The following is a 69152-nucleotide window of genomic DNA, read 5'->3' on the forward strand; positions in this document are numbered from 1 at the left end:
CCCCAGCAGCAAGGGGGGGTATGGTGTGGGGCAGGCCCATAGCACCGAGGGCCCCAGCAGCAAGGGGGGGGGCATGGTGTGGGGCAGGCCCATAGCACCGAGGGCCCCAGCAGCAAGGGGGGGTATGGTGTGGGGCAGGCCCATAGCACTGAAGGCCCCAGCAGCAAGGGGGGCATGGTGTGGGGCAGGCCCATAGCACTGAAGGCCCCAGCAAAGAAAGTGTGAGAGCCCCTGAGTGGCGCCAAGTCACTTATGTCGGGGGATGCTTGAAATCCCAGCTCCGCAATAGCAAGGGGCGGAGCTCACTGGGCAACCACGCCCTGGCCCCGCCCCCGGCAACCACGCCCTCTGTGCCAGCCCTCCCCTGGACCCCGCCCCAATCCCGCTTCACGAACTGCGCACGCGCCTCCCTTGCCCTGGCGGGAACTTGGAGGACGGCGCGCCCGGGGACGAGGCGCATGCGCGGGGCACCCGTTCCCGCCGTCCCTCGCGCTGGGCCGGCCCCGGACTCCATGTCCCAGCCGCCTGCGCGCGGCGGGCTTTTTTTTTTTTTTTTTTTTTCCCGGCGTGCCCCGCGCTCCCCCCCCCTTTCCCCGGACTGCGTGGCCCGGCGGCGGTAGCGAGGCTGGTGCCGGGCTGTGCGGCCATGGCCTCGTGCGCCGAGATCCTGCGCAGCGAGTTCCCCGAGCTGGACGGGGAGCTGTTCGCCTACGTGACCGGTGAGGGGCGGGGGGAGCCCGAGGGGCGGGGCCTGGGGCGGCGGGGGGCGGGGCTGCCGTTTCCCGCCTCTCCCCGGGGCGCCCCGCCGCTCTGCCTCCCCTCAGCACGGCGCGCCCCCGGGGCTGGCGCGCGCTCGCAGGCTGCCCGCCCGATGGGGCGCCCGGGCGTGTCGCCTGCCTGCCTCGCGTGGGAGCGAACCCCCTTCCTGCGCGAGAGCCAGGCGGGGCCTGTCACCGACGGGGGGCTGGGCACGAAGGGGCCCCGTTCCCACCCCTTCTGCGAGAAGCCTCAGTCCACGTGCAGAGGTGCCCCTCCTCCCCCCCCCCAAAATCCCCTGGCCTTGGAAGACGTTCAGAAAGGGGCCGCAGAAATGATGAGCTGCTGCCCCGTGACCGGGACTTGTCAGCGTGGGAAAGAGATGGATGACTCGGGGGGCGATATCCTAGAAGTCTGTGACATCACGGCTGCTGTGGAAGAAGTGACTAGAGAAGAGTTAGTTGCTCCTTCCCATAACGCAAGAACGAGGGGTCAACAACTGGGCGTCCTAGGCTGAACACAAAAGGCAGTACTACTTCACAAATCTCCTTCCCATAACGCAAGAACGAGGGGTCAACAACTGGACGTCCTAGGTTGAACACAAAAGGCAGTACTACTTCACAAATCTCCTTCCCATAACGCAAGAACGAGGGGTCAACAACTGGACGTCCTAGGTTGAACACAAAAGGCAGTACTACTTCACAAATCTCCTTCCCATAACGCAAGAACGAAGGGTCAACAACTGGGCGTCCTAGGTTGGACACAAAAGGCAGTACTACTACACAAATCTCCTTCCCATAACGCAAGAACGAGGGGTCAACAACTGGGCGTCCTAGGTTGGACACAAAAGGCAGTACTACTACACAAATCTCCTTCCCATAACGCAAGAACGAGGGGTCAACAACTGGGCGTCCTAGGTTGAACACAAAAGGCAGTACTACTACACAAATCTCCTTCCCATAACGCAAGAACGAGGGGTCAACAACTGGGCGTCCTAGGTTGAACACAAAAGGCAGTACTACTTCACAAAAGGCAGTCAACCTGTGCAATGCTTTGCCAAAGGAAGAACTAGATAAAGTAATAAGGCTAGGTCCATCAGGGATGGTGTCCCTAGCCTCTGTCAGGGCTGGGAATGGGCCATGTCTTGATTCCCTGTTCTGTTTAGTCACTCGGCCCTCTATCAGAAGACAGGGCACTGGGTTCGATGGACCTTGGGTCTGACTCAGTATGGCCATGCTTGTTGAGAAATGAATGGAGCTATACCTATCTCCTAGGACTGGAAGGGACCTTGAAAGGTCATCGAGTCCAGTCCTCTGCTTTCACAGCAGGACCAAGTACTATCCCTGACACTTGCTCTAGATCCCTAAATGGCCTCCTCAAGGATTGAGTTCACAGCACTGGCTTTAGCAGGCCAATGCTCAAACCACTGAGCTATCCCTCCCGTAGGCAAGAATATGGGCCAAGGTCACTTACACATGGATGCCTGTGGAATAGTCTGGAATTGAACCCATAGCTCTCTTACCTACTTTCTTCAATTGGCACTGGAGGTCAGCCCCCTCCCTTAAATCCTAGAATGATCCTTGTTGTTCAGTGGGATTGTGAGGATGGTGGAGGTGTGGGGAGACACTGGCTGTTATTTTGGTTGGAATTCTTTGGGCCTGTTGCTCAGTGGCTTGTCTCTCTTCTCTTGCAGGGATCCTGCACAGTGGCAGTGAAGATTTTGAGTCTGTGGATGATCTCTTTGAAGCAGTGGGAGAGCTCTTGCAGGAAGTGTCCAGAGACTCGAAAGATGATGAGGACATCCGGGATATCTGCCAGAGGATGTTCAACACCCTCCACCTGTAAGTACTCTGGGGCCTCTATGCAAAGACCTGTAAACGGGGCTGAGTCCAATGTGGTGAGAGACGAGGAGAGCTCTGGGTCTTGTCATGTGCATTTTACTTTAGAGCTGTGCTGTAAAGTGTCAGCATTAGGAGTGTACAGAATGAGGATGTCAAACAGGGTGACACAGAATAACTTAGGGCAGCATCTGAGACTTATTTGGGGTGGTGTGTGGCAGATGGGAATGTTGCAGGAATGGGAGTGTATCGTGGTACCTTTACTCCTTGATTCTTCTGTGTGTTACAGAGATGACGAGAACTCTCAGGGGTGCAGCAAGGTGCTGCTAGATGCGCCAATTCAACTTTCCAAGGTTACAGACAGCTATGGTGAGTAATAAATACTGAGCAGCCCTTGCTCCTAGGGAATCCTCCTTTGATGCCTGAGCTGCTCAGCTGACTGAACAGTCTCCCATCTTATCTGCGGCTATCAATTGTAGAACCATATTGGTGGGAAGTTTATAAATTATGAGGTTGATGGATTGGAATGGCACTCCCTCCCTGGAATGCAGAGGAGCTGATTCTGCATACTGGTGGTCTTTCAGACAGTGAGCTCTAATGGCAAGAACAGGGCTAGGAATAAAGACTTAAATTCTCTTTTCAGCGCTGCCTCTCCCTTGCCATGTGATCTTGGGTTAGTCATTTCACCTCTGTCCAATTGTAAAACAGGTTATTAACTTTCCTGCCAGGGAGTGGGTAGATTTGAATTAAGCACTGAGCTTGCCTGGCAGAAGGTGCTGGAGAGAGGGGCCGAGTGTGACTGCCTTTCTTGTTCATTGCAGATTCTGGCTTGGACCTCTTTCCAAAGCTCTTGCTGAAGAGAGGCCAGACCTCAGTAAGTGGGAAATGCTGTTACCAGCTCATGCTCTTACTAGCCTGTTTGCTGCATTGCTCAAGATGCTAAGAATGCCCTTGCCTTCCCATTTCTTACACATTCACCCACGCAGCAAGCTGGGGAATGTGGCCTTCTTTCTAGAGCAGCGATGGGCAAAAGCCATTCAGCGGGCTGGGTTCAGGCCCCGTCACCCGGTAGGTGCAAGCCCTTTAAACAGAAGCAATTGAAAGGGTTCGCAGCTCCAGCCCCATGTTAGCCCATTGTCTGGAAGCCAGGGACACGCAAACCCTTTCAACTGCTTTTATTTAAAAGTTTCCTGCCTTTCCCATGGCTGGCAAGCAATAGCCCCAGGGAAGGCAAGAGCCTTTTAAACAGAAGCAATTGAAAGGACCTGTGTGTTCCCGGCTCCCAAGCAACACGCTAGCAGCGAGGCCAGGAGCAGCAAGCCCTTTCAATAGCAGGAACTGAAAGAGCTTGCAGCTCCCGTCTATGGCTAACCTGATGCCTGGGAGCTACAGGAGAGGCGTGAGCCCTTTCAACTCCAGCTATTTAAAGGCTCCGCCCCTTCCATCCGAGACCCCGACCCTTTTGGAGCAGCCTGTGACCACTTAAAAATTGTTTTGATGTGGCCCCTGCTCAAAAATTATTGCCCACCCCTGCTCTAGACTATAGGATGACCTTGCTTTCTGTCTGTTCATGCAGTCATTTTAATGTATGGGAGTTTTTGGTCTGGTAAATAGACCAGATAATTGTAGAGCTATGAGTTTGACATTGATCCTGGATAAAATAGTGGAATAGTTGATAGGGGACTCAGTTAAGTATTAGAAAGGTAATACCAGTCAACAGGTGTTTATGGAAAATAGATTCTGTCACCTAACATATCACTTTTTGATTAAATAAGAGTTTGGTTGCTTAAATATATTGTGTCAACGCTGATATTAACTTTGACTTCTTCAAGGTTATGACTTGGTATCATGTTTTGATTTGGGGAAAAAACCCTAGATCAATATAACAATGCACATATAATATGTGCATTAACTGAATTAAAGGTCGGTCTCAAATGGGGACTCTTATTAAGCCAGTCTGTTTCTTGTGGTCTCTCACAGGGATCAGTTATATGCCTTTAATATTTTTGTCAATTGCCTGTAAGAAAACATAAAATTGTTAAGAGATTAAAAAAATCTGTAAATGACACACAAATGAGGGGGAAATAGTAAAAAGGAAGAGGATCGGTGGCTGACAGAGCAATCTGGATCACTGGTGTGTTGGGTGCAGTTGTGTTTAGTACCACCAAATGTGAAATTATGTATCTAGCAACAAAAAATATAGGCCCTACTTACAGGGGGAGGGGACTTTGAATTCATAGAGGATAATACTGAATGTGAGCTTCCACTGTGATGCTGTGGTCAGAAGGCCTAATGTGATCCTTAGATGTATAAACAGGAGTCTCTGGAGCTGGAAGGTGACATTGCTGCTGTGTTTGGCACTGATGCACCAGGAGTGGAATTGCTAATGCCAATTCAGTTCAGCTAGGGAGCTGATAGATTTGAGAGGACTGAGAGAAGAGCCATGCAAATGATTAAAGAGGAAAACTTGCCTTATCATGATCATTGTGTTTAGCTTAACGAAGAGGAGGTTAAAGGGTGACTTGATGACCGCTTAGAAGTATATACATGGGGAACAGATTGGATGGTGACTCTTCAGTTTAGCGGACATAGGTGAATAGCAAGATTCAAAGGCTGGAAATTGCAACTACAGGCTGAATCTCTCTCGTCTAGCATCATCGGGACCTGCCTGGCACCAAAGCAGAGAAATTTGCTGAACCACTGGAAGTCATTATTGTCTAGTAGCATTACCAACACTTGCTTACTGTGCTCTTAGAAGACATTTAGGGGTAAATTAGAACTAAATAACACAGAACATGGAGAGCCTGGACTGGTGGCTGTAAACAAACTTTATGGGACCGCAGGAAACTTGGCCACACCCCTGATAAATGGACATCTGGCTAATTAAAATCATGCTAGACAATGTATGGTGCCAGACTAGAGAGGTTCAACCTGTAGACGTTTTCAGATTAGAGCTAATTTTTCTAAAAGAGATGCACTAGTTCATCCACAGCTATCTGACTGAAAGCAGGAGATAATTTAGGACAGTACTTAAAAAATCTATGATTATATTAAATACTGGAGTTATAGCTGGATGTACTAGGCATGTAGCAGGGTCTAGTATCTATCTGCCGAAGACTGATCTTACTGGGAAACTCAGATGGTTAATTGGGAGGGTGGGCTGGTTTTGGGGTCTGCATGCAATGGGGATGGGGAAGGAGTGTTAGAGACAATGAACTGACAGAAGAGCCAAGGGACTCCTTGCTAGGTTCCTAGAATAATAAAAATGAGACATGGTGGAAGAGCAAAAGTTTAAATCGCATCTAGTCTACGCCCTGTCATCCCAGGGTAAGATTGTTCCCCACAGACAATGAAATCTTCAAGGATTTGTCCAACAGCTCCCCACTAGAGCTATGTCCCTAAAATACCCTTTAATCCCATCTGCAGCCTCTTAGACACATCCTGGTGTCCCACCTAAATAAGTGACCCTTCCTCCTGGAAATGTCCACCCATTAGGGATTTACCCTCCAAACTGGGCTCTTCCCCCTCACAGTCAATTGCTTCAAGCCCCTGATGGTCATTCTTGCTCTTTTCTAAATTCCCTTCCTCGTGTCCCAGATGGTGAATGCCAAGAAGTTGGCAAAGGCAGAAGCCAGACTAAAGGCCAAGCAGACCAAGAGGACCGAGAGGGATTCCCTGAACCCTGCTGACCTACTGTGAGTGTTCAGGGAGGCCTAAAGGGCAGGCTCTGATGGTAGCCTGGCATGTGGCTGGAGGGCAGGCTCTGACCACACTGAGTGTGGCTCTGTGGGGAGCCTGAGGTGCTCTGGGACTGCCTCACACTAAAGCTCTGCTTTCTTTCATGGTTACTCACAGGGTCCTGGAGGAGGCATCTGCTAGCCAGGTGTCCAGCAAGAAGGAGACTCGCATGGAGTCATCGGGCAAGAACAAGTCGTATGATGTGCGCATTGAGAACTTTGACGTGTCCTTCGGTGAGCGGTGAGTCCTGCAGGGGTGGGAAGGACCATGGAAGGTTGGACTAGGAGGGGATGAAATGGATAAAGATTGACATGTGGTGGCTGCCATGTGGGGAGGAGCCTGAAAATGGGGGAGTTGGTGGGACAGGATTGTGGGGCAGCCTGGCTGGACTAGCCACAGGTCAGGATTAAGTACCACTGTGGGAGCTTGCTCTCTCTCTGGCTTTGGGCAGCAGCTTTCATGAAGACTAAATGAGTTCCAAGCAAAACCTCACATCTGGTGGGAAAGCTGCTGCTGGGTGCTTCAATGTCCTTGTAGGTGAGCTGTCAGGCTTAGCAGATACTGGTCTGTTTCCTTGCCATAGAGTCTTGCTAACGGGCACAGACCTGAACCTGGCGTTTGGCCGACGCTATGGGTTGGTGGGCAGGAATGGGCTGGGCAAGACCACCCTGCTGAAGATGATTGCCAGCCGCAGCCTACGCATCCCCTCACACATCAGCATCCTCCACGTGGAGCAGGAGGTGGCAGGGGATGAGACGCCAGCCCTGCAGAGCGTGTTGGAGTGCGACACCACCCGGGAGAGCCTGCTGCAGGAGGAAAGGGAGCTGACGGCCAGGATCAACGCTGGCAAGTGAGACACTGCCATGTAGATCATGTCCTGGGTTGAGGGCCTTGTCTGAGGCCGGGCTTATGGTCCTGCTCCCAGTGCCTGAGCCTAATGTCCCTGAGAGACCAGTGCTTTCTCCCACCACGTTGTGGATAGCACTGAAATTGAGCTCTAGGGTCTGCTAGCGGCTTTGCCTGGGTTCTGCTCCCCTTCTCTCCTTCCTGGGACTGATCTTATTCAGACTAAAGCTCAGTAGCAATGGACTGCATGCCCCAGGAGCTTGAGTTCCGCTTAGATGAGCCTCCCTGCTTGCCTTCTTTCCCAGCCCAGATGCACACACCTGAGAGAGCTGGTTTTTAAGCCCTGACCTTGCAAGAATTCCCCATGCTGCCCTTGTGTCTCCTACCAGGGGACAAGGCACAGAAGGTGACAGACTTTCGGAAATCTATGTCAAGCTGGAAGAGATAGAGGCAGACAAGGCACCAGCCAGGTAAGATGAGCCCCCTTTCTGAGCCAGCCATGGGGATGGCCCTTGGCTCTCTGCAGCTGTTAGGAGTGGTATCTGATTAAGATATGGGTATGCAGATTGTGGACTCTGACTTTGGGATTAAAGGCATGTACTCTTATCTGCAGAGTGTCCTTACCAGGCTATGGAATCTAACAAATGAGTAGGTTCTTGTGACCCTTGCTCCTTATTCTGTGCAGCTGGGAGAGGTTAGGACAGAGCTGGAAGCTCCCCAGAGACTTGTGGAAAAGTCAGGCTTTCTTACCCTCTAGTGACTAGACTTATGGTGTTCTATGTAGCCGCTGACACCTCCCAGCTGGGAGATGTTTCCGTGTCTGGTGGTGGTGGAGACTGAACGTTTTGTCCGGAGAGCCAGAGCTGCACTTGTTTGGCTCTGGGCCAAAGAGTTTGAGTCAGTGTCTGATTTCAAACCCCAGACTGTCATGTCAAAACCATCCTGTGTCGGAGAGCTGGGATGCCCAGCGTGGTTGCTGCTGTTGGGCAGGAGATGGTTTCTGCTGGGCCCTGAATCTTGCAGCATCCTTTCAAAACTGCAGTAGTCTCCAGGGCAGTATTTGCATCCTGGGTCTTGAATTGTGAGCCCCTTGCTGCAGGCATACACGTTGCTGTCGAGTGGTTTTCAGCGTCCTGACTCTCCTCTTCCCTACAGGGCATCTGTCATTCTTGCTGGGCTGGGCTTCAACGCAAAAATGCAGCAACAGACAACCAAGTAAGTCGCCTCTGGTCTGTGCTTGGGTAGATTCCTCCCTGCCCTAGGCATGGGGCACAGAGGGGACTGAGCTATCTCCTGCCAGATTAGAGACATCACACTGAGTGCTGGGCAGTGCCAGGTGCTCTGTGGGTTTCTGGCATCCCTCTTGCTGTTGTCGTGGGGGTAGCATGGAGCAGGTGTGACAGCAGCTGGCATACTCTTTTGAAAGACTTGGCTGGTGCACACATGGCGGGACATAGAGTAACCCAGCAACAAGGGATGCTACTGTCCAGCTCTGCAACCGGCAAATGACAGTGAATTTTTGCTGCCACTTTCAACTTCTGAGCCAGGGCCTGCTGTAGCTCACCTTTTGCAGTGCCAAGCTTTCTGGGATGACTGCAGAGTGTTAAGGGTACCTCCTTCCCCAGGTGGTGGTGAGCTCTGGCATGATGGAGGTATGGGGTGAGAGGACAGGGTGAGGATTTATTGTGGATGAGCTAAGTTACGGTGATTTTGTGTTGCAGTCTGATGCAGCTTCCTGTGTGTGGCTTTTTCTCTCCCCAGAGAGTTTTCCGGGGGCTGGAGAATGAGGTTGGCCTTAGCCAGAGCCCTTTTTGCCAGGTAGGTCGTAATATGGTCTGTATTTGATCTCGTAGGCCATCCTCGCAATAAGTCCAAGATCCGTTCCAAAAAACTTGGATTTATAGCGAAACAACTTAAAAGGGGGGGATTTTTTCCCCGTGGCTGACTTCCATTTGTGCAAATTAATTTAATTTTTATTTTTTGCGCAGCTTGGGAGTGGGGAATGGGAGGACTTATAACGCACCGGTTCCTACAAGCGTCGACAATTTTAGTGCAGAATGGATGAATACCGGGGTGACTTACAGTGGGGGTGCCTGTACTGCACTCTGTTAAAGCACATGTGACTCGGTGTTGGCAGAGCCCAGGAGCTGCCTTGGGGTTAGCTCACACTGACTCTGCCCTGCTCCCTTGCTGGCAATGCTGGCTGTGGGGGAAGTGCCCATTTATGCTGATCCCAGCCTCTCGCAGCGGGGGACGGTGTAACAAATAATTGAATTAAAACAATCTTACAGTAGATCGTCTCCTGTCGAAACAGATGGCCAGTATTAACTGCTCTCTCTCCCTTCCCCTTGCTCCCTCTCCTGTTTGTGTGTCGCAGGCCAGATCTTCTTCTGCTTGATGGTAAGTGAATGCCATGGGTCCCTTCTCATGTCTGAACTGTTGCCCTGGGGCAGGTCTCTGTTGCCCTGGGGAATGTCCTTGCTGGAAAACAGCTTTTTGGCTGCATATCCAGAGTTAACGCACAGCTTCTAGAGCTGGAGATGCCTTGGCGCACTGAGATCCCCTGTATACTGGCTCAGCACAGGAGTCCAGACATCTAAGGAAGTCAAATAGCTTATCCTGCCCTCTTTTTCTGGCCATTGGACTTGCTTGGCTTGGTGATCTCTGTGTGGGAGAAGGCCAGAGTTCTGGCAGGATGGGGGAACCCTGGCGGTAGAGCACTTAATGTGGATGGCTCACTTAGTAACTGGGCTACAGAAGTCCCAGAATGGCTCTGCTGCAGCATTCTCCCTGGAATAATCTCTTCCCCAGTGTCAGGAGCGGAACCAGGTTCCCAGCAAATAGCAAAGCCACCATGGTGGAATGGTTGAATCCCTTTCCCAGGAGAAATGAGGCAGAATGCAGCTCTCCAAGTTGGTCTGGCCAGGACTCTGGGATTAACACCCAACTCTGTGGGCCTCAGATACACCCTTGTGTGTCAGCACAGTGGCCCCTTGCCACAGTGGAAAGGGGGTCAGTAATGGCTTAGAGGGGAGAGTGCCCGCCCTGCAGCACAGCCTCCCTGGCACCGTACAGTGCTACTGTGAGGATTGCTCCTATAGCACTCTGTGCACATACATTTCTCGCTCATCTGTCTTGAGTCACGGGAAAGTTCTTCCGCTCTGGGGTTATTTCTCTGGGGCACGTGTTGGTTTGTGCAGAGCTGTGAGAGCATTAGTATTGTAGTAAGATGAAGGCCTGAAACACAAGCCCATGTAGCACAAGTCTGGTTTGAGGCCTAGCTAACAATGGGGAACCCTTGGCTAATATAAAGCAAAACTGTGATCAAGAGGCTCACAGAACTTGGCACGAACAGGGCTGAGAGTGTAAAACAGTAATTAGTACTGGTCACAAGTTGAAAGCCCATTCCAAAAGGATGGTAACACCAGCTCATTAAAAAAGACCTTGGTACCCATGCTCCTCACAGATACCAGCCCGGGTTCAGGAAAGGGTCTAAACTGACTGCATGATGGACAGAGAAGATCTAATCAAACCACGAGGTGCAGGGTGATGGGTGGTATCTGCAGTTATTCAGGAGGAGGTCGGGATTTACTGCCAAGGTGTCCTTGGAGGTCTCTGGCTCCGTCGATGATAACCAGAAGTGCAGGTGCTCAATGATGTGTGTCTTGTCGACTTGCCCAATTAGTTAACAAAGCAGACTCTGAGAGAGCCCCCCAAAGACCACAAATCAGGATCGAAGGTGTCTGGGCAGGGTTATTGTTAAGCAAAGTACAGTCATAGCTATCAGTAGACTCTACTGAACCACTACGCACATGTACCCCTAACAATGGAATGACTCAGTCAGTGGGAAATTGCCATTGCCCCTTAGGTCATCCAAAGACTGTCGTCCCCTCCCCCCCCCCCATGACACCACTTTATATACACCTACTAACAACTTACACATCACGGCTGACGTGTCAGGTTACCACGCTCTGGTGCTATCTAGATAGCATCCATCACCCTGCACCTTGGGGTTCAATTTGAACATCTCTATCCATCATGCTGTCAGTTTAGACCCTTTCCTGAACCTGGGTTGGTATCTGTGGGAAGTGTGGGTACCAAGGTCTTTTTTAAGGAGCTGGTGATACCATGTGCTTTCAACTTATGCCTACTATCAGTTACTGTTCTACACTTGGGCCGATTACCAATTAGTGTTTTACACTCTCAGCCCTGATCGTGCCAAGTTCTGTTATCAGGGGCCTGCCTCTTGCTCACAGCTTAGCTTTGCTTTCTGTTAGCCATGTTTTGTCCATTGTTAGCTATGCCTCAGGCATCAGCTCAGCCCTGTGTTACATGGGCTTTTGTTTTAGGCCTTCATCTTAGTATAGTATCTAAGCAGCATCAGTGTGGCAACCTGACACGTCAGGAGTGATGTGTAACTTGTTTGTACCTGTATATAAAGTGGTGTCATGGGGGGGGACAGTCTTTGTCCAGCTAAGGGGGCAGTGGGACCTCCCACTGATTGAGCGAGTCCATTGTTAGGGGTACATGTGCATAGTGGTTGAGTAGAATCTACTGATAACTATGGCAGTACTTCGCTTAACAATAAACTTGGTCGGGCACCTTCGATCCTTATCTGATTTGTGGTCTTTGGGGGGCTCTAATTGTGCAAGTCGACACGGCACACATCATTGAGCACACGTAGCTTTCTGGTTATCATAATTGATGGAGCACGAGACTTGTCAGGACACCATGACAGTAAATCCTGACCTACTACATTGGTGACCCTACTACAAGAAGTTATTAACCAAGAAGCCTTGAAACCTGCTAGTTGTGCAAGGTAGATGTCAGCAGGGTCCCATTAACTGTTTTTGGATCCACTTGATGCATCTGGTCCTACATTGAACTGTGAGTTCTTTAAGGCAGGGATTCTCCTATGGGTATATGCAGTACTCAGTACGCTGCTCCCATGATTCTCTGGGCAGTACTGTAGCAGTCCTTTCTCCTTTCTAATGTAGGTCCTGTTCCTATCTGGAGCAAGTGGTAGCTTTGCATGTACTTACGAGATTGGTGCTTGTCATCCTTTATGAGGGCTACACCCCTGTTCTCTGTTCTCTTTCAGAGCCTACTAACATGCTGGATGTAAGGGCCATTCTGTGGCTAGAGAACTATCTGCAGGTAGGTGAGGATTTGGAGAGCTGCTGTCTAAAATCACTGGAGGCTCGATCCTGGTTCTTTGGTTTTACACCCTTGGGCTGTGTCTAGACTGGCAAGTTTTTCCGCAAAATCATCTGATTTTGCGGAAAAACTTGCCAGCTGTCTACACTGGCCGCTTGAATTTCCGGAAAAGCACTGACGATCTAATGTAAAATCATCAGTGCTTTTCCGGAAATACTATGCTGCTCCCGTTCGGGCAAAAGTCTTTTTCCGAAAGACTTTTGCGCGAAAGGGCCAGTGTAGACAGCATAGTATTGTTTTCCGCAAAAAAGCCCCGATGGTGAAAATGGCGATCGGGGCTTTTTTGCGGAAAACCGTGTCTAGATTGGCCACGGATGCTTTTCCGCAAAAAGTGCTTTTGCGGACAAGCATCCTGCCAATCTAGACATGCGTTTCCGAAAATGCTTTTAACAGAAAACTTTTCTGTTAAAAGCATTTTCGGAAAATCATGCCAGTATAGACGTAGCCTTGGAGCGGAGATAACTCACTGGTGCCTCATGGTTTGATAGGCAGGAGGTGTGGGACATAGGCCCCCATTGACTGGGTGAGGCTCCCCTGTAGTCCATTCATACCCTGGCTCAGACCTCCCTGCTGCTGTCTCTTTTAGACTTGGCAGTCAACTATCCTGGTAGTGTCCCACGACCGGAACTTCCTGAATGCTGTGGCCACTGACATCATCCACCTGCACTCGCAGCGGCTCAACACCTACCGGGGCAACTTTGAGAACTTCATGAAGATCAAGGAGGAGCGGCTGAAGAACCAGCAACGCGAGTACGAGGCCCAGCAGCAGTACCGGGAGCATATCCAGGTACAGAGGTGATGGGGTATCGTGGATGTGAGCGGAGCGGCAGTGTACCATCCTGTGAGGCCCTCTGTTGGTGGCGCAGTTTATAGAACTTGTTCCCCTGCAGCATGGCGGTAGCAGTTGCCGGGAGAGTTGGGAACAATCGGAGTTTGGGGTGGGAGGGGAGTGGCTCATGGGCCTACCACTCTTACTCTGGGCTAACTTAAGAGGGGGTATCTCTAGTCCTTCGTACCGACAGCCATAGACTGTTCTTGGGCTGCTCTACATCCTCTCTATTGCTCTGGCTTCAGAGGGGGATTTGGCTGACAGTTCAGCTCCCATTGTAGGAGGGCAGGCTCTTAAGTGGGACCTGTTCTCTCTCTCTCTCCTAGGTGTTCATTGATCGATTTCGCTATAATGCAAACCGGGCCTCCCAAGTGCAGAGCAAACTGAAGCTGCTGGAGAAGCTGTAAGTGCTCGGGCCTGAGAGGAGGGGAAGCAGGGGCATGTTGGAGGAGAGGCTGAGTCTGTGTCATGCCGTTAAACTGTGCCGCTTGGCCAGGTGGCAGATTTACCCTCGCTTTTGGTGTAAAGCACCAATCTTACTGGAGGAATTAGAGGGTTTTGAGACCCTTCCTGCACTTCCACATGGGCCTGAAACACAGTGGAGCTTCTCTAAGCTAGCAGGGCTGGGGCATTGCTCTGAGCCCTGGAATGGCTCATCTTAGACTAACCAAAAAATGAGCAGGCCCTATGTCTGGAGGGGGTCACTTGACCAGTAAAGTTAGCTCCCTATGGATCCATCTTTTCTTTGCTTCCCATCCTGGCTCTGAGGCCATTCTTCTCAGAGTTGTACCCTAATTGGCTGGTGATGTCACTGATATACTCAGCCCCTTGCCCAAGGCACAAATCCCTGACTACATCCCTGGGACTTGTATGGGGAGGGGGCATAATCCTGGTGCATTAATATCCATCCCAGCTCACAGTGACAAGTTGCTCCTTCTCCTAGGCCGGAGCTGAAACCTGTAGACAAGGAGTCTGAAGTGATGATGAAGTAAGTGACCACTGATCCCTGTGGTGAGGAACTGGTAGCCTGTTCCCTGTACTGGTGACTGGCAGCTTGAGCTCCACAGCTTTGTCTCTCCCAGGTCCTGTTATTGGGAGTGCTCTGTAAAACATGGCTCAGCAAGGCACTGTCACGGCTGCAGAAGCTGGTGCCATTTCCTTGGCTTGCCATCCTCTCTGCTTCCCATGGTATCACGCCTAGGCATGTGCACACAGCCTATTGTTTTCTTGGTTCACTCACATTATTCTCTTGCGGGGGCGGGGAGTAGGGGGGGAGGCGGGCTGGCCTGGATCCAGCTCCTGGGAAGGGCCTCATACAGCTGTGATGGGTGCACGTGACTGGCAGGTGTGACTCTGTGCTGAACTCATTCCCTAACTCAGAAGACCGAGGACGGCAGGGGTGGAGTAAGTGAAGCCACATCCTGCCTGCCTTCCCTCGCTTTGTATGGCTTGCAGGTATTCCTCTACTTAGGGTGCTTTTCTAGGCATCTCTCCCCTGTCTCCTTGTGCTTACCTCACTGGGCCTTCTCCCTCTCTTATAGGTTCCCTGATGGCTTTGAGAAATTCTCTCCCCCAATCCTGCAGCTGGATGAAGTGGATTTCAGCTACAGCCCAAGTCACTGTGTCTTTCGGGGCCTCTCTGTTTCAGCCGACCTGGAGTCCCGGATCTGTGTGGTATGTACTGGAGACATGGTCTTCCAGCTGGGACGGGGGGGTGCAATAGGACACTTTGGAGAGACCTGGCAAGCCCTCAAAGTAGGATTTGGGTGGTTAGGGCAGATGCCGTACAAGGGGATCACAACTGGAGTGTGGCAAGTAGCCCTTTTGTGGCTAGCTGGGGCTGGGACGCTCCTTGAATTATTTCAGTATTGGCTTTCCTATAACTAGCCCCCTTGGTGTAAAGGAGAGCCCTGGACAGTGGTAATGGTCACTTGTACTTCCAACCCCCAAAATCCAGTCTAACCTTAGATGAGGAAAGGAATCCCCCTAGGCATAGTGGCCCCAGAGCTGTCCCTGTAGGACCTTGTCTCATCATTTGCTTCTTTGTCCAGGTGGGAGAGAATGGAGCTGGCAAGTCAACTATGTTAAAGATCCTGATGGGAGACCTGGCACCAGTTCGAGGGATTAGACATGCACATAGGTACATTTTGCATTGCCATTGCTGGACTCGAGTACATAAGGAGACGTTGGGGGGTTTGTGAAGTAAGGGCCAAGGGCCACTCTGCCTAGCAGAGATAGAGGGGATTGTGGGAAATTGCCTGCCGTATGCAAAATGCTGGAGGGAACATGGATTCTTCTTCGAGTGATTGCTTTTGTGCATTTCAATATGTGGGCACATGCTGTGTGCATGAAAAGACTTTTCCCTAGGGGTAACTGTCAGGTCAGCTGTACCTGTGGTGACTTCTCCTGGTGACGTGCATATACTCTGTCCGACCCAGCTCCCGCTTCAGTTCCTCCTTTCCGCCAGTGATGTCCTTGGAACGTCTGACTTGGTGCTTAGCAAGTAGTTCTTCCCTTGTGCTTCGTTTTCACAAGTTCTTTGTAGTGTAGAGAGAGTTGTTCTCCATTCATGTAGTTAGTTAGTGGTTCTCAGCTTGCTAGCTGAAGCCCCATGGAGCATGCAGCAGCTCCAAGGCTTTAAACAATGTGCTAAGTGCAGGAAGCCTATGCCCAGAGGTGACCTGCATGCTGCATGTTTACAGTGCTTTGGAGAAGGCCCCCAACAAGATAAGTGCAGTTTTAGCAAGGGGTTTAAGCTGCGGACTAAATGCAAGAGGGATCAGCAACTTAAACTTCTTCTGATGGAGTGTGCTCACATGATACAGCTTTGATTCCCTCGGTGCAAAGCGCGCCAGCCTTGCTGTGGGAGGCTTCAGCAACGCGTCAGGAACAACAGCGGGATCACTGGCACCAATCTCCCGCGCATAGGACAGGCTCCTTCACGGCACCATTTGCACTTGTTGGTGCTTCAGATGATGCTTGATGGGGACTGCTCTCCCTCCAGGAGGTCTAGCAAGGCCCTGGAGGCTGCCCACGTGGTGCCAAGTCTGTCCAAGCCAGGCACCTTGGCCCCAGCACCATTGACTCTGGTTCCCAGGGTAGGGTCATTGAGTCTGGTATTGGTGGACTCTCCAGAGCCTGTGGTGGAGGTCCTGGACCTGCTCTCTACGCTGGACGCCTTTTTGAGGTTGTGCAGGACCTCACTGAGTTTACGATACCGAGGTTGCTTGAACAGCACTGCCATCTGCAGGCGGCCACTGGTGACAACAGTGACACCAACCCAGCACTGCCTCCTGGTCCTGCCTCAGCACCAGAGTCTATGCTTGCTGCCACATTGACATCCAGGGTATCGCAGGCTATCACGCCACCAGCACCAGTGACTGTTCCCACAGTGCTGTGTGTGGCTCCCGCTATGGCTCCCCCGGCACCAGGCCCCTTTTCGGTGCTGCCAACACAGACACCGCAGCAAGCCCTTGGCTATCAGCCAGCACAGGAGCTTGTTCAGACACTCTTTGCTGGCACCGTTGGGCTCTGTTCCCCCTGGTTGGTGTCAGACTATGCATTGGGTTCAGACGTTTCCTTTGTCTTGGAGCTTTAGGTACAGCTTTTGTTCTTGGCACCAACATCAATACGGCTCATCGGTGCTGGCGCAGTCTTGGCCCCCTCAGTGGTAGGTGCCAATTCAAGGGCCCTTTTGGACTCCATGGGTGTACCTCCAAAGCCAAGGGCTGGGGCTGCTTCCGTGGCACCATCAGCTTGGGCAGCACCATCACTTGCATCTTTGACGCCACCCCCTCTTCGGTGCCAGAGGCGCAAGCCAGGCTCGGCGACCAGGTGCACTTGGCCAACCATAAGAGGCAGAAGTTGTGGAGGACTCACTGACACAGGAGACTCCTCCACTCCCAGTGGCATCATTATAGAACCATAGAGCTGGAAGAAACCTCAGAAGGTCATCAAGTCCAGCCCCCTGCTCTAGGCAGGACCAATTCCAACTAAATCAACCCAGCCAGGGCTTTGTCAAGCTGAGACTTAAACACCTCTAGGGACGGAGACTCCACTACTTCCCTAGGGAACCCATTCCAGTGCTTCACCACCCTCCTAGTGAAATAGTTTTTCCTAATATCCAACCTGGACCTTTCCCACCACAACTTGAGACCATTGCTCCTTGTTCTACCATCTGTCACCACTGAGAACAGCCTCTCTCCATCCTCTTTGGAACCTCCCTTCAGGAAGTTGAAGGCTGCTATCAAATCCCCCCTCACTCTTCGCTTCTGCAGATTAAACAGGCCCAACTCCCTCAGCCTCTCCTCATAAGTCATATGCTCCAGCCCCCTAATGATTTTGGTTGCCCTCCGCTGGACCCTCTCCAATGTGTCCACATCCTTTTTGTAGTGGGGGGCCCAGAACTGGACACAATATTCCAGATGTGGCCTCACCAAAGCCAAATAAAGGGGAATAATGACATCTCTAGATCTGCTGGCAGTGCTCCTCTTAATGCAACCTAATATGCCATTAGCCTTCTTGGCTACAAGGGCACACTGTTGACTCATATCCAGCTGCTCATCCACTGTAACCCCCAGGTCCTTTTCTGCAGAACTACTACTTAGCTGGTTGGTCCCCAGCTTGTAACTATGCTTGGGATTCTTCTGTCCCAACTGCAGGACTCTACACTTGTCCTTGTTGAACCTCATCAGATTTCTTGTGGCCCAATCCTCCAATTTGTCTAAGTCACTCTGGACCCTATCTCTGCCCTTAAGCGTATCTACCTCTCCCCCTAGTTTATGTCATCCGCAAACTTGCTGAGGGTGCAATCCATCCCCTCATCCAGGTCATTAATAAAGATATTATCATTGTAGTCCCCAAGACAAGGCAGTAGTGAGCATGTCCTTGTCTCCTCTGTTTATAGGTTCTTGGGTGCACCAGGACCTTTTTCAGCAGGTGGCCCAAAATCTTAGCCTGCAGAGAAGGTGGTGGAGGAGGCAAACCCTATTGTAGATGTCCTTGCCGGAGAGTCCAGTGTGAGCTACTCTCCCAATTAAATTCATTCAGACAACCACCAAGGTTCTGTAGCAGACTCCGGCCTCGATTGTGCCCAATCTCTTAGCACCTCCACTCTGTTGGACTGTTCTGGCAAGAAGGAAGTGAAGCGGGAGTCGAGTCGGAAGGGGTATATGTGCGACACCATGAGGCGTCACCACAGTGGGTGCTACAGCCAACAGGTACTGCTAGGGAAAAGTCTTTTGATGATCATGCATGCAACGCGTGCACACATTGGAATAGACATGAGCCACATACCCTCAGTAACTATTGGTCTTAGAGATATGTCTACACTACCCTCCTAATTCGAACTAGGAGGGTAATGTAGGCATACCGCACTTTCAAATGAAGCCCGGGATTTGAATTTCCCGGGCTTCATTTGCATAAAGCCAGCCGGCGCCATTTTTAAATGCCGGCAGTTCGAACCCCATGCCGCGCGGCTACACGTGGCACGGAGTAGCTAGTTCGGATTAGGCTTCCTAATCCAAACTAGCTGTACTCCTCATTCCACGAGGAGTACAGCTAGTCCAGATTAGGAAGCCTAATCCGAACTAGCTACTCCGTGCCACGTGTAGCCGCGCGGCACGGGGTTCGAACTGCCGGCATTTAAAAATGGCGCCGGCCGGCTTCATGCAAATGAAGCCCGGGAAATTCAAATCCCGGGCTTCATTTGCAAGTGCGGTATGCCTACATTACCCTCCTAGTTCGAATTAGGAGGGTAGTGTAGACATATCCTGAGAGAGGCTGCTCCTGCCCTAGGGATGCCACCCAGTATCTCTGGGGGCTTGGGGCATCTGCATTCACATGTTTCTGCAGTTACCAATAACTAAGACTTAACAGCCAAGAGCTCTGAGCTGTTATGGAGCAGCAAGACCCACAAACCCTGAGAGGCATCTCCTCTCCTCCCTCTCCGCCAAAGAAATCACTCAGGCACACACCTTCTCTTCCTGCAAGCCTCTGTCTGGCTCTTGGCGGCAAGTGAGTAGAGTCAGAGGAGCCCTGGGTAGCATTACCTATAATGACTTCTCTGCTGTGGCTTGGCAGGAACCTGAAGATTGGCTACTTCAGTCAGCACCATGTGGACCAGCTGGACTTAAACATCAGTGCTGTGGAGTTATTGGCCAAGAAGTTCCCAGGTGAGCCTCAGGCTTCCATGGGCATGACCCTGGGCTAGTCTGGGAGCCTGGTACCAGGTGAGATCTGCATTGGATGTCTTGCCTCCTGGGCCAAGTGAGGCTGGCATGTGACACCCTCTGCTGAACAAAGCAGCACTTAGTTTTGGGGAGGCCTCCCCTTGAGGCAGCTAGGAGCTCCTGCATAGAGAACCAGTCACCTCTCGCAGTGCTCTGGGGCCATTCCTTTCCCTTGCCTGATATTTCCCTGCCTCGTGGAAGCTGTAGTCACTCTGATACCTGGTTTGAAGAGTTTTGTAATGTGAGTGCTGCAGGGATGTCTCACTGCAGACAGCTTGAAGTGAGCCCTGGGACAGGAAAAGCCCTGTTAATCTCTGAGAGCTGCTATCTTGTCATTAGGTTTCAGAGTTACACATTGCAGACTATTTTGCTGGTGATTGTTTTAGCAGCAAAAGCCTTGATGGCTCCTCTCCCCAATGCCAAAACCTCTGACTTTCTCCTCCTGTATGATAGAGTTTTGTTAAATAAAAATATGTGGCACTGAATTCAGGGAGTGTCACTTGAATTTCAGCTGTCAGTACGTGAGAGCCCCTGTCCTTATTGTGTCACTAAGGTTCATGTTGAAGCCTCTGAATTTCTGCCATCTTGCTGCTGCATTTCCCTGCTGCTATACTTGAGCACTGTAGATTCTATGTCCAGACTGCTACAGAGCACACAGGGCCTTGTGTGACTCCCGGCTGCCTGGAGGTTCTGAGTTGGTATCTTGGGGGTTAATGCCAACAGGCCAGGGCTGGGTTGTGATGATCTCCCTATGTGCTGTTCCAGGGAAGACTGAGGAGGAGTATCGGCACCAGCTGGGAAGCTATGGAGTCTCGGGAGAGCTGGCCGTCCGCCCTGTTGCTAGCCTGTCAGGAGGTCAGAAGAGCCGAGTGGCATTTGCCCAGATGACCATGCCTTGGTAATCTCCCATGCACTGCTCCTGCTGCTCTTAGTGACGTGGCTCGGTCCCTAGGGCCTGTTTGTGTGGAGGAGGAAGCAGAGATGCTGAAAATTGTCTGCTGGCTCTGGCTGAGCAGGAGACCAGTGATCTGGGGCTTTCTGGAGAAGCATGGTCACCCTGAGGGAGTTGTGCAGGTTGCTCCTATCATTATCCTACTAGAGTCAGTCGACAGTCACGCTTCTGGGGACATAGGTGTGTCTCAAGCCCACACCATGGGACTGGGCCAAGCAAATACTTAGGAATCTGAGTCTCAACTAGAGACACTTCTGTGAACATAAGAATGGCCATACTGAGTCAGGCCAAACGTCCATCTAGCCCAGTATCTTGTTTACCAACAGTTGCCAATGCCAGGTGCCCAGAGGGAGTGTGTGACGACGCAGTCGGGGTTCCCCCGTTCCTGCAGACCCGTAGCCGCAAGAACAGACTCCGCTAGCCGGGATGTGATGTGTTTACAGGAATCTGGGCCAGGATATTTCAGACCCCTTGAGATGGGGTCCCTAGGCCCCTGGATTCCAGCCCTCTCCTCAGACTGGTTCCTTCATGATTCCAGCCCCAGACTGACTCTTTCCCCCAACTCCTCAGTTCCTTTGTTCAGCCTCTTCCCTTAACTTGTAGAACTGGTTTTAGCCACTGCTCTGGGGCGGTAAGGCACCCCCTGCTGGGCCATGCTTACAGACAGCTGCCTGTGGGGGTCACCCACAGCCCAAGCATAGCAACCAGCAAGGAACTTACACTACACCACAGAGTGAACAGAACAGGTAATCATCATGTGATCCCTCTTCTGTCACCCATTTCCAGTCTCTGACAAACAGAGGCTAGGAATACCATTCCTTCCCATTCTGGCTAACAGCCATTGATGGACCTAACCTCCAGGAATGTATCTATTTCTTTTTTGAACACTGTTAAATTCCTGGCCTTTACAACATCCTCTGGCAAGGAGTTCCACAGGTTGACACTGTGCTGTGTGAAGAAAAATTTCTGTTTGTTTTAAACCTGCTATCTATTTTATTTGGTGACCCCTAGTTCTTATATTATGGGAACAAGTAAATAACTTTTCCTTATTCACTTTTTCCGTATCAGTCGTCATTTTATAAACCTCTATCGTAGCCTCCATTAGTCTCCTCTTTTCTAAACTGAAAAGTCCCTGTCTTTTTGTAATTTCTCTTCATATGGGACCCGTTCTAAAACCCTAATAATTTTTGTTGCCCGTTTTGGAACCTTTTTCAATGCCAATATAGCCTTTTTGAGAGGAGGCAACCACATCTGTGTGCAGTATTCAAGATGTGGGTGAACCATGGTTTTATATAGAGGCAATAAGATGTTCTCTGTCTTATTCTCTATCCCTTTTTAATGATTCCTAACATTGTTTGCTGCTGCACATTGAGTGGATGTTTTCAGAGAACTGTCCACAATAACTTCAAGATCTCTCTCTTGAGTAGTTGTAGCCAAATTTGTCCCCCTCATATTGTATATATAGTTGGGATTATTTTTTCCAATGTGCATTACTTTACATTTATCAACATTAAATTTCATTTGCCATTTTGTTGCCCAGTCACTTAGTTTGGTGAGATCTTTTTGAAGCTTGCACAGTCTGATTTGGTCTTAACTATCTTGAGCAGTTTAGTATCGTCTGCAAATTTTGCCACTTTGCTGTTTATCCTTTCTCCAGATCATTTATAAATAGGTGGAATAGGATTGGTCCCAGTACGCACCTCTGAGGGACCCCACTAGTTACCTCTCTATATTCTGAAAACTTCCCATTTATTCCTACCCTTTGGTTCCTGTCTTTTAACCAGTTCTCAATCCATGAGAGGATCTTCCCTCTTATCCCATGACAACTTACTTTACTTAAGAACCTTAGGTGAGGGAGACACCTGCTAGCACATTCTGAGCAGCATCACCCCAATATGCTGGGCTCTCCTGTCCAGCGAGTCCTTGCTCTTTAGCCCCATGTAGTTCTTCAGGGAGGGCGACTGGTCAGGGTTTACTGCCGAGGTGTCCTCACAGGTCTCTGGCTCCGTTGATAACCCGAAGGCTGCTTGTGTGTGTGCGCTCAGTGATGTGTGCCGTGTAGACTTGTGCACTTAGTCTCCACAGCAGACCCCAAGAGAGCCCTCAAAGACCCAACGAAGGTGCCAGGCCAGGTTTATTGTAGAGTGAAGAACAGACATAGTTGTCAGTAGACTCTACTGAACCACTATGTATTTGTACTTGCCACAATGGAATGACTTAATCAGTGGGAGGTCCCACTGCCTCTTAGGTCATTCAAAGGCTGTCCCCCCAAGACACCACTTTCTGTACAGGTACAAGTCACACCTCACTGCTGACACATCAGGTTGCCACCCTCTGACGTTGTCAGGTTACCACCCTCTGACATTACTTAGATACCACCCATCTCCCTGTACCTCGTGGTTTGATTAGATCATCTCTATCCATCATTCTGTCATTTTAGACCCTTTCTTGAACCTGAGTCTGTATCTGTGAGGCGTGGGTGCCAAGGTCTTTTTTAATGAGCTAGTGAGATTATGTGCTTTCCACTTATGACCAATACCAATTATTGTTCTGCAGTCAGTACCTAGCACCAATTAGTATTTTGTACTCTCAGCCCTGTTCATATCAAGTTCTGTGAGCTGGGGTCTCTTGCTCACAGCTTAGCTTTGCTTTATGTTAGCCATGTTTTGCCCATTGTTAACAATGCCTCAGGCCTCAAACCAGGCCTGTACTGCATGGGCTTATGTTTTAGGCCCTCATCTTACTATACCCCACTAACGGGCCTGTTGTTTTTAATGGTAATGCCAGAATGAGACTGCACTGTGGATTCTGTGCTGGCCTCTTCCAGTGGGATGCAAAGTTGTTGATTCTTTCTTCTCTTTCCAGTCCCAACTTCTATATCCTGGATGAGCCGACAAACCATCTGGACATGGAGACCATCGAGGCTCTGGCAAAAGCATTGAATAAATTCCGGGTAAGGTTCTCCTGGGTCAGGTGATCCCTGCAGCCTCCTGTTTTGTGGTGCTTCAGCATCCCAGCCTAATGGCAGCCACTAAGCATAGTTAAGGTGGCTCCAAATTAAGCTGGCCAATGGCAACATGGTGAATTCCCACCTTGACTGTGCTTCCTGTCATCGCTTCAGACTGAGTGCCTAGGAAAGTGGCAGACAGGCAGGAGCTAGTCAGAAAGAAACTCCTTCCCCAACTCTGAGTGTCTGGACGCAGCACCCCCTCTTCTCGTTTAGGGTATATCGCAGCTCTGCCAGCTCACCTCAGCTTGGCCTCTAGCACATCTTACTGTTCCAATCCTAGGCAAAGGTGCCACATCATGTGGTGTCTTCATGGATATGAACTGTTTGCCAGCCTGAGATGGCCCATCACAGTCCCTTGTTTACAGTAATAACTTGACATGTTAACTCAAAATTGTCCTGCCTCAAGAGAAGCTACAACTTGTTTGGCCAAAGCTGAAGGCAATGGCTGAGTCTTGCCATGAGCCTGGATGGCCAGTGGCAAACTAGCTGTACGCTGACAAGTGAAAAACCAGAGTCAAAGCCTTTCTCACTGCATGCACAACTCCTGCCCAGACTGTGCATTTGCCCTGCCAGACTTGGCCCGTATCTCCAGGGAGGAAAGGTGAGGGTCTCAAGCCAGGCTGGAAGTAGTTTTAGTTCCCCGTTCCACCACCACCCTTGTCCTTCCTGCCTACTTGTGCCGGGTAAAATAGGGAGTTGCCAGTGGGCCCATTCTGGATGGAGACCAGCGGTTCCAGTATGTGATGCAGCCTAGCAGTTGGACTGACACGAAGTGGGAGGATGTATCCAGTGGGGCCCACAGGGGACAAACACTCCTGGGTCTAGAAATTAGTCGATATTGCTATTTCTTAAGAAGGATGAATTCAAACTGGAACAGGTACAAAGAAGGGCCACTAGGATGATCCGAGGAATGGAAAACCTGTCTTATGAAAGGAGACTCAAGGAGCTTGGCTTGTTTACTTTAACCAAAAGAAGGCTGAGGGGGGACATGATTGCACTTTTTAAATATATTAGAGGGATAAATACCAGGGAGGGAGAGGAATTATTTAAGTTTAATACCAATGTGGACACAAGAACAAATGGATATAAGCTGGCTAGTAGGAAGTTTAGACTTGAGATTAGACGAAGGTTTCTAACCATTAGAGGAGTGAAGTTCTGGAACGGCCTTCCAAGGGAAGTAGTGGGGGCAAAAGATCTATCTGGTTTCAAGATTAAACTAGATGGGTTTAGGAAGGGGATGGTTTGATGAGATAACATGATCTTGGTAACTAATTGACCATTCATTATCAGTGGGAAATAGGTCAATGGAGGGATGATAGGAGTTACTATAGAGAACTTTCTGGGTGTCTGGCTGATGAGTCTTGCCCACATGCTCAGGGTTTAGCCGATTGCCATATTTGGGGTCGGGAAGGAATTTTCCTCCAGGGTAGATTGGCAGAGGCCCTGGAGGCTTTTCGCCTTCCTCTGTAGCATGGGGTACAGATCACAGCTAGAGGATGCTCTGCATCTTGGGGTCTTCAAAGTATTTGAAGGCTTCAATATCTGAGATATAGGTGAGAGGATTATTCTAGGAGGGGTGGGTGAGATTTTGTGGCCTGCACTGTGCAGGGGGTCAGACTAGATGATCATAATGGTCCCTTCTGACCTTAAAGTCTATGAGTCTGAGTGGAGTGTGCGACTAGCATTTGCAGGTGACACCAAGCTGGGAGGGCTTGTGAGCACTCTGAAGGACAGGATTAAAATTCAAAATGTCCTTGACAAATGGAAGAATTGGTCTGAAATCAACAAGGCGAAATTCAGTAAAGATAAATGCAAAGACTCATTGCCCTTCCCCATAATATTCAAGCAGCTACTTCAAGCTGCTCTTGTTTCCTGTTGCACCTTCACTTCTTAGGAAAGAGCAATGAAATTCACAACTATAAAATGGGGAATAACGCAGAAGGTCATACTGCTGACAAGGATTGGGCGTTCTAGTGGGTCACAAATTGAAAGTCAATAATGTGATGCGGTTATGGAAATGCTAATAGCATCCTGGGCTGTATTACCAGGAGTGGCACGTATAAAACACGGGAGTTAACTCTGTGCCAGTGAGTACCATGCTCAGCTGAAGTACTGTGTCCAGAGAGCCATGGACAAATGGACAAATTGGGGAGAGTCCTAAAGAGTGTCGAAAACCTGGCCCATGAGGTGAAAAAACTGGGCCTGTTTAGGCTAGACTAGAGAGAAGAAGACTGAGGGAGGACCTAACAGTCTTTAGATATGTTAAGGGCTGCTATAAAGAGGTAGGTGATCAATTGTTCTCTGTGTCCTTCAGAGGTAGGACAAGAAGCAATGGGCTTAATCTGCAGCAAGGGAGACTTAGGTTAAATAGTGAAAAATGCTTTCCAACTTGAATTCTGGAATGGGCTTCCAAAGGAGGTTGTAGAGGCTTTTGAGCAGGTTGGAAAACACCTGTCAGGGATGATCTAAGTTGACTTGGTCCTTCTCCAGGGCTGGAATTGATGACTTACTGAGGTCTCTTCTAGCCTTACGCTTGTATGATGCTGTTTTGTGTGCCTGGACTTGGGGCCTGCATCTCCACAATAGGCCAAGCGCTATACTCAGGCCACCCCTCTGGTGTTGGCAGCTCTTTGAATGTCTTGGTTCCTAAGCCGTGCGATCAGCAGATTTAACAAGACTCATTGCCCTTCCCCATAATATTCAAGCAGCTACTTCAAGCTGCTCTGTTTCCTGTTGCACCAGTTTCTTGCCCCTCTGGTGTAAAACGTGTTCTCTTCACACCTCAATTTCAGGGCGGTGTGATCCTGGTGTCCCACGATGAGTGCTTCATTCGCCTGGTGTGCAAGGAGTTGTGGGTGTGTGAGAACGCTACTGTGACGCGCATCGAGGGTGGCTTCGATGAGTACAGGGACATCCTGCAAGAACAGTTCCGAAAGGAGGGCTTTCTATAAAGGAGGCACCTAAACTCTGTGAGAGCTGACTGGGGGTGGGGAAGTGCAGCAGCCTCAATATCTATCTGAAAGGTGCCTGGTGGAGCAGTGAGGACACCACTTGCACCCCATGGACTGTCTGCTCTGCCATCTGGGTTACCCTTCCCTGAGAACAGCAAAGGTGCTTGCTGGGTATAGGATGAGCCCTCCCTCTGTCCTGCCTCCAGAGCTGCACTAGGCCTCTGCTGGGCAGGGGTGAATGGACAGCCAAGTGAGGGGGGGAGAGTCTAAAGCTGTGGGGGGAGGGGAAGGGCGCAGTAGTGGAGTATTGTCTGTGCTGAGCACTTCCCCTCTTCTGTCACTTGCCCAGTGCTGCCTACCTCAGCCAGCCACTGCTGCTAGCAGAGGGTTGGTGCTGGGAACGCTGGGCTTGAGTGCTGCTGCCGCCTGTTGCACCTTGAGCTGTTTCTCTGCTGAGAAGCAGGATGGAGTTTAGACTCTCCAATTTTAACTTAAACCGTTGGAGGTAGTGGGAAAGGCCTCTCAGTGCCTCTGTGGGGAGGAACTACCGCCACCTGGCTTTTCAGTCATTTTTACTTGTCATACTTTCTTCCCGGCCTGACCCCATGCTGCTATCCCTGTCCTGCTAAAGAGTGGGGAGGCTTATGCTGCTGCTGCAAGAGTCCTACTTCTTGCTAAGGTCCTTTGTAAACCCTTGAAAGGGGTTGGGTTGGTTTTCCTCAAGCTGCAGTCAGTAAGAGCCAAGGGCTTGTGCTGTTTGGATCACAGTGGCCCCTTATTCTGTTAGCCAGGGACAAGATCTTGCTCCTTGTTCTGGGCTTGCACACAAGCTTTTACCAAACTTACCTACTGCACAGACCCCTGCAGCCTTCTCCCAGCTAAAGGCCTCTCCATGCAGGACGAGATTCGGGTCCGTCCTATTTACTATTTTTTTCTAAAAAGATCAAATACTGTACAGTGTAAGGTAAGTTATTGAGCACTGAAACTCCCTGTTCGTCAGCCTAGAGGTTGCAGTGTAAATAAAATCAGAACCCCTGAAGACCTTGGAACTCTTTATTTGCCCTACTGTATTCCATTTGTCTGTTTCTTTATCTACCTCTCTACTGCTAGTGAATTGGGGCAAGCGGGGATGGGTACAGTTCCTGCACAATCTCTGCCTCCACTCACACACAATATGAATGAGGGGTTCAACAAAAGCTGACTAATTAAAGGAGGGCATGAGGGGGAGGCAAAAGATCCAGCTCTCCCTCTTCTGAGCAAAGCACACAGTATCAGAAACTTCTGCAGGTGGATCTATGGAGCAAAGAACTGGCTACTGCTATTAACATGGTGGCTGTGTCTACACTGGCAAGTTTTCCCGGAAAATCATCTGATTTTCCGGAAAAACTTGCCAGCTGTCTACACTGGCCGCTTGAATTTCCGGAAAAGCACTGACAATCTAATGTAAAATCATCAGTGCTTTTCTGGAAAAACTATGCTGCTCCCGTTCGGGCAAAAGTCTTTTTCCAAAAGATTTTTGCCCGAAAGGGCCAGTGTAGACAGCATAGTTCTGTTTTCCGAAAAAAATCCCCGATCGCGAAAATGGCGATCGGGGCTTTTTTGCGGAAAAGCACATCTAGATTGGCCACGGACGCTTTTCCAGAGAAAGTGCTTTTCCGGAAAAGCGTCCTGCCAATCTAGATGTGCTTTTCCAGAAATGCTTTTAACGGAAAACTTTTCTGTTAAAAGCATTTCTGGAAAATCATGCCAGTGTAGACGTAGCCAGTGGGTATTACAAACCAGCACAGGGGTGGGTGGTGGGGTGACACTTAGGATGCTGTAGCTTCTGTGTGGCTGGACGAACTAGTTTGGGAAAACATTTTCTAAGATTGCCATCTGCCAGGAGTCTCATTGACTGGCTTTTGCTCCTTAGCATGAGCCAGACTTCATTAACTCCCCAGCCTCTGAAAGCTTTGCCTGATGGCAGTGGTAGCCACCCCTCTGCCCCTTTGCTGTCAGTTGTCCATCACCCTTGAAACAGGACTGCTACTCACTTCTGGATCGTGGCTAACTAAGGAGCTTCTTCCAGAACATGGCAGAGCAGGGGTTGGGTATCCTTGCTCATGTCTTTGCTTTCCAATCTGGTCCAGGTTGCTTGTAGTGGTAGTCCTGGGGGGGGGGGGTGGGGGGGGAAGGAGAGGAGAGGGGGGAGAGGGGAGGAGAGAGAGTGTGTGTGTGTGTGTGTGTGTGTGTGTGTGTGTGTGTGTGTGTGTGTGTGTGTGTGTGTGTGTGTGTGTGTGTGTGTGTGTGTGTGTGTGTGTGTGTGTGTGTGTGTGTGTGTGGGGTAGTGGCCATGTATTGGGAGATGTAGGCCTAGGGAATCCTATCAGGTTAACAAAAGGCCTGCTTGGGCAGCTAGTGCTGAGAAGAGTAAAATGTTATGGTTAACAGCTTGAGCTACCCACAAACACGAGTGCTGGGACTTGGTGCTATTGATGGTTGAATGAACCTAACTTTCTGACACCAACTGGGAGAGCCTTCATCAAAGCATAGCCCACTACAGCTAGTGCAGGAAACCGTGGTGCTGGGCTCCGGTCCCTGAAGAAAAGGATAAGACAGGAAGCAGAGGGAGGGAGGCCATTTACAAATCACGGTGTTGAGAGCAGCCTGACAGCTCCCACATACCTTCCTCACTCAAGGCTGGAGCTGGATTTAGTGCTAGTAATCATGCTCTGAAGCCTTTAGTCTCATCTAGGATCCATCTTGCCCTTCGTGGCTGAGTTCAGGCCCTTGTGCAGTTTGAGCTTTCCCTGCTGAGAGAGTTTGGTCTTTAGGAATGGATTGCCTTAGTGCTCAAAGTGAGGGCTGCAATACCTGGCCACACTTGTACCTGGCACCTTCTGGGGCATACAGTTGCTCCTGCTACTGGATTGCCTTGGCACTCTAGGGCTATGTCTACACTGGCGCGATTTTGCGCCAGAGCTATGCAAATGAGGCTAAGCATGGAATATTGCCGAGCCTCATTTGCATATATTAGCTGCCATTTTTGTGGAAGAGGCTCTTGCGCAAGAAGGAGCTGTCTACTCTGCCCCTTCTTGCACAAGGAAAAACCCTCTTACGCAATGCCGCTACGCTGATTATTTTCAGGAATAACGGCATTGGGCAAGAGGGTTTTTCTTGCGCAAGAAGGGGCCGTGTAGACAGCTCCTTGTACAAGATCCTCTTCCACAAAAGTGGGTGCTCCTTATATATGCAAACGAGGCTCGGCAATATTCCACTTAGCCTCATTTGCATAGCTCTGGCGCAAGATCACGCCAATGTAGACATAGCCTGGCTGTTGACCTTGGACTTGCTGTATGGTGTAGCTGTACTCTGCCTTATTCTTTAGGGACAGGAGCTCTGCTGCAGTGAGACTTCCCATGGCAGGAATCTATCCTAGAAGTGGGTGCAGGAAACACTTAATTTTGTTTTCTTTTTGTGGTTTAGTTTTTAATTAGCTGATTAGCATTTGGGAGTTATCCTCTGTGCTAGTGGGATGGTACACTTGTAATGCTAGCCTTAGAAATACCTGATTTAAAAAAAAAAAACTTTGTTAAAAACCCTCCAATCCTGCTGCTGTGGTGGGCTCTATAACTGTTCTGTCCTGTTCACGATCCCCTTGGTAAGATTGCAGCCCTATTGAAAATACACCCCAGCTCTTTGCTTCTCTCAGCCTTTTCCGAAGGATGTTACTGCTCTCTTGCTCCCAAATTGGGATAGTTCTGCTCCCCTTTAGGCAGGTAAGGCTTTTATGATGGCTTTAAGGAGGATTTCAATCTCTCTCCCAATAAGTATTTTGGAGAAATGGTTACACAGCAGTAAACGGTGGTGTGAGCGAAAGCTCAGTGAGAGAGTGACTTCCCATCCTACCACAGGGGACTAGGTGGTGAGAGGGCTAGTACTGGCTTTATCTCACAGGCAGGCCTGCCCTGATGCTAGTCCTACTCGATCCTTGGTATCCGGGAGCCGGAGGGTGCAGGGCGCGCTGTAGGTCGGGTCATTTTAACTGCGGCCGGCTGCCTTCACTTGGGTAAGGAGAAAAACTTGTAGGAGTTGCCATATCCCTTATCAATGGGCCAGTTCTTGCCTTGTGGCCAGCATCTTTGGCCTCTCCCGCACTGTGCCCCCGCTACCCAAACAAGCTGCCTACCTTGTTAATTACTCAGCCAGAGGGGGGTCCTGCAGTAATTAAAACGCGTGCGCTCGGTTCTCCGCGAAAGAGGGATCGGGGCGGGAGCTTGGCCCCTAGCGGCACCTCCCCCGCCTTCCCTTGTGCTGCGGCTGGCGGGAGGCCTGAGCTCCAGCCGCGCTGTGCAGCCGGATCTCCCGCCAGGATCCCGGGACGGCGGGGCTGCAGGGAGCAGCGGCTGACCCGGGAGGGGCCGCAGGTCTGCTGCTCAGCTGACGGACGAGTCCAAGTGCCGAGGGGGCGGGGGCGCCGGCGCCTCCCCCGCCCTGTGCCGGCTCCAGGCCCCTCCTCCCCTTTCCCCGCCACCAGGTGGTTCCGCCCCCGCCCCCCGGAGCGGCCGGGCGGGGCTGCGAGGCCAGTGTCGGAGGAGAGGGCTGGAGGGAGCGGGGCCAGCGCGCCCCGAGAGCCCGGCGGTGGCGCCCGCAGCACACGCGGCCCCGCGCTCCAGCGGGATGAGCAGCTACGAGCTCGCAGGTGGGCGGCGGCCGGGCGGAGGGGAGCCGGGCGGGGGCTCGGGGCCGCACCCCCGCGCTCATCGCTTTCCCTTCGCCTCTCCCCTTGCAGGTGCCAGCCCCGTGCCCAGCCCCGGCTCGCCGGGACCCGAGGAGGTGAGGAGGGAGCGCTGGGCTGGGGGGGGCTCCATGTGCGCGGGGGGGGGCCCGGGCGGGCTCTGCCCGGTGAGGCGGAGGTAAGGGGGCCTGCTGGGGCCGGAGGCTGTGGGGGCCGGGGACCTTGTGCTTCGGTTACGGGGGGAGGGTGTGGGCCGGGCTTGGGGGGGGAAGTCGGGTGCGGGCTGTATGCTGAGCTCTGGAGAGGGAGCCTGGGGGGGCCTTGTGTGCCACGCTGTGGAGAGGGGGGTTGGAGCTGTCTGTCGGGCACGGGGGGGGCAGGGTGCCGCCCGCCGGCCAGGGCTGGGGGAGAGCGAAGCGGGGGGGGGGGCAGGGTGCCGCCCGCCGGCCAGGGCTGGGGGAGAGCGAAGCGGGGGGGGGGGGGCAGGGTGCCGCCCGCCGGCCAGGGCTGGGGGAGAGCGAAGCGGGGGGGGGGGGGGGGCAGGGTGCCGCGCGCCGGCCAGGGCTGGGGGAGAGCGAAGCGGGGGGGGGCAGGGTGCCGCGGGCCGGCCAGGGCTGGGGGAGAGCGAAGCGGGGGGGGCAGGGTGCCGCCCGCCGGCCAGGGCTGGGGGAGAGCGAAGCGGGGGGGGGCGGGGGGGGGCAGGGTGCTGCCCGCCAGCCAGGGCTGGGGGAGAGCGAAGCGGGGGGGGGGGCAGGGTGCCGTGGGCCGGCCAGGGCTGGGGGAGAGCGAAGCGGGGGGGGGGGGCAGGGTGCCGTGGGGGCCAGGCGGGGGGGGGCAGGGCTGCGGGGCCAGAGCGGGGGAAGCGAAGGGGGGGGGGCAGGGTGCCGCCCGCCGGCCAGGGCTGGGGGAGAGCGAAGCGGGGGGGGCAGGGTGCCGCGCGCCGCCCAGGGCTGGGGGAGAGGCGGGGGGGGCAGCGGGGGACGGTGCTATGCTCCGGGGAGGGCTGGGGAAGGGGCGAGGGAGCCCGTGTGTCTAGTGGGAGGGCAGGGGCAGTCTGGCTGGGTGTTGGGAACGGGGGAGGCTCTTTGTGTGCTGGGGAGGGGGGGGCCTGCGTGCCAGCCCTGCGGGGGTGATTGGAGTGGCCTGTGCGCTGGGCCGGGTGTTGGGGGACAGGGAAATGCGGGGGCGGGGGCCGCCGTTGTGCTTTGCCGGGCTCCGGGCGCTGCGCTCCGGGCAGGTCTCGAGGAGCGGGAGGGAGTTCTGGAGGGTGAGAGGGGAGTCTGAGGAGTGGGGGGTCGGGAACGTGTGGGGGCGAGACGGGGAGGCTCTGGGGAAAAAACCCGATGGCTCTGTGGGGCTGTGTTTAGGGGGAAGCAGGGGGCGCTGCGTACCGGGGGCTTCGGGGGGAGAGACGGGAGGGGGGTCTGGGGGGCTGTGTGCCGGGGGCTTGGGGGAGAGGCGGGGGGGGCTGTGTGCCGGGGGCTTGGGGGAGAGGCGGGGGGGGGGCTGTGTGCCGGGGGCTTGGGGGAGAGGCGGGGGGGGGGGCTGTGTGCCGGGGGCTTGGGGGAGAGGCGGGGGGGGGGCTGTGTGCCGGGGGTTTGGGGGGGGGGGGGGGGGCTGTGTGCCGGGGGCTTGGGGGAGAGGCGGGGGGGGGGCTGTGTGCCGGGGGCTTGGGGGAGAGGCGGGGGGGGGGGGCTGTGTGCCGGGGGCTTGGGGGAGAGGCGGGGGGGGGGGGCTGTGTGCCGGGGGCTTGGGGGAGAGGCGGGGGGGGGGGCTGTGTGCCGGGGGCTTGGGGGAGAGGCGGGGGGGCTGCGAGGGCGGGTTTGGGGCGCGGGGGGGCGAAGCGGGGGGCTGTCCGGGGGCCGTGGCCCGTGGGAGGGAGCCGGGGGCCTGTCCGCCCCACCCGTACTCGGCTCCCCCGGAGGATCCGGGGCCGGGGCCGCTGCCGCGGCGGGGAGCGAGCCCGTGGGGGGCCGGCTCAGGGCAGGACCGGGAGCGCCGCGCGGGCGCCATCTTGGGCGGGCTCATGTCGGGGAGCGACCCCCCCCCCCCGCCCTTTGGACTTCTCGCCCCATGTGGGGCTCGGGGCGGGGGCGGCGCGGGGGCCGCTCCGAGGAGCAGGGCTTGGAAGGAGCCGAGTTCCGCCGGGCTCCACAGCGGGACCGCTTCCCTGGGCTGCCCCGGCCGCTCGGCCTGGGGCGCCGCTGCCCTCGGGCTTTTCCACTTCTGCCTCTTCCTCAGGGGGTGTCAGCTGGGGGGGGGGGGCTTGGGCTGCGGGGGGATCAGTTGGTCTGGGCTCTGGGGGGGGGGGGGTGGGCTCTGCATGTGTGTGGGGGGGGGGGTGGGCACTGTGCTGCATGTGCGGGGGTGCTGTGGGCTCTGAGGGGGGGTCTGGGCGCTGTGGGCTCTGCATGTGTGGGGGTGCTGTGGGCTCTGAGGGGGGGTCTGGGCAGGGGGGGTCTGGGCGCTGTGGGCTCTGCATGTGTGGGGGTGCTGTGGGCTCTGAGGGGGGGTCTGGGCGCTGTGGGCTCTGCATGTGCGGGGGTGCTGTGGGCTCTGGGGGGGGGTCTGGGCGCTGTGGGCTCTGCATGTGTGGGGGTGCTGTGGGCTCTGAGGGTGGGTCTGGGCGCTGTGGGCTCTGCATGTGCGGGGGTGCTGTGGGCTCTGGGGGGGGGGTCTGGGCGCTGTGGGCTCTGCATGTGCGGGGGTGCTGTGGGCTCTGGGGGGGGGGGGTCTGGGGGGGGTCTGGGCGCTGTGGGCTCTGCATGTGTGGGGGTGCTGTGGGCTCTGAGGGTGGGTCTGGGCGCTGTGGGCTCTGCATGTGCGGGGGTGCTGTGGGCTCTGTGGGGGGGGGGGTCTGGGCGCTGTGGGCTCTGCATGTGCAGGGGTGCTGTGGGCTCTGAGGGGGGGTCTGGGCGCTGTGGGCTCTGCATGTGCGGGGGTGCTGTGGGCTCTGAGGGGGGTCTGGGCGCTGTGGGCTCTGCATGTGCGGGGGTGCTGTGGGCTCTGAGGGGGGGTCTGGGCGCTGTGGGCTCTGCATGTGCGGGGGTGCTGTGGGCTCTGAGGGGGGGTCTGGGCGCTGTGGGCTCTGCATGTGCAGGGGTGCTGTGGGCTCTGAGGGTGGGTCTGGGCGCTGTGGGCTCTGCATGTGCGGGGGTGCTGTGGGCTCTGAGGGGGGGTCTGGGCGCTGTGGGCTCTGCATGTGTGGGGGTGCTGTGGGCTCTGAGGGGGGTCTGGGGCGCTGTGGGTGCTACATTGGGGGGGCTGGGCACTATGCAGGGGGCAGGTGGTGTTTTGAAGGTGTTTATGGCTCTTGCATCTGGCAGAGGTTGAGAACATAAGAAGGGCCATATTGGGTCAGACCAAAGGTCCATCTAGCCCAGGATCCTGTCTTCTGACCGTGGCCAATGCCAGGTGCCTCAGAGGGCATGAAAACAGAACAGGTTATCCTCAAATGATCAATGCCCTTGCCCATTCCCAGCTTCTTACAAACAGAGGCTAGAAACGCCATCCTGGCTAATAGCCATTGATGGACCTATCCTCATCACCAGGCTAGTTTTCTGTAGCACTGTGCATGTTGTGGGGTGAGCTGTTTGCACTTCCCTTGAGGCCAGTAACTTAAACAGGAGTGAGGGGTTTACCCTGGGATGTGTTTTCCAAACCTTCCACCTATGCTTGGCTCCTCCCACTCACTGTAACAACAAAGGCCTCTCCAGGGGCCCCTCCCTTCTCCTGGGAGTGATTGTCCTTTAGCCCTTGGGAAAGAGGGGCCATTGGGTAGAGTCATCCCTCTGGTTGGGATGTGACCAGGCCCCGGGATGTGGAAATCCCAGGCTTCCCTCAATGTTTATCACAAACTGCACCTGGCCAGGCAGGTCCCTTCCCCTTCTGTGTGTGAATTGATGCTGCCAGCTGTGCTCTTTGGGTGGTGTCCTTCCCAGTTGAGAGGGTGGGGAGTTATCGTTTCTGATGTTAGATGCCAGCAGGGTGAAGGTCCCCTCTGTATCAGAGGCAGCAGCACAGGGGGGAGTCAGGAGCCATGCTCAGGGAAAGCTGCCTCCCCATGAGCACCAGCTTCTCGTAGCCACCTCTTCCATCCCTTCCCTGTGCTGGGGGGGAGGGGGGGAGACAGGATGCCGGAGCAGCCTCTGTCCTCAGCAGGCCTGGGCTCACTGTGGAAAGATGTTGCAGCTGCCCTGTGCTACTGTCTCTGATACAAAGGCAGCAGCACAGGGTGGCAGGGGGCTCTCCAGGAGTGGGTCCAGGAGTGCACTGGCTGCTGGCTCTGCCCCTGGGACTATCTAATAATTGTGTAACCACTAAGATTTGGTGCAGTTACACAATTATTATACAATATCTGACATCCCTAGCATTGACTCAGATTCACAACCATGAATTCTTGCTGCCCTTGGGTGGCTGGCATGGACTGCCTGGCTGGGGTAGATGGCAGCACTGTGCCCATCTGGCCTATCCCCTGTCATTCAGATAAGTTCCCCCCCTGCTGGCTGGGTTGGGCTGGGCTGGGCTTGGCTTCAGTGTTTTTACATCCCTTTGTCTTGAATGATGTGGGTGCAAGAGACTGCTCTCTGTAGGACTCTGAATTTCCTTAATAGGCAACTTGATTGTCTTGAGAGGAAACTTTCCCCAGTGTGCCTCTGCCATTTGGGCTTTGCCATTCTGATTGCCCTAGGTAGAGCTGTAGACTCTAGGGATCCATCCTGCCCTGACTCCCTGAGTCCAATGCTCAAGACTGTCTGAATTCTCCTTTGTTAATTGTGTAGAGGCCTGTCATCCTTCCCGTTGGATCTCACAGCAGAATTTCCTTAAGATATTGGATATGGTCCCTGCCACAAACACTCCAGTCCTGTAACTACAAATATAGGGAGCTCATTTCTGAGGGCTCTTCTGCAACTTCAGGGGCTCACCCTATTTAAAAACTAGGGATGTTAAAATGCATTTAATTACGTAAATATATATCCACTGAAATTTTCAGCCAATACATATTTACACCTTGGGGGGTGGGTAGGTGGGAGCTGGCTCTCTGCAAGCACCAGTTCCCATTCTTTCCCCACACCTGCTGCCTCTATCAGTGTACTGACTTCCACCTGCCCTCCATCTCCTGTGCTACTGTGTAAAGCAGCTCTGTGGAAGCCTGCATGTGTGGGGAACTGGCTTAATTACCCATTCCCTGTGCATATCAGCTCCTACTTGCTCCCCTGCACTGCTGCCTCTCTGGCTACGTCTACACTACATGCTTCTTGCGCAAGAAGCCTTTTGCACAAGAGTTTTTGCACAAAAACTTCTTGCGCAGAGCACGTCCACACCTCAAAACACATCGCAAAGGTGATGTGCTTTTGTGCAATAGAGCATCCACACAAAGAAAGAGCACCTGTGCTTTTTCCCATAGGGGTTTCTTGTGCAGAAACCCCTCTGGAGCACCCACACTTGTGTTCTTGTGCCATAGCTGTAGTGCTAAAAGCAGTTATGCCTCAGAAAAGGAGGTTTACCTACAGTGGAAAAAGCTGTTCAACTGCCCATTTAATTGTGCAAGAGCTCATTTGAGGTGTGGACGCTCCGCAGGTTTTTGCGCAAAAACCTTGTAGTATAGACATAGCCTCTATTGTCTCTGATAAAGAGGTGGTGGTGGGGAGATGCACATGTATTTAAGCCTGGGCTTATCGGTTAATCATGTAAATGACTACATGCTAACATCCCTATTTAAAAACCTTTTAGAAGCTCAGTATTCAAATATTTTTGTGTTAGATTTCTTTTCCATACATTGTGTGCATGCAGATTTGATGTGGTGGGGTACCTGCCTGGGCTTTGGCTGCAGGTTCTGGGCATATCTTTGAAGGGGAACAGCTAGGCAGGTTGAATGTGTGGGTTGGTTTGGGGAAAAGAAAGGTCACCCAGGTGTGCTGAACACGGCAGCCTTCTGTGGTGGTATTCAGGCAGTCTGGGACTTTGTATGTGGGTTGGTTGTGGGGAATGTTGCTTAGGCATTCTAGGCCTGTATGTGGTGGACATGTAATGGAGTTACTTGGTGGCTAGTATAGCAAACACAGTCCTTTGACTGCCACAGTCTTATCTTGTAGTATAAGATTTGGTTCCTGGCAGCTTGGCCTTTAATTACAGTTTTTAGTCACAAGTTTTCTCCCAGACAAGAAGTCTGAGGCTGGAGACTCTAATCCAGTGGTTCTCAAACCACTAGTGGTCCGTGGCCACCTCCCAGGTGGTCCGCAGCTGAAGGTCAGCCCCTCCTTCCCCCTGCAGTAGCAAGTCCATGTTGGCTCTCCAGGCTCACTCACCCTCCCTCCCCTGCCGTTGGAACGCCAGTGTTAGCTTCCTGCTGTGGGGAAGAAGCGCTTCTTCCCCTCCTCCTCCCCCTTTTGGGGGAACAGCGGCACGCTGCTTGGAGGCTTTCCACTGCTTCTGTTGGCCAGAACCTGGCCAGTGGGAGCAGCAGAAGGCAGTGCCTGGGACTTGCACGGGGTGCAAAGGTTAGTAAGTGTTCCCCTCATGCTCAATATCCATGCACACACCGAAACCCCACACCCGCTGCCTGCTCCTGCACCCTCCTTCCTGGCTACACGTTGCACCTTTCCTTGTTCTTGTCCCCTCTCTTTTCCCCCGACACGCTACCTCCCATCCAGACCTTGCACCCTCACCCCCTCCTGCACCCTCATTCCTCTTGCTGGTAGTCCTTTCCTATACATTAAACCCCTCATTTTTTCCCAACCCCAGAGCTTAGTGGATTTTATGGACCTCCCTAACTCTGGAACCCCAGAAGAGTTAATCTGGCCTATAGGAAGCCCTGAACCTCAGTCCTCCCTCTCCCTTCCCCGGTGGTGGGGCTGGAGCGCTAGAGGAGTGAAGTGTTTCAGTTGGGGATTTTTGGAGGTTTGGGGGTGTGTTTTTTGGCTTACCACTTGTGTGGTGGTCCCCAACTGACTTTTCTGTGCATCAGTGACCCCGATCCAAAAGGTTCCCCACCCCTGCCATAAGTAAAGAAAATATGGGAACTTTTTGTGTTGTACATAAATATTTTACTTTATTTAAAATGAAGTTTGATAAACTAACATGAGAGAGTTAAAGCATTGAATCTGTTTAATAATTTAAATTAATATTTCCTTTCTTACTGGTTAAATTAAACTGTTCTCCCTAGCTGCCACACTAGTGTAATTATGTAATTAACAGTGAGTTTCCTTTAGCAACTGGTGGTCCATGGAAAGGTTTCCATTGGGCCATGGGCCAAAAAGTTTGAGAACCACTGCTCTCTAATCAATAAAATGTCATTCTTTGCAGCCACCACAGAAAAGACAAAGAACAGTGGAAGACTTCAACCAGTTCTGCACGTTCGTGCTAGCCTACGCTGGCTACATCCCCTACCCCGAGGAGGTAAAACTGATTGGTGTGTGTGCATGTGCCATTGTTAGATGTTGTATGAGGGGGCCCATGTGCTGAGACACAGATCTGGTACCTACTGTTTTTTGGCAGTGAGGCTTGGGGGACTTTCTGCTGTCATTTGTCCTGCTCCCGTCATCTTCCCTCCCCCAAGCACTCTAAGAACACCAAATCTGTGGTGTGGTTTTGTGCAAGTCCTATGTGCTTTCTCTTTGTCCTTATTGTAGAATGAACCCTGGACTCTTGGAGGCAGCATGAGTCCTCAAAACAGCACAGGAAGCACTCAGGACAGTGACAGCTGGGCCTCATCCCATTCCTCTGACTCCCAAGTACTGCCAGATGAGGGTAGAAGCAGGAACACCAAGTACAAAGGGGGTAACCTACACCTCAACTGCCCTGACTTCCCCAGCAGTTTATATGCAGCCCGCCCTCAGCAAACCAAGAAGAAGAAACTGTCAGCGAAGAAGCTTATCTTGGATCAAGAGATGGAACAGAAGGTGACACTGGCTGGCATGAAGAATTTGGGTGATGTTCAACAGCAAATGAGAGAGTTGGCTGTGCTAGAGGAGCAGGCACCTTATGTAAGAGGAGAACGTCAGGAGTCCTTGGTTATCCCAGCTGGTGAGCTCCGCCCCAAATCCCTCCTGGAGGAGTTCATGAAGGAAGAAAAGGATTGGACACATGGGGCGCAGGAGAGTGAGGTGCCAGTAGGAAGCTATTTTCAACCCAAGGAGCAAGAATCGAGCCATGAGGAGAGTAGGAGCTCCAGCTGTCAGAATACCTTGGATCAAAGCAAAGAGGAGGCTACAAGCTGTTTCAGCTCCCAGCTCAGTGGTAAGTTCCAAGCTAGTTTGTCTGGCTAGTGTGGAGGGAACTGTAGTAGAAGTGGGGCAGGTGTCCCTGGCCCGGACGGTGATTGTGTCAGGGTTCTTACTGTAAAGCTGCATTGTGTTCCAATGCTCAGCACCTTGCTCTCTTCTCATTGGAGGAACTGTAGGCTCACAGACTTTGTGAGGAGCCCATTGTTCCTGGAGTCCTAGCCTCACCCAACACAAGGTGAAATGGGGAAACTGAAAAGAATAGTCAGGGCCTGTCAGAGTTCTTCTTTCCTCTGGTGTCAACAGTGCTGGAGATGACTCATTTTTCAATTTGGGAGATTCTCATACTAATCATTTGACCGTTTGCTTTTGCAGCTTCACCTGTGGAATTCATGGTGGCACCTCCAAACACCAAAGCAGAAGGTGAGTGGGACCCTGTGTGTGTGGAACTGGTAGCCTCTCTAGCATGTCTTGCTTTGCTGCTGGGCTTCTTCCTTTGATGGGTGACAGTCAGTGGGGAATTCAGGCTGGTGTAGGATGGGCAAGAGTTTCCTTTGGAGCTGATCACTAATCTTCTGGGGAGAGGGGTCAGTGTTGAGCCCTAAAATGTCTTCACACCTCCAAGATGATGTATACTGCCTTTCCCAGTCTGCGTGATCTTATGCTATAAGCTGGGCTTGTCTGACATTTTCTGATGGAGGTGTCTCTCTCCCCTCTCCAGAGGATGATGCTTGGGACTTGATCACCTGCTTCTGCCTGAAGCCATTTGCAGGGAGACCCATGATAGAGTGTAATGAATGCACCACCTGGATCCATCTCTCCTGTGCCAAGATTCGCAAATCCAATGTGCCTGAGGTCTTCATCTGCCAGAGATGCCGTGACGCCAAACAGGAGATCCGCCGCTCAAACCGAGCCAGGACAGTGCCCCGCAAACGGTTCTGTGACTGATGCCCTCTCTGAGATGGTGACTGTGGGCAGGGGCCCTTTGTTCTAAGACTGTAGCCCCAGTTGGCTAGACAATCGATGCACAGTGACTATAGAAGGCCTGTGGCACTGGAAAGTGGGAGCTTTTGTGCTGGACATGTCCCCTGTACTTCCAGCTCCAGGAAGCTGGCACATTGAGAGACACTCCAGGAAGAATAATCTTCCTCTCATGGGGATCATGTAAACTATGCAGTTGGGATATCAGTTTCACCAGTGCAGCAGTGTCTAGCAGGGAGGTGTGTTTCTCAATGGAATCCAAGTGCAGTAGGTCAGCCGAAACCTTCCTGTTGTCACAAACTAGGCTTCAGTGCCTTTCCCCTCAGGCAATCCAGGAGAGCCTAGTTCAAGTAGTTTCCCTCTGGTAGGATGGCTGCTTAGGCTTATCCCAAGTGTGGTTGTTATCCCACTGGTGCCCAATTCCTTTCCTGGCCTTGACTTGACCACCCCTTAGTGTGTGTTTAGTACTGGCGAAAGTTATCAAGTAGTTAGCCCCAGAGACCAAAGTCCTCTTTAATCTGGGCTGTCTCTGCTTTGTTGAGAGTGCGAGCTTCCCCCTCTACAAACCAATGCCCTGGAGTGACTACTGCTGGGGAGGCGGGTGGGGGGTGGACAAAAGGGAGTTATCCTCTTCACTGTCATGGCCCATCAGTATAGTGATGTGGACAACTGCCCCAGAGCTTGAGTTGACCACCCTGCCTTCAAACTTGCTTCATGTGGAGTAAGCAAAGAGTAGCCCCTTGATCTGACTGCACTCACTAGCAGTTTTCAGTTACTGTAAATACTAATGAAGTGACTGTAAATAATTTGTAACAGGTGTCTAGAAAATTATAAAACAGTTCTTGCTAAACTATAAACCTCTCTGCTCCAGAACTTCCAGTTGCACTGAATTCTCCTGCGTGAGGGAACTTAAGAGTCATGGCAGGAGACCAAAACAGGTGTTCATTTGTTTGGGGTTTTTTTTGGGGGGGGAGGGGGGTGTAGAATGTCTTCAGAAACTCATGGGAGGGAGAAGACCAGTGAGTTCACAGGCAGCAAAGAATAAGTAAAACCACCTCAGGCAAAAGCAGATCAATCTCATCCCCTTGGAATGGTTCTCAAGCCTTCCCCTGCTCTTGTGCGTTGGGCTGTCTCCCTGGGAGCATTTTGTGAAGGTTCCAGGGATTATGTGAACTAAATCTGGAGAGAACAGAAAGAGAGGCTTTGATGTCTCAGGAGTTCTCTCCAGTGTTAACAGTCTAGGCTCCTCAGTGAAATCTGGGGAATTTCATGTCTCATGCAGACTAGGGGTCTTGTGCCTTGTGCCTCATCCACTATGCAAATTATTGCCCCTTAGATTGGCTATGCCTGTTATGAGCACACTTTTACATTTCTAGACAGAATATTTGGTCTTCTGTCTCCCTCTCTCCCTTCATGGAGGACATAACTGAGCTAGCTGGTCTCTGCTCCACATGCACTAAATATTATAATCCATTTTTTTCTCCACCCACCCCAGACTGAGACCCATGTGCCTTCTGCACTACACATTGCAGATGCTGCTTTCCCCTCTACTAGAGGCACTTGGTTTAATCACATAAACTGCAGATGTTCTGACTCTTATGCTGCATATTGGTACTGAGCTGGGCCTCTGCTTCTTGGGTGGAGGAGGTGGAAGGACCCTAAGATTGCAATTCTTGTACGTTTCCAAACTTGGTGTATTTGTCTGCCACGAGACATCAGCAGTGTCCCTATCTCTGGGGAAGGGTTTGCTCCCTGAATCCCTCTGCTGCAGCAGGAAGCCTATGCCCCTGAAATGCTTTACACTTTTATAGAAATTATGTAAAATAGCTGATTCTTGGCAGTATGGGTGGAGTAATGTGTATATAATAAAGTACTTTTGCCATAACCCTTGGCACGGTTTTGTGGCCTCATCTCTAACCCCACTTGGAACAAGTTTCAGTGAATATTTCCTTTGGATGTACTTTGGGGGGGCGGGGTGGAACAGGCACTAGCCCTGTCCTTTTTACAATGGATTATGGTCTTCCTAGGGAGCTTGGATGCTGTAGAAATAAGTCCAGAGCATAGACAAACGCTTTCTTTACACTTTGCTAAACTGCACTTTTTTAGTTTAGTGCTTGAAACTGAAAATGTGTCCATGGTCCCGCGGGGAGGGGGGGAAGGGGAGGGAAGAGAGAGAGAGAGAGAGAGCTGTCCCAGCACTTTATATAAACCACCTCTGTGGCCAGTAGCTAACGGCTAGGAGCATGGCTCCCCCTGCTGGAGCCTGATTCATACTGGCACTTCACTAACTTTTACTCTGGTGTGAAAAAACACATCCTAAATGCCGCAAGTTAAAGCATTGTAACTAAAACTCAAGTGTAATCCTGGACTTCTACTCCAGTAAGTAACATGAACTCCAGCTCCCTTGCTACAGCAAGTCCAACTACCCTGAACGAACCTTTGTGAAAATGGTCAAACTAATTTCCCCATAGATGGGGCAATGTGCACTATATTCCAGTGCCTGGCTGCAAAAAATTCAAAAGGCAGCTGTTGAGAGAACAGTGAAGTTGTCCATACAGAGACATGAAAGCCATTCAATCCCAGAGCACCAAATGCCAAGAGTATTTGTGCTGTAGCTGACAGTGATTAAATCACTGACTGTTCCTCTTCTTGCATAGGAGACAAAAGCAGATCCTCATGTATCTTACAATATAAATGAGGAAGAGTCCATTCTCAGAAGGCATATTCTAGATCCCATAGCTCTGCTGGCACAGAACCACAGATATTTCATTAAATGTATGGCATCTGGGGAGTCAGAAGTCCCCATAACTTCAATTCTTCGAGTGATTGCTCATGTCCGTTCAAATGAGGTGTGCATGCACGACATGCACGGTATCCTGGAGCATTTTTCCCTAGCGGTACCAGTCGGGCCAGCAGGTTGCCCCCGGGAGTGGTGCTGCTATAGCGGAGCATAAATACCCCTGCCGGAGCTCCCCCTGCCCTGCTCTCCTGCAGTTCCTAGCATGTGGTGGTTGCCTGTTGGCAGTTCTTTTATTGTTTTTCAAGTAGTTATAGTTGTTAGGTACTTAGTTAAGTGTTTGTAGTTCTTATCTCTCCCCTCCAGGCCTGCTCGGCTATAAACCTTGCGCGTCCTGTGCGAAGCCAATGCTTAAGGGAGACCCCCATGACATTTGCCTAAAGTGTCTGGGAGAGTCCCACCTCACAGACTCTTGTAAAATTTGTAGAAGTTTTAAGCAGCATACCAAGCGGGAGAGAGATTCCAACTTAAAACTGCTGCTCATGGAGTCGGCTCTCCAACCGGCACCGTCTCGAGAGGTTGCAGTGTGCAGTGCACCAGCATCAGTGCAGGAAGCACAACCAGGCCCCTCCTGTACCATGGCACCAAAGACGGCGGCACCGAGGCACCGGTAACAGTCCCTGGCTCCGAAGATGGAGGACGACTCTAGGGGGAAGGTCACCTGCTATTTTATTATCCCCAAGCCCAACGGAGAGCTACATCCTATCCTGGACCTCAGAACCCTCAACAAAGCTATAAAAAAGGCAAGGTTCAGGATGGTGACCCTGGCCTCCATTATTGTGGCTCTAGAAGTAGGGGAGTGGTATGCGGCCCTTGACTTAAAGGATGGTTGTTTTCACTTGGCCATATAGCCAAGTCACAGGAGATTTCTCCATTTTGTGGTGGCCCACACCCAGTATCAGTTCACTGTGCTCCCCTTTGGGCTCTCCGAAGCCCCCAGCATCTTTACAAAAAGTATGGCTGCCCTGGTGCGAGGCCTAACGCTGTCCCCACTCTTAACGGCTCAGAATTGCATGAAACTGCTCGGCCACATGGCAGCCTGCACATATGTGGTCCGTTACGCCGGGCTGAGACTTAGACCGCTGCAGGCTTGGCTGGCAGGGTCTTTCAACCAGGCCAGAGCACGGTGGGATACCCTCCTGACGGTGCCTCTGGAGGTAATTGCCTCCCTGCAATAGTGGGTGCAGGAGGACGACGAAGTGTACAAAGGGGTGCCTTTTCAGGTGGAGGTTCTCGTGGTCACACTAAAACAGATGCCTCCGATGAGGGTTGGGGCAAACATTTGGAGTGCCCCAGGACAAGGGTTATGGGCTCCCCACGAAAAGGCGCTGCATATAAACATCAGGGAGTTGGCTGTCAGGAGGGTGTACAAGGTCTGCCTGACCCTTCTCTCAGGGAAATCTGTATCGGTGCTGCTAGACAACACGGGAGCAGTGTTTTATATAAACAAGCAGGGGGGGCTCAGACTTCTCCCCTGTGCCGCAAAGCTGTTCTCCTGTGGGAGTTTTGCATAGCCCACAATATTCAGCTACAGGCAGCGTATGTGCCAGGCTGCAAAAACACACTGGCAGACTCACTGAGCATGTCCTTTAGAGGCCACGAGTGGCGCTTGAAGGATACCACCCTTCTACCTCTCTTCCGGAAGTGGGGGTCATCCCCCGGTGGACCTGTTTACCACAGGCAAATAGGAAGTGTCCCCAATACTACTAGTTCCTGGGCCTAGGGGCAGCATCGACGGGCTGTCTTGGTCGCTCCTCGACCACGGAGCCTACTGTATGCTTTACCCCCGTTCCCTGTTGTTCCCAGGGTTCTAACCAAGATCAGGCTGTCCTGCTAGCCCCGGACTGGCCCAGACAGTTTGGGTACCCCCATGCTATTGGAACTGGTGCGGGACAAGCCATAACCCCTCCCACTAGTTCTGGACTTGATCACGCAAGCCTGGGAAGGGAGTCTCCTCTACATCCAAACATCAAGTCCCTCCACCTGACAGCATGGCTTAGCCATGGCTAGCGCAGCCTGAGCTTGCCTGCTCTGAGGGTGTGCAGGCGGGTCTGCTAGGGAGCAGAAAGCCAGCTACCAGGTTGTCCTATGCCGCTAAGTGGAAGAGGTTCTCCCTGCGGGTGTCCAGGAGGGGCATAGACCCGTCCTCGGCCTGTTCCAGTGGTCCTTGACTATCTTTTTGAGCTGTATCAGGCAGGCCTGTCCACCTCATCTATCGCAGTCCACTTAGCATCTCTGTCCACCTTCCAAATGGAGGTTGGGGGCAGATCATTTTTCACTAACCCTGTGGTTAAGAGGTTCCTCAAGGGGTTAAATAGGTTGTTCCCACATGTGCAGGCACCCCTGCCTCAGTGGGATCTGATCCTGGTGCTTACTAGACTTATGTCTCCCCCATTTGAGCCCTTAGCCATGTGTCCACTTAAGTACCCATCATTTAAGGTGGCATTCATAGAAGCCATTACCTCAGCACACAGGGTGTCAGTGCTTCGGGCTCTGACCATGGATCCACCCTATTTAGTGTGTTCAGCAGATAGAGTCAGATTATTCTCCCACCCTGCATTCCTCCCCAAGGTGGTGGTGTCATTCCACGTAGCCCAGGACATTTATCTGATTTTTTTCCCAAAGCCCCACTGCTCCCCTAAGGAGCAGGCCCTGCATTCTCTCAACACAAAAAGAGCCTTAGCTTCTTATTTAAACAGAACACAGCACTTTCGCAAATCTTTTCAGATGTTTATTTCTTTTGCGGAAAGGATGAAGGGGTTGCCCCTTGTTAGCCCAAAGGCTATCCACTTGGATCTCCTCACGTATCAGGGAGTGTTCCGTATTGGCGCACAAGGAGCCACCCCAGGTCAGGGAGCACTCTACCAGAGTGCAGGCATCCTCTGCGGCTTTTGTGGCACAGGTGCTGATCATTGCTATTTGTACAGCAGCCATGTGGTCCTCAGTCCACATGTTTGTTGCACATTGTGCCATTACCCAGCAAGCCAGAAATAACGCTGCCCTGGGCTCTGTGGTACTCAGTTTAGTTCTGTGCATAGGTCAATAAGGGGAGAAAGTTTATACGTGTGTGGGCAATGTTGCTACATCAGTTGAGTACTTTGCGTTCAATAAAGTTCGATGGTTACGTTACTTATTTACTGGTGACTTGTTTCTCTCAGGAATGTCTCCGATCCCATCTCCTTTGGGTTCAGCTGGGGAGTCACCTCATTTGAATGGACATAGCAATCACTCGAAGAAGAAAAAACAATTACTTACCTGTAACTGTTCAAGCTGTGTTTCTCATGTCCATTCGATTTCCCCCCCACCTCTTTCATCTGAGTCTCCAGCAAGAAGGAACTGGGGGGGGCGGGGCGGGGAGAGAGCAGTGGTATTTATGCTCCGCTATAGTGGTGCCACTCAAGGGGGTGACCTGCCGGCCCGACGGGTACCGCTAGGGAAAAAACACTCCGGGATACTGTGCATGCAGCACACGCACACCTCATGCGAATGGACATGAGCAACACATCTTGAAGAACAACAGTTACAGGTAAGTAACCGTTTTTTCTTCCTTAGCCCAAACTGAGTTGCATCTCCTCCAGGTGGGGAATCTCAGCCTCTGTGTAGAACTGCAACTTGGGCTGTTCTTCCAGAATTCTGCATCAAAGTCTATTGAAGTGATGACTGTATGTTGATGGTATGAAGCAGTGTCAGCCCTCTCAAAGCCTGTTGTTACCATCTGGCACTGAACTTGTGTAGTAGGGATGGTCTCTCTTCAAGGAGTAGGACTCGCCATCCACTTCCAGGCAGAAGGTTTTGTCTTTACAGGCCTCTTTCACTGTCTTGTCTTTGTGCTTGTAGGGACACGACCTCCAGTAGTCCCAGTGGCTTCCCTGTGTCTGCTTCTCTGACAATTCCATCTGGGCTGGCTGCAAGCCACTCCTTCCCTTGGTGAATAAAGAGGCCACACTCCTCCACCTGCACAGCCCTAGCTGTCCTCAACTGAAGCTCCTCATTTGCCTGCACTGCTGCCTTTTTGTTTTGGGGCCCCAGTGCTGCACATTGGAACCGAAGCTCACCATGGCCTTGAGGTAAGACTGGGGCACCTCTGAACTCTTGCCATTGATGGATTTACTGTTTGTAATGCTAGGTGCAACTGAGACTGATGTGGTTTTCCTGCCACTCATACCACTTGCGATTGTCCCTCTGACCCCGGGTTTCTCTTTCCACTTTCACCACATCTTCTTATCAGAAGGGAGGAGAATTTTCTTGTCTTACCCTTGGCCGAGGTATTGGCCCAAGAGCAGCTGGATTGACTCGCTCCCAGTCAGGGGTCCTATAACTGCTGTGGAGCAAAGTTTTCCCCACCACTAGTCACTGAGGGGCTCTTACCTGTCACGCTGTAGCAAGGTGGGGAACCTTTTTTGGGTTGGGGGCCACTGACCCACAAATATCAGTTGAAGGCTGTACACAAGTGAGGAAAAAGCCCTCACTAATGTGGCCTCCAAGATTAAAATCTCAATTAATGGGAAAGACTTTGTTGTGCCTCATTTGAAGCATTGGTTGCCAAAGAAAAAAATCAAGGTAGTTGGCTTTGAGGTAATCCAAATGCCTTTGAATAGAATATGGCCAAGAATGTTCTCAAAGTGCTTTCACCTTTTTTCATAAAGAAATTTGCAATGACTCCATCATTATCAACTTTTACAGTACCATCCAAACTTCGATATGAGGTGATGCTTCAGTGTGGTAGACTTTGCAAAGTTCAGCAGCAAGTAACACTTGTCCTGAGGCAACACAGATTTGAAAAAGTCAAAGATGACATGCCTGCACTTTGAGTGTTCAGTTTGTGCTTTTCTGAGAGTGCTGATGTAGAGCTCTTTCCTTGGCTGTTGACATTGATACAGACCATCCTCACTACAAGTCCAAGATACATTAAAAACCCCAAAGTGGAGAGGTTTTTTCTCCCTGCAGCTGACTTCCATTTGAGCAAATTGGTTTTTTTTGCACGACTTAATAGTAGGGAATGGGAGGATTTATATTCCTAGAAATGTCAACAACTTCAGTGCAGAACGGATGTATACCAGGGCAACTTACAAGGCATCCCCACTATTTCAGCAGCACAGGATACAAAATGTGTGATGGTCATACTTTCTGCTTTTCGCTATGATAATGTTTTCTCAACCATTCTGAGTCTGAAAACTTTTACTTGGACATTTTAAAGTAAGGCTGCTATCAAACTGATTAAGACAAATGTTTAATGAAGGCAAGCAACAGCCTAATGTGAGGATGGCATTAGGCAGCGTGACAAATAGGATCTTTATTGGCATTCGCAGGACCAATACAAACACGGGATTAATTAAATGTTATTATGCTAACCATTAAAGACCAACAATCTGAAGTTCAATTGTGGGTTGAAAGATGAGTGTCTTAAGAAGAGGTGGAAGTCATTTAAATTTTACAGGTACTGTTGTATTCCACCCTCCTTGGGAGGGGCGATACCATGGTACTTGTAAGCAGGGCTGGCCCATGGTATTCTGGCACCCCGGGGGCACGGTGCATGTGTGGGCCCACCTGTGGGAAGCAGGCCCACCCCCCTCGGGTGCGCAGGCCCACCCCCAGGGCACACGGTGCATGCGCAGCCTGGCTACAGCCGCTGGTGTACAGCCCGGGCCCGCCCCCAGGGCACATGCGCAGCCCAGTCTGGCGTGGCTGTTGCTGCTGGTGCGTGCGCCAGGCCGTGTAGGGTCCCGCGTCCATGGGAGGAAGGGCGTTGCTGGCCGGCGCTGCGGGAGCTGGGCGCGCAGTGCCTGATGGCAGCTATAAGGGACGCCATGCATCTCTTACATCTGCAATCAGGTGACCCCATCGGTTGGCACCCTGCCTTCCGTCCGGCCCTGCTTGTAAGATATTTAAATGTGGGGTGGTGCGTGGGGAGGAACAGGAAGGGGCCAGTTGTATGTCTGGCATGCAGGAATCAGGGTTTGGGGGTGAGGAGGGGCTCAGAGCAAGGGTGTGGGGGGTGCAGGAGAGTCAGGGCTGGAGGGTGTAGGGATGAGTGCAGGGGACCAAGGGGGCCATTTCAGGAAAGAGGGCTGCAGCTGCACATACCAGCTCGCTGCTGCTGCTCTTCTTCCTCTGACTCTGGGAGTGAGGGGAAAGGTCACAGCTAGCTGCATTCCTCCTCTGTTCTCTCCTCAGCAGCTGGGAGCAAGAGAAAGATGCACAAGCGGAGTACCTTCCCCTTGTCCCCAGAAAGTCAAGGGAAGAGGAAGAAGAACTGGTACATGCAACTGCAGCCCCAACAGAAAACACAAGGGAGGGGAGGGCTAGGGCAGCCCTGGGTGGCAGAGGCACACATCCCCAACCAGCCCCTTTCACCTGCCTGCTGCTTAACATGGCAGCCTGCAGAAGAGCCCCAGGAGCACAGCCACAGCCAAGTGCCCCAGGTGGCTGGCTGGCTTCTTGCCGGAGCTCCATACTATAGAGTGTATACCAGCTTACTTTCTCCCTCTGGTCTCATGAGAAAAGCAGAGGATAAAGACATCTGGTTCTGAATCAGAGTCAGACAATAGTGTAGCCAAAAAACAAAAACAAAACAACCCCCCGCCCAGGACTGTCCTCTCAAACAGGAGGAATGGCCACCAGTGTTAAAGCCCCTGCTTGGCTGGGGGAACAGCAGTACAGGGAAGCTCTGTCCCTCCGCTCAACTGCAGGCTCCACCCCCATTGCTCTCATTGATCAGGAATCAGGGCCAATAGGAGAGGTGCCTACAAGCACAGGACATCAGAGCCAGCTGTACTTCTCCTCCCCCCCCGCCCCCTCACAGGAGCTGCATCAGGTAAGCATCCCCCATCCTTAGCCTGCTCCCACACCCTATATTTCACCCAGATCCTGCGCCCCCCCCTACTCCCCAGCAGATTCCTCCTGCACACAACCCCTTATTTTTGGCCTTCCCCAAAGCTTTCCCCTAAAGAGTTATTCTGATCTCAACCCAGAGGGAGGGATCACAACAGGTAATCCCCATGTGATCGTCCTCTGTCTCACACTTCCAGAGAAACAGAGGCTAGGGACACCATTCCTACCCATCCTGGCTAATAGCCATTGATGGTCCTAACCTCCATGACTCTATCTAGCTCTTTTTAAAACTCTGTTAAAGTTCTAGCCTTCACTGCATCCTCTGGCAAGGAGTTCCACAGGTTGACTGTGTGCTGAGTGAAGAAAAAGCCCTCTCCTGCCTTTGAAGGGTCATGCCCAGTTCCAGTGCTAAATGGACACAGAAGGCATTAGAGTACTTCTAAAACTAATCAACAGAGCCATAGCAAACCAGGTGTCTGTTCCTGTGAAAAGCCCACTCACTGCATGACTTCTCAGAAATTAAGCCTCTGAAATTATGGGTGTACTGGGGATTTCACTTCCCTTTCTGGCAGGAAAAGAGAAGAGCCAATATTAAAGTCCCTTTTAGAAAACATGCCCTGCTGGCCTCTTCTCCATGCTAGGAAACCTTGGATTTGGAAGGGCTGATAGTGAGTTTCACTAGTTCTCAGGAAAAGAGATTAGAATGAACACTGAACATGACAAAAAGTGAATGTTTAAAAGATTTTGAATTGAAGACCTGAAAGGCTGTTACCACTACTCTTAATCATTGAAATGTATCTGATCCCCCAAGTAATCCCTAGGCCATTATCCTGTCCTGCAGCCTGAGGAAAGGATCTTTACTCTCATATCCTGGTTTTCTTTCCAGGTTAGTGGCTCTTTTGGGCTTGAATGCTAGTACCCTTTTTGCAAACAGGCTCAGCTATTTATTTAATTTATTTCCATAGTCTAAATATTTTTTCTTGGTATCATAAGCAACACCCACTTTTCTTTGCAGCACTAAAACTGGCTTCCTTCTTCATTGTTTCTATTACTAGTACCACCCTGTTTTCCCAACTGCATTGCCAGGAGTATGACAAAATACTCAGATTCCAGCAATTCTGTCTCAGATTGACTTGAACTGCTCTAGTCTGCGTCTGTGTGTGTGACTGTCAGGGAAGATGGTGGTTATTTAGGTCACACTGCGGCCAGGACTCAAAGCATCCAAATGGGAGCTTTTTCATGATTACACTCTACCATCCCCACCCCTACAGACTCTTCAAAACAAGCCCATTAGCTTAAAAATGAAACTTAAGCCAGGCATGCCAGTTCCCTTGCTTTAATCCAGTGCACCCAACCCTCTCCAAGAGCCAGGAACCCCCAGCCCACCCTGCTCTAACCTAATGCCCCTCCCCCAGAGCCAGGCACCAGACATATGGTAAGAAGTGCCTGCTCCTGCCGCCTGGCACTGCTTTGGCAGCTTACCTGCAGGGAACAAGTGCCCTACCAGCACCGGGCTTGCTGCATGAGGCTGTGCACTCCTACTCCACCCTGGCACCACCCTCATGTGGCACCCAGGGACAACTGCCCCCGCTTCCTACACCACTGATGCGGTGGGGGGAGGGAGCGTTTTGGAGAAAATCTTATTGTGCTGCTTCAACTTTTAGCTCCTCTCTGCAGCACCACAGCAAGGGGCGATGGCGATGTGGTGTACTGAACTGCTGGCAGGGGTGGGGGTAATGCCCTTCCTGCTAGAGCACCTCTGGGAGGCTGCCAGAGAGGAAATGTACTAAGAGAGGTGGCAATGGAAGTGATTTTTTTCCTCCCTGACCAAACCCACTCCCCAACTTGAAACTACCCTGGGTCTCACGGGAGCCTCTGCAGCCATGCACTTTTCCTGCCAGGCGCACATGCAGAGCGGCTAACGTCTGGGTGCATAGCTCCAAACATTCAATTTGACAGGCACATGCCACTGCCCCTTCCCCAATCCCCTTTGCAGGGCAAAATCCCAGACATTTTTTGCCAAATTTCACTTATGTTGACATACCCCTAGACTTCTCTTGTATATCCCTAATGGTACGTGTACCACTGCCTTATAGAAACAATCCCTAAGTTGGCTCATTCCTAGATCTGCACATGTGAGTTGGTTGCACATGTGAGTTGGTTGCAGGCCTTTTTTGGCTCAGTGATCTATGGGGTTCACTAAAACACCCTTTGCCCTTGAAGGCTACAGGGTTTGTAGTGATAAATTAAGTTTAATTTCAGACTGAGCACCAGCCCTTGAAATTATTCAGTTTGATAGGACCACATATAAGCCACAGAGAAGCTAAGGAGCAGAGCCATTGGCCTGTCGCTCACTGATCTCAGACCCAGAGACATCTTTACCACTGGCTCATTCCGGGATAAGACTGTTAAATTTAGATTAATCGGCTAATCAAATAGTCAATGCAATTTGACTTCGCAGTTCAGTCAGTCAATACAGGCACCTCCACCTTTGAAGTGAAAGGCAATAGCACTGCAAGGAGCACAGGGGGGGGGGGGGATTCAAGAAGGCCCCCCCCCCCCGCTAGCCTTGTGCTCCCCCAGGGCATTTCAAAGCAGCAGTGCCACATGGAGCCCAGAGTCAGACTCCCCAGCTGGCCCCAGGCTGCATGCAGCCTTTCAAAGCAGCAGCACCAGTGGAGCCTGGTGGTGCTGCTGCTGCTTTGAAGCGCCCCCCCACACACTTTCTGATAGGAAGCACGGGGGGGGGGGGGGGAGAGACGAGACTAGTGAGTCCCCCCTCTCCCATAAGCATTTGTGCATCAGCTCATCGAGGAGCCGTTCACCTGCCTATTCCAGCACCCCCCCCCACGAGATCTGTGACCCCCCCCCTCTGCGCTTCTCAGCAAGGCAGCGGGGGGGGGGGGGGGCGTCCAGCAGGCTACGGCTGGGCAGCTCTGCAGGAAGGCCTGGGGGCTACAAGGCTTGAGAGAGACGCCCCCCCCCCCCCGGGCATAGAGCCCCGCCCGCCACCAGGGGCCGCCCCCCTCACAGCCCCGCGCAGGGCGGGGCTACGGAGCCCCAGCCTCTAGGACGCACCTCAGGGCGGGAAGCCGCGCCCAGCCCCTCCCCCACGACAGGGCAGCTCGCGCCTCGGCACTGGAACCAGCCGCGCGGAAGGAGACCCCCAGGCCTTGCCCCAGTGGGGGAGAACCTCACCTCCGCGCCAGCCGCCTGCCAATGACAACGCCGCCTGCGAACGAGGCTCTTAAAAGAGCCCCGCGGAGCCAATCAGCGACAGGCGCCGCTTTTTTTTTAAACAAAATAAGGAGCGGGATTGGAGCGGCCAATCAGATGCCTCCGTTTACTTTACTTTTTGGAAGTCCTTGCAAGCCATTGGCTGCGAGGCAGTAGCGGGGGCGGGGATTCGTCAGTCACGCTAGGCAGGGGGCGGGGCAGGGTGGAAGCACAACAAACAAAAAAAGACCCGCGGAAAAGCGGCCTCAACAAACCGAAACCGTCACGTGACCATGTCTCTCGCGCGCGCGCACTCTCCCCCCCCCACTTGGAGAGCGCGCAACCCGCCTCCTGGGAGCGGGAAAGTGTTAGCCTCTCAGTGGCAAGGGCGGCCGGTGGGGGAGGGGTCAGGACCGTGCGCAGGGGAGCTGTTGGGGGAGGGGTGGGCAGTAGGGTTTGTGTGGGAGCTGGGGGGGTAAGGTCTCTAGCTGGGGGGGGATTAGCTTTCAGCAGCCGTGAGTTCTGCCTCTCTCGCCATTAACTGTGGGGGGGAGGGGCTGCTGTGTCCACCTCCCCCCCCCACCTGGGGGTGATTTTCTTGGAGCCTTTGGAGAAGTGGGGCTTTGGGTGGCGTCAAAGTTCTGGGTTTGGGCTTTGACCAGGATGCAGGCTGGAGAAATCCCAGGCTTCCCTCAGTGCCTTTCATGAACTTTCCCCTCTGGGGAGCGGGAATTGGTGCTGCCTGCTCTGCTCTTTGTTGTTGCTTCAGAGTGGAGTGCAAGGGGCGGGGGAGTTGGCCTTTTTGGTAGCTCCAAGTGTTAGATGCCTGCAGACCAGCAGGAAGGAATCCTCCAGACCCCTGGGCTGCGCCTAGACTGGCACATTTTTCCGCTAATGCAGCTGCTTTTGCGGAAAAACTTGCCAGCTGTCTCCACTGGCAGCTTGAATTTCCGCAAGAACACTGACGATCTCATGTAAGAAATCAGTGCTTCTTGCGGAAATACTATGCTGCTCCCGTTCGGGCAAAAGTCCCTTTTGCGCAAAAGGGCCAGCGTAGACAGCTCAGATTTGTTTTGCGCAAAAAAGCCACGATCGTGAAAATGGCGATCGGGACTTTTTTTTTTGCACAAAAGTGCGTCTAGATTGGCACGGACGCTTTTCCGCAAAAAGTGCTTTTGCGGAAAAGGGTCCGTGCTAATTGTTAGAGAAAAGAAACTGCCCCCCCAGTAAAAAAGTTTGGCCAGGCCCCTCTTGTTATAGTGGGCTGCAGTACTCCTTGAGAGAAACCGGCCGCACCCTTCCTGCATACCATTGCCTTTAGAAAAAAGTTAAGGTGTGAAAAGGGGAAAATAGCCTCAGACTCTCCCACCCGTCACCTTGGCGTGAGAACTGCGGGGCTTACCTGGTTGCATGAAACCTGCACAGTTTCGGCCCCACCCCTGGGACACAGACCCGCCCCCCATTTGGTGACCATTGGGCCATATATGGTAATATGCAAGTGCGGGAAAGCCATGTGCAGATTTGGGGATAAATACCCATTGCACAGTTCGTGTGCCTTCTCGTATACTTCAAAGCACTGCCGGCCTGATCAACCGACCAGCCACCTCCCCCGACTCTCAGGCATAACCAAGGCCTTTGCAACCGAACCGATATCTGTGAAATGTTCCGTGTGATGTGTAAGTTGGTATGTATGATTTGATTTTTTCCTGTTGTATAAGCTTAGTGTTGTAGTTGTTTTTGGGTAGTATATAAGAGTTTGTAGTTATCACTGTTGTTTAATTACTGTAGTTGGATATTTTAAGATTAGAGACTATTCCCCTTGCCATTCCCATCCTTATCTCTCTGACACATTTTACTAGAAACCATAGAATAAATATAATAAATACTGTAAATCCATTATTAACACGGTCTATTAAAAATCTTAGAATAAATACTATAAATTCACCATTGTCATAAATAAGTATTTTTTATTTGATAAAACTGTCCACCTGGTTCTGTCCTTTCCCCCTTGGGTATTTATCATCGGACCTGTGATTCTCGCAACACCAATCTAGATGCTCTTTTCCGCAAATGCTTTTAACGGAAACTTTTCCGTTAAAAGCATTTGCAGAAAATCATGCCAGTCTAGACGTAGCCCTGGTGTTCACTCAGGTTCACAACCATGAGTTCTCCCTGAGCTTAGAGGGCTAGCACAGACTGCTTGAAGTAAATGGCAGCCTGTACCCATCTGATCTATCTCTAGTCACTCAGATAAAAGCTCTCCTGCCGGCTGGGCTTGGCTCCAGTGCTTTCATATCCTTTTGTATTAAAAGATGTGGGTGCTGGAGGCTGCTCTCTAAGATCCCAGAGTTCCTTAAGAAGCAATTTAATTGTCTTGAGAGAAAACTTTTACCATTTTAGCTAGCCCTTTGTTCATCTGCAAAAATTGTGGATACCTGCGGATATCTGCAGATTTGAAGAGTTTCTAAATACAAAATTTATATCTGCATTTGCAAAAAGGAGCTGCAGATATCCACATCAGGAGGTATGGATGTGGCTAATGTTCCCTCGTTTTCCATCCATGTGCATTTTTTCTTCCCATGTGCAGAATAAAATGTTTATGTGCACCAAGGCATGTGCAAATGTGCACCACAAGTGGAAACACAATCTAACTGGGGGGGGGGGGTTCTGCTAATTAGCTGGGCAGCACTGGAATCTCTCGAGTAGCTGCACAAGTGTACAGCTTACAGGGAACACTGATAACTGCAGATTAGTTATGTAGTAGCACTTATGTTCTGATTCCTTGCATCTAGCTAGGTAGAAGAATCCCCTGCCTGTTGCAGGCCCCACTAGGCTGGAACAGGCCCCCTGCCCATGAGCCTCATCCCACTTCTCTGATTCCCAGGCATTTCTAGATGACAGAAGGAGGGGATACCAACCACAAGGAGATAAGACAGTTTACTCTTGAATTGCTCTGTCTTTTCCAGCAACTTCTATATAGCTTGACTTCAGCACACCAAGAACAAAAAATTGTTTGCAAAAAAGCTTATCTTGGATCAAGAGTTGGAAAAGGTGATGCTGGCTGGCCTGACACTAAGTGTTGGAGCTTCAACATGAAAGGACAGAGCTAACTTGTTATAAGGCACGTATGTTAATGCAAGCAGCTCAAAATGGGGATTCTGTTCTTATGTGTGAGAGCAGACACCCGCTGCCGGCAACAAGTCCCCCCCACTGCAGTGCCCTAGCCACTCCTCTGAGTTTCTTGATACCTTAAATGACTGTTTTTTGGAGCAGCTGGTTCTGGAACCCACAAGTGGAGAGGCTATTCTTGATTTAGTCCTAAGTGGAGCGCAGGATCTGGTTCAAGAAGTAAATATGACTGGACTGCTTGGAAATAAGTGACCATAATGTAATAAAATTTAACATCCCTGTGGTGGGAAAAAACACCTCAGCAGCCCAACACTATGGCATTTAATTTCAGAAAGGGGAACTACACAAAAATGAGGAAGTTAAAGAGAAATTAAAAAGTACAGCAACAAAAGTAAAATCTCTGCAAGCTGCATGGAAACTTTTCAAAGACACCATAATAGAGGCCCAACTTAAATGTATATCCCAAATTAAACCCAGTAAGAGAACCAAAAAAGTGCCACTGTGGCTTAACCAGGTAAAAGAAGCAGTGACATAAAAAGACATCTTTTAAAAAGTGGAAGTCAAATCCTAGTGAGGAAAATAGAAAGGACCATAAATTTTGTAAAAATAAGTGTAAAAATATAATAAGAAAAGCCAAAAAGGAGTTTGAAGAACAGCTAGCCACAAACTCAAAAAGTAATAATAAAATGTTTTTTAAGTACATCAGAAGCAGGAAGCCAGCTAACCAATCAGTGGAGCCATTGGGCAATCGAGATGCTAACGGAGCAATCAAAGATGATAAAGTCATAGCGGAAAAACTGAATTATTTGCTTTGGTCTCCATGGCTGAGAATATTGGGGAGATTCCCGAACCTGAGCCATTCTTTTTAAGTGACAAATCTGAGGAATTGTCCCAGATTGAGGTGTCATTAGAGGAGGTTTTGGAACAAACTGATAACCTTAACAGTAACAAGTCACCAGGACCAGATGGCATTGAAAGAACTCAAATGGGAAATTGCGGAACTATCAGCTTCCATACATAATGACTGGAAGATTGCTAACATCGCGCCAATACTTAAAAAGGCTCTAGAGGTGATCCTGGCAATTACGGACCCGTAAGTCTGACGTCAGTACCAGGCAAATTAGCTGAAACTATAGTAAAGAATAAAATTGTCCAACACATGGATGAATATAATTTGTTGGGGGAAAGTCGACATGGTTTCTGTAAAAGGAAATCATACCTTACTAATCTGCTAGAATTCTTTGAGGGGGTCAACAAACATGTGGATAAGGGGGATCAAGTGAATATAGTATACTTAGATTACCAGAAGGCCTTTGACAAGATCCTTACCAAAGGTTCTTAAGTAAAGTAAGTTGTCATGGGATAAGAGAGAAGGTCCTTTCGTAGATTGGTAACTGGTTAAAAGACAGGAAACAAAGAGTAGGAATAAATGGGAAGTTTTCAGAGTGGAGAGAGGTAACACTAGTGGGGTCCCCCAAGGGTCTGTCCTGGGACCCATCCTATTCAACGTATTTATAAATTATCTGGAGAAAAGGGTAAACAGCAAGATGGCAAAATTTGCAGATGATACTGAACTGCTCAAGATAGTTAAGACCAAAGCAGACTGTGAAGAGCTTCAAAACAATCTCACCAAACCAAGTAATTGGGCAACAAAATGGCAAATGAAATTTAATGTTGATAAATGTAAAGTAATGCACACTGGAAAAATAATCCCAACTATATATACACAATATGATGGGGCCTAATTTGGCTACAGCTACTCAAGAGACAGGACTTGGAGTCTTTGTGGATAGTTCTCTGAAAACATCCATTCAGTGTGCAGCAGCAGTCAAAAAGCAAATAGAATGTTACGAGTCATTAAAAAGGGGATAAAGAATAAGACAGAAAATATCTTATTGCCTCTATATAAAAACATGGGATGCTCACATCTTGAATACTACGTACAGATGTGGCCGCCTCATCTCAAAAAAGATATATTGGCATTGGAAAAGGTTCAGAAAAGAACAAAAATTATGGGTTTGGTGCAGGTGCTATTTGAAGAGAGATTAAAAGGACTTGGACTTTTCAATTTAGCAAAGAGGAGACTAAAGGGGGGGGGGAGGATATGATAGAGGTTTATAAAATCATGACTGGTATGAAAAAGGTGAGTAAGGAAAAGTTATGTACTTGTTCCCACAATATAAGAACTAGGGATCACCAAATGAAATTAATAGGCAGCAGGTTTAAAAAAAACAAAAGGAAGTTTTTCTTCACTCAGCGCACAGTCAACCTGTGGAACTCTTTGCCAGAAGATGTGGAGAAGGCTAAAACTTTAACAGGGTTCAGAAAAGAACTAGATAGATTCCTGGAGGTTAGGTCCATCAATGGCAATTAGCCAGAATGGGTAGGAATGGTGTCCCTAGTCTCTGTTTCTCTGGAGGTGGGTGACAGTGGAGGGATCATTTGAGGATTACCTATTGTGATCCCTCCCTCTGGTAGTGGCCACTGTCAGCAGATAGGATACTGGGCTAGATGGACCTTTGGTCTGACCCAATATGGCTGTTCTTATGTTAGTTGTAGCTGCACAACTGGATTCCTTCACAAATCACAAGAGAATCACCAAATATGAATATTTTATTTGGGTACTTTTCTTTCCAAAACAGGAGCAATTTGGATTAATCAAAAGTAATTTCAAAGACATAGGCTGCTCTACATACTACTGGAACATACATGGCAGAGTTAGCTATTGAAAAAATTAGCTTTCATTTAAAGTGTCTCTGGGGATCTCGTGGCTGTGTAAGTATAATTGGTTCACATCTGAAAAACAGTTATCTTTCTGCATCTGCAGAAAGCCTGAAATAGTAGCTCTGAGATGTAATCCCTTCATATTCTTAGGGGGTTCTATTGGGTTCCGGGGAAGTGAGCGGACAGTTGAAGGCCCTTCCCCTCAGCCTATGGGTGACAAACCACTAAGCTGGTGACTTAAATAAATATGGGGGACAACAAATTAAAAAGCAGGGTCTGCTGTGAAGGTCAAAAAGAGGGAACTTGAAGGAGACACCGAACAGAAAACTCCGGACAGTGCCCACTGTTCATCAAAGGTGCTGAGGGAACCAGTGGATGCTGTTCAGAGGAACTATGCCAGGACAAGTGAACAGAGTGTGTAAAGGAAGTAGGCCCCACAGCCGCAGAATGCTCCCTCAGCCAACTCTCTCTCCATGGTGTTATAGATGGCCATTTTGTGGGGCCATGGGTGGGGTGAGTGTAAATGGTAAGTCGAGGGCAGAAGTGCAGCCAAAAGCATAAAAGTAGGAGGAGGGGGAAAAGTGTCTGCAATGTGGGACAGTTACGGTATGCATGCACCAGGGTCTCACAAAAGGCTGCAAAAAGGACAGGCATTGGAATGGGGTGGGCAGGATGAACCACATCAGTCACACATCTGTGCTTATGATTCACATTTTCATGGGTGAGAGGTGGACTCCAAATCTGCAAACATTTTAAATGTAAGCAGTTAATGAGTTAATTGTTTTAACAGGCTATGGGAAAGAAGTTGTGAGGGAAGATACAGAAAGGGCAAGAGAAGAAACAACAGCCCATCTAAAGCAGAACACATTATCCCTTTGTGCGATGCTGAACTGACAATAGGGCCCATAAATTACAAGTTCAGCTACCCCATACTTTTTGTTTGATCTTTGGCAAACTTGCCACTGACAGCAGCAAGGACTGGTGAACTAAAATTCAAGTTTGGTTCTGAATTTACAGCCCAGATCATTAACTGGAATCTAGCTCTGCCTTCCCCAACAACCTTGAGCTATACAGTTTTATTTTAACTATGTTGGTCCTAAAATGAGAGAGATGCAAAATGGGTGAGATTACTTCACCCACCTTCTATCTGTAAACCCTGAACTAGACCATTTCACAGACAGATCCGCTTAATTCCCCAGAGACAGGATAATTTGCAGCAGCTGCCAGGCACTGGAACATGTTCAGAGAGGACAGTAATAGATAGAATAGTGAATCTGTCTGCACAAAAACGGTATCAATTTGGTCCCAGAGCACTAAAAGCTAAGGACTGGAACAGAACCATCAAATCATTCCATGCCTCCACTCCTCTAGGAGACAATGGCAGATACAATCCTTGCCCCATGGAGCTTACAATCTAAATAGGAAGGAAGAATCCAGTTTCAAGCAATATCTATATTACAGCTGCTGCTGCTGCTGTACCGGAGATGCTTCCTGCATTGAGCATTAACTAGCTCATTAGAAGACATAACTACATAAGGCACAAAACTAGCTAGTTAGATCTAATTTTTAGATGTAAACCATGCCACAGCAGGCATATTCTGGTTCCTGTAGTTCTGCTAGGGCAGAACCAGAGATAGCTCATTAAACATCTATCATAGCATCTAGGGGAGACAGAAATCATGGTGGGGAAGTGGCCAGATGTTCCCATTACTTTATTCTTCCTTAGCCCAAACTGAGTCGCTTCTCTTCTCTTCCAGGTGGGGAATCACAGCCTCTGTGTAGAACTTCTCCAGCTTGGGCTCAGTTTTCCCCCAGAACTCTGCATCAAAGTCCACTGAAGTGATGACTGTATCTTTGTTGGTGTGAACCACAAAATCAGCCTTCTCAAAGCCTGTTGTTGCCATTTGGCACTGAACTTGAGTGTAGTAGGGATGATCTTTCTTCAAGGAGTAGGACTCGCCATGCACTTCCAGGCAGAAGGCTTTGTCCTTACAGGCCTCTTTCACTGTCTTGTCTTTGTGCTTGTAGGGACACTTGACCTCCAGTAGTCCCAGTGGCTTCCCTGTGTCTGCTTCTCTGACAATTCCATCTGGGCTGGCTGCAAGCCACTCCTTCCCTTGGTGAATGAAGAGGCCACACTCCTCCACCTTCACAGCCCTACCCGCCTTCCTCGACTGGAGCTCCTCATATGCCTTCACTGCCTTCTTCTCATTTCTGGTGCCCCAGGACATGGCAGGTGTCTGCACATTGGAACCAGAACTCACCACGGCCTTGAGGTAAGACTGGGGCACCTCTGAGCTCTTGCCGTTGACAAACTTGCTGTTCGCAATCCTGGGTGCGACTGAAGCTGTGATACGGTTTTCCCGCCACTCATGCCACTTGGGATTATCCCTCTGACCCCGGGTTTCTCTTTCCACCTTCGCCACATCTTCACTTGTCAGAAGGGAGGAGAATTTGCTTGTTTTGCCCTTGGCAGTGGTATTGGCCTGAGAGTAGCTGGACTGACTCCCTCCCAGGTAGGGGTCAGCCCTGGCAGGTGTTTTAACTGCTGTGGAACGTGGTTGCCCACTACTTGTCACTGAGGGGTTCTTAACTGTTGCTCTGTAGCTTATCTTGGTGTCTCCTTGATCACTGCCATGTGCTGCAGTGACTCTTGTTTGCCTTGTTCCTCTGGCAGTGGTGCTGCTGGCTGGCTTGTCTGGCTGTGCCCTGCTGGTGTCTGTGCTCCCAGAAGGCTGAGCACTCTTAGGTCGGCTGGCTGTGGGTGTCCTCTTGGTCTGGGTAGAGGAGGCAGAGGAATGGGGTGCTGCTGGGGTGGCTTTAGGCACAGTTGCAGCCTGGCGAGGTGAGGCTGTGCTGTCAGGGTTTTTCCTGGGTCTTCCCATTGTTCAGTGTCAGGTGTCACACTGCGTGGGCACAAGAGAAAGGTGAATCATAGAATACTAGGACTGGAAAGGACCTTGAGAAGTCATCGAGTCCAGGCCCCTGCCCTCATGGCAGGACCAAGTACTGACTAGACCATCCCTGATAGACATTTATCTAACCTACTCTTAAATATCTCCAGAGATGGAGATTCCACAACCTCCCTGGGCAATTTATTCCAGTGTTAGAGCACCCTGACAGTTAGGAACTTTTTCCTCATGTCCAACCTCAACCTCACTTGCTGCAGTTTAAGCCCATTGCTTCTTGTTCTACCCTCAGGGGCCAAGACGAACAAGTTTTCTCCCTCCTCCTCATGACACCCTTTTAGATACCTGAAAACTGCTATCATGTTCCCCCTCAATCTTCTCTTTTCTAAACTAAACAAACCCAATTCTTTCAGCCTTCCTTCCTAGGTCAAGTTCTCTAGACCTTTAATCATTCTTGTTGCTCTTCTCTGGTCCCTCTCCAATTTCTCCACATCTTTCTTGAAATGCGGTGCCCAGAACTGGACACAATACTCCAACTAAGGCCTAACTAGCGCAGAGTAGAGCAGAAGAATGACTTCTCGTGTCTTGCTCACAACACACCTGCTAATGTGTCCCAGAATCATGTTTGCTTTTTTTGCAACACGCATTGCACTGTTGACTCATATTTAGCTGGTGGTCCACTATAACTCCTAGATCCCTTTCTGCCATACTCCTTCCTAGACAGTCGCTTCCCATTCTGTATGCGTTCCCATTCTGTATGCGTGAAACTGATTGTTCCTTCCTAAGTGGAGCACTTTGCATTTGTCTTTATTAAACTTCATCCTGTTTGCCTCAGACCATTTCTACAATTTGTCCAGATCATTTTGAATTATGACCCTATCCTCCAAAGCAGTCACAACCCCTCCCAGCTTGGTATCATCTGCAGACTAAATAAGCATACTTTCTATGTCAATATCTAAATCGTTGATGAAGATATTGAACAGAGCCGGTCCCAAAACAGACCCTGCAGAACCCCACTTGTTATACCTTTCCAGCAGGATTGAGAACCACTAATAACATGAATGGTGGAATGTACATCCCCAGCATAGTTCTCCCTAAGCTGTGTGGCCGAGTAGCTTCTCATTAAGCTGTGCATAGGGACTCAGGGCTGTAGCGGGGAGAGATCTCTTTCCAAAACACTGAAACTGCTGCAGCTGGCAGAAAGGAGCCCCGCCCTGTTGGCCCCAGCACTAAGCTGCTGCGGCCAGCAAAGGGGAGCTCCTCTTCACTGGCCACAGCACTGAACTGCTGCAGTCGGCAAAGGGAAGCCCCTCTCCATTGGCCCCAGCACAGAGCTTCCCAGGTAAGCCCAAGACCCGAACCTCTGCCCCACCTTCAGCCATCCGTCCGCCAGCTCTGAGCACCCTCCTCGACCTAAAGGCATCAGCCCTGGCTCTACCCCAAAGTCTACAGCCCAGAACCTGTACCCCCTCCTGCACTTCAATCCCCATCTCAGAGTCCCTCCCTAAACCTGAAGCCCCTCTCTACCACCCCAAACCCCTCATTTCTAGCCCAAGACTTGCACTCCCAGCTAGTGATGTTAGTGTGTAGTTGTTTGCATGATTAACCGATAACTGTGTGTAGAGAATCAGCAAGCATAGTGCTTTGGCCGCATGACAGAGTGTCCCAAGGACGAAACCAAGCAAGAGTCCTGAGCCAACAATAACAACATCTGCCTAAGTCAATGACCTTCGAGAATGCTGTTTTTGTGACTGGGAAAAAGCAGTTTGGGAAAAAGCAGTTTGTAAACTTTTAAGGGTATAAAGGTAGTTGTAATCTTTCAATAAAATGATTTCGTGCTTGCACCGGCCGGAGTCCGTGCCTTCATACACCACACCGTGGACTCATCAGTTAAACCTAACCATTACATGCCCCCACCTCCCCTTGGTGCATGAGCCAGTGCCCATGGGGAGCCAGCTTTTAAGCCTGCTTCCCATGGGCACTGGTTCTCAGAAAGCTGCCTGCCCCACCCTCTGCTGCCCCCCATAGAAGCAGCAGCGCAGGGAAGAGGGCAGGTGGGAGCTGGTCCCCACAAGCACTGGCTCCCACAGAACCGCCTGCTGCCCCATGCTGCCTCTGATAGAGAGGCAACAGCTTGGAGGGTGAGGGGCCAGGAAGGAGGCAGTACATACAGGAAGCCAGCTTTCATGCCAGTTTCCTGCACCTACAGGCTCCTGCAGAGCCCTCAAGCCCCTGCTGCCTCTGTATCACAGGCGGCAGGGCAGGCAGAAGTCAATAGGTATGGGGAGCCAGCTTTTAAGCTGGTTCTACACACATGCTGGCTCCCATGGAGCTGCCTGCCCTCCCTTCTTGCAGTGTGGAGGGGAGGTGGGAGCCGGTGCTTGGGGGAGCCAGCTGAAAAGAGCTGCCCACCCCCCCACCTTATAGAGAAGCAGCAGCAGCATGGAGGGGAGGAGGGAGGTGGAAGACAGTACATAGAGACACCTGCTCCCACTGCATGTAAACATGTAACCACTGAAAAAAATGCAGCAGTTACATGTTTATCAAAAAATATATTTACTAACATTGCTACTATCAGCCAGAGCCCTTGGACCCCAACCCTCTATCCCAGCCCTGAGCTTCTCAACCCCAGCCTCACCCTAAAGCCCACACCCTCAGTCAGAGCCCTCACATGTCTGTATTCCAACCTTCTGCCCCAACCCTGAACCCCCTCACACACTCAGAACCCTTCGGCCCCACCCCCACAACATGAATGTTATGTGCACCAATATGAAGGTGATGTGTCGCACGTGACCTCCGTGTTGCACATCATATCCACATTGGTGCACATAAGAAAAAATTTTCCACTCAGGGGTGGACAAAATTAGAGGGAACGCTGATCCCCAGACCATCTCAATTTCCTGACTCTGACCAGGGCTTCTATGCTTGAGGCTTCAGGAGGGTTACATCCCATGTAGACCTGATTCCCTGCTGCGCTCAGCAAGAGTTTGTCTGTATTTCCATGTTAAGCTGCTATGATGCCTTTGTCCCTGTGCATTTCCCTTCCTCAGGTTGTGGTATCTGCCAAGTGAGTCAGGGGTAAGGAGCATGCAAATACATCAGTACACCACCCTTTCTTTACCCCTCATCTTTAGGGCAGTATGATGTCTGACTTCCCTGCAGCCAGCTGGTTCTTGTGTCCTGCAACTCCATAATGTGCATGGCTCTGACCCAGTGAAGCCAGCTCAGACCTGAAATGGAGCTGACCCAGAGAGCGTTCAGAGAAGGGCTGGGTATCAAGCGAGGGCTGCAGCTGTGATGGACAGGAGGGGATGTAATGTAATAATAACTGAGAGATGTCTGAGTCATTAGGAATCCCATTTTGTTTTGTGACACTATTTGTGAATATAACTTTGATTAAATTAGAGCATCTGTTTTTTAGCACAGTCTTGACACCTAGTGGACAGACTATATCTGAAAAGCTGAGAGAGCAATGACGGCCATCAACACTGACTGACTCACTCTTCAGTACTGGAACAATAATTTTTTCTACTGATAGGGCCACTGATTGACTCTCTCTCTACTCAGAACTTGAGGGGTGGGGGCTGAAGTCTGGACCTTCCTTCAGCTTGCAGCACGCATGAGGAAAGAGGGAAGAGACCGTCTGTTTTATATGAGGTGCTTCTCTAAGCAAGCAAGGCCATTCTGTTGCCAGCCTAAGGACTCAGACCCACTCCAGGAGACACAGGTGGTAAGATCAGACAAATGGATAGGATATTGTGTTCGGAAGTTTGTTTTCCACAGATCTGTACTTCTTTGGTGCTTTGAAAGAGTAAAGTATTTGTGCTTAAAAGTAATTCCTTTCCTAAGCTTGTTTTCACTGCCTAGTGCGACATTGACCCTGAAGGGTTTAACTAGAAAATCAGAGCTCCCACAGCCTAAAGTAACAGATCCACAGACAAATGCCCTGTCTCCTCCTGTGTTTGCCTCTCTCTGATAGGCCCACTTGCTACATGACTCTTCAGAAATGAGTGCTCTGGGATTTCACTTCCCTTTTCGTCAGGAAAAGTTAAGACCAGACAAGACTCCCTTTCAGAAAACATGCCCTAGCTTGCCTCTTTCATGCTCAGGAACCTTTGATTTGGAAGGACTCAGTCAGTTTCACCAGTTCTGGGACTGAGGGTAACCTTAAGTGGTGGCATGAACACTCTTGACATTCGTAATAATGAACTCCAAGAAAAACTGTAATTAAAGAACTGGAAAAAAGTGCAACCACTATTTTGCCATATACTGGATCCCCCTGAGTAACTCTCCAGTTTAGTCACTCGGTTGGGCTTTTGGATGCCCGTGTCATTTTGCAAACAGGGCCAGCTGTTTATTTTATGATAATCTTTAGAATGGTGAAATTTTCTTGGGATCCACTCTTTATAGCTCTAAAACTGGCATCCCCTCCATGTTTCTCTCACTAGTCCCATCCTTCTTTCCAAGTGCATTGGTAGGAGCATAACATTCCAGTAACACATGATAGTCCATTATGCCAACAAGTCCAGGCATATCTGTCAGGATGACTTGAACTGCTATAGTTTTCATCCATTGTGAGATGGAAGGGGGGTTACTTATACTTCACTTCGCAGTTACAATTCAGAATATCCGAATACGATTTTTTCATGATTACAGTCTACCAACCCATCCTCCATAGACTCCTCAAAACAAGTCCCTGTTAAAGTGAAACTCTTTCCCTTCTAGAAATACAGCCCCCAAACTGGCTCGTTTTTAAGGCTGTGCACATTGGTTGGTTGGTAGAGGTTTGCCCAGTTATCTGTGGGTTTCAGTAAATTACTTTCTATCCCTGAAGAATAGCGGGGTTATAGTAATCAGTTAAGGTTCATTTTTGGCTGAGCACCATTCCTGTCTGTGAATTATAATTCAAAAAGTGCTAGACCCAGACATCTGTAGTATCCTCCCAGCATACTCCCTCCCCCTCCCCTCCTCGCGGGGGATGGGAACCCAGTCCCTATCTCGCCCCCCCGAGCATGCCCCCCCAGCGAGAACCTAGTCCATACCTCATCCCCCAAGCGGAGAACCCAGGCTCAACCTCGCCCCCCCAGCTTGCCGCCCCCCCAGCTTGCCTCCCCCCGCATGTCCCCCCCCCGGCGAAGAACCCAGCTCGTACCTCCCCCGCATGTCCCCCCGGCGGAGAACCCAGTTCGTGCCTCCCCCCGGCGGAGAACCCAGTTCGTACCTCCCCTCCCGCATGCCCCCCCGGCGAAGATCCCAGTTCGTACCCCCCCCGCATGCCCCCCCGGCGAAGAACCCAGTTCGTACCCCCCCCGCATGCCCCCCCCCGGCGAAGAACCCAGTTCGTACCCCCCCCGCATGCCCCCCCCCCCGGCGAAGAACCCAGTTCGTACCCCCCCCCGCATGCCCCCCCCCGGCGAAGAACCCAGTTCGTACCCCCCCCCGCATGTCCCCCCCGGCGAAGATCCCAGTTCGTACCCCCCCCCCGCATGTCCCCCCCGGCGAAGATCCCAGTTCGTACCCCCCCCCCCGCATGTCCCCCCCCGGCGAAGATCCCAGTTCGTACCCTCCCGCATGCCCCCCCCCCGGCGGAGAACCCAGTTCGTACCTCCCCTCCCGCATGCCCCCCCCGGCGAAGAACCCAGTTCGTACCCCCCCCGCATGTCCCCCCCGGCGAAGATCCCAGCTCGTACCTCCCCCCCCCCCCGCATGCCCCCCGGCGGAGACCCCAGTCCGCCGCGTAGCCCCGGGACTGCCCCGCGACACTTCCTTACCCGCAGTCGGCAGGTTGTGCAGAGATTGCTGGCTCCGCTCCGGGCCCGTTCCTGCCTTAGCGATGGGCGGGACGAGGCGGGGCCATGGCCTGGGCGGGCTGGCAGAGAGAAGAGCGGCGGAAATGCAAGGTCGGGGATGGGAGGGGCTGTAGCACACTCAAGGTGGGGTGGGAGCCTGGGGCACAGGAGCGGGGCGGGGTTTGGGAGGAGGGGCCATGGCACAGGGAAGGGGAAGTCGGGAGGAGGAGGGGCCATGGCACAGGGAGGGGAGTGTTGAGTGAGGGAGGGGCCATGGCACAGGGAGAGAGTGGGTGAGGGAGGGGCCATGGCACAGGGAGGGGAGGGTCGGATGAGGGAGGGGCCATAGCACAGGGAGGGGAGGGTCGGATGAGGGAGGGGCCATGGCACAGGGAGAGAGTGGGTGAGGGAGGGGAGTGTTGAGTGAGGGAGGGGCCATGGCACAGGGAGGGGAGGGTCGGATGAGGGAGGGGCCATGGCACAGGGAGAGAGTGGGTGAGGGAGGGGCCATGGTACAGGGAGAGAATGGGTGAGGGAGGGGAGTGTTGAGTGAGGGAGGGGCCATGGCACAGGGAGAGGAGGGTTGGATGAGGGAGGGGCCATGGCACAGGGAGGGAGTGGCTGGGGAGGAGAGGGAAAGGGGCTGTGGCAGAGGGAGGAGGAAGTCGGGAGGAGGAGGGGCAGTGCAGGGGGGGGGGAGAGGCAGGGTTGTATGTGGGAGGGGCCATGGCACGGGGGGGGGGGGGGGGACAGAAAGGGGCTGTGGCACAGGGAGGGGGAAGTCGGGAGGAGGAGGGGCCATGCACGGGGGGGGGGGGGGGGAGGCGGGGTTGTATGTGGGAGGGGCCATGGCATGGGGAGGAGGGGAAAAGGGTCTGCGGCACAGGGAGGGGGAAGTCGGGAGGAGGAGGGGCAGTGCACGGGGGGGGGGGGGGGGGAAGGCAGGGTTGTATGTGGGAGGGGCCATGGCATGGGGAGGGGGGAGAGAAAGGGTCTGCGGCACAGGGAGGGGGAAGTCGGGAGGAGGAGGGGTTGGGAGACTAAGGAGGAACATGTCACAAGGAAAGAGGGGGCAGTTGAGAAGAGCTGTGATGCAATGTTGGCAGAGGGGGTTCCTTGAAGGCCCAGGGAGGGAGTAGTTGGGAGAGGGAGGGGCTGTGGCACAGAGATGGGAGGTGGGGGGATAGCCAGGATATCAAGTGTGGGATGAAATATCCCCAAAGCTGATGGGCCCCATCCATGGGGAGCAGAGTGAGGGTACTGAGCCTGGAGGGGGCCAGAGGGAGGGGGCAGTGCTATGGTGGAGCTGATGGGAGAGAAGAAATCAGGAGGGGAGAGAGCGATGGAGCGGCAGAAGGCATATTGCTCACCTTCTTTAGGCCCAGTCCTGCGCTGCAGAACACCCACAGCACCATAAGCTCAGCATCTCTGGTAATACATTAGTGCTTGTGGAGAGGAGTTCTTTGCTGG

The 69152-nt window shown here is 51.6% G+C and overlaps 3 protein-coding genes and 1 pseudogene across 5 annotated transcripts; 2 read left to right on the forward strand and 2 right to left on the reverse strand.

The window, feature by feature from the left end:
* The first annotated feature begins 562 nt into the window (after positions 1 to 562).
* On the forward strand, positions 563 to 27421 carry ABCF3 (ATP binding cassette subfamily F member 3). Its single transcript, XM_075938118.2, has 21 exons — positions 563 to 719; positions 2450 to 2597; positions 2884 to 2963; positions 3416 to 3468; positions 6192 to 6289; positions 6450 to 6572; positions 6916 to 7182; positions 7568 to 7648; positions 8334 to 8393; positions 8940 to 8996; positions 9556 to 9578; positions 12280 to 12335; positions 12982 to 13182; positions 13551 to 13627; positions 14168 to 14212; positions 14766 to 14898; positions 15276 to 15364; positions 19306 to 19397; positions 20220 to 20352; positions 23272 to 23359; positions 26209 to 27421. Exons 1-21 carry the CDS (start codon positions 647 to 649, stop codon positions 26365 to 26367), a joined length of 2136 nt encoding a protein of 711 aa, XP_075794233.1. The 5' UTR covers positions 563 to 646; the 3' UTR covers positions 26368 to 27421.
* Positions 27422 to 30889: 3468 nt separating this feature from the next.
* LOC102457253 (PHD finger protein 13-like) lies at positions 30890 to 42178 on the forward strand. 3 transcript variants are annotated; one of them, XM_075938115.2, is made up of 6 exons: positions 30890 to 31048; positions 31139 to 31182; positions 38390 to 38482; positions 38716 to 39322; positions 39682 to 39729; positions 40028 to 42178. In XM_075938115.2, the coding sequence occupies exons 1-6, from the start codon at positions 31027 to 31029 to the stop codon at positions 40252 to 40254; spliced, it is 1041 nt and encodes a 346-aa protein (XP_075794230.1). In that variant the 5' UTR covers positions 30890 to 31026; the 3' UTR covers positions 40255 to 42178. The 3 variants fall into 3 exon arrangements, with proteins under 3 accessions (XP_075794230.1, XP_075794229.1, XP_006138518.3); XM_075938114.2 differs by having other exon boundaries at positions 30891 to 31182; XM_006138456.4 differs by lacking the exons at positions 30890 to 31048; positions 31139 to 31182 and adding an exon at positions 34351 to 34527.
* On the reverse strand, positions 41261 to 47969 carry LOC149523845 (uncharacterized; annotated as a pseudogene).
* Positions 47970 to 58855: 10886 nt separating this feature from the next.
* LOC102457510 (uncharacterized) lies at positions 58856 to 67824 on the reverse strand. The gene is made up of 2 exons (XM_006138457.5): positions 67665 to 67824; positions 58856 to 61890 (listed from the first exon to the last, which is right to left on the reverse strand). Exon 2 carries the CDS (start codon positions 61867 to 61869, stop codon positions 60697 to 60699), a length of 1173 nt encoding a protein of 390 aa, XP_006138519.3. The 5' UTR covers positions 61870 to 61890; positions 67665 to 67824; the 3' UTR covers positions 58856 to 60696.
* Positions 67825 to 69152: the final 1328 nt, after the last annotated feature.

Source organism: Pelodiscus sinensis, chromosome 10 (genome assembly GCF_052426305.1).
Source record: "Pelodiscus sinensis isolate ZL-2025 chromosome 10, ASM5242630v1, whole genome shotgun sequence".
Taxonomy (NCBI): domain Eukaryota; kingdom Metazoa; phylum Chordata; order Testudines; family Trionychidae; genus Pelodiscus; species Pelodiscus sinensis.

Bases quoted from the DNA above. Each gene is read 5' to 3' on its own strand.
- ABCF3 (XM_075938118.2), top strand. From the start codon at position 647: ATGGCCTCGTGCGCCGAGATCCTGCGCAGCGAGTTCCCCGAGCTGGAC. The intron at 8,997-9,555 runs GTAGGTCGTAAT...TGTGTGTCGCAG, and splicing joins GCCAGAGCCCTTTTTGCCAG to GCCAGATCTTCTTCTGCTTG. The intron at 9,579-12,279 runs GTAAGTGAATGC...GTTCTCTTTCAG, and splicing joins AGATCTTCTTCTGCTTGATG to AGCCTACTAACATGCTGGAT.
- LOC102457253 (XM_075938114.2), top strand. From the start codon at position 31,027: ATGAGCAGCTACGAGCTCGCAGGTGGGCGGCGGCCGGGCGGAGGGGAG. The intron at 39,323-39,681 runs GTAAGTTCCAAG...TTGCTTTTGCAG, and splicing joins TTTCAGCTCCCAGCTCAGTG to CTTCACCTGTGGAATTCATG. The intron at 39,730-40,027 runs GTGAGTGGGACC...TCCCCTCTCCAG, and splicing joins TCCAAACACCAAAGCAGAAG to AGGATGATGCTTGGGACTTG.
- LOC102457510 (XM_006138457.5), bottom strand. From the start codon at position 61,869: ATGGGAAGACCCAGGAAAAACCCTGACAGCACAGCCTCACCTCGCCAG.